The sequence below is a fragment of the Podarcis liolepis genome (assembly GCF_965112155.1).
Source record: "Podarcis liolepis genome assembly, chromosome: 6".
NCBI lineage: Eukaryota > Metazoa > Chordata > Lepidosauria > Squamata > Lacertidae > Podarcis > Podarcis liolepis.
In genome coordinates, this window is record NC_139559.1 from 48,723,106 (window position 1) to 48,794,979 (window position 71,874).

Consider the following 71,874-nt stretch of genomic DNA (forward strand, 5'->3'; position numbering starts at 1 on the left):
GCAGAGATGACAAAACTGATGGGGAAGATCTGAAACCAGGAAGTTCAAGTATTTTCTAAAGATTGGAGTAAAACTGTAATTTATTTAAAAGATCACTGTAAACAATTAAAATCACTGGCATGGATGTAATGACACTTGTAATGTGGAATTTTTAATGATAATTATGGATATTTAACAGCTGGATAATGGTAAAATATGCAACAAATTTAATCTTAAACATGGAACCCGTGGAGGGAGGGAAGGAGGTCCGAAGGTTCAAAAGAACCTTGTATTTTAATGTTTGAAATGGTTAGGTTAAAATGTATAAAATTGTGAAAAAACCAATAATTATTTTGTTTTTAAGAGACATGGCACAGTCACCAACACCAGAAGCCTTCAGCTTTAATAACACTGCACCATGTCCTGAATTGAAAGAAAAACTTGCCATTGCCTGGTCACAAAACAGCAAAAGGAGGAAGTAATAGTGCAAATAAGTTTGCTTTTTTCGCTAGGGAGAAAGAAGCCAGACATGTTTATAAATCATTTACTTTACAACTACGAGACACTTCTGGCCAAGTCTGACACCTGTTTAATCTGCAAGAGGAATGTGGTTTATTAGAAGAGTGCCACCTTCTGTCAGCGCTGGTCATTAGTTAGGGCCTTATCATGACAGGAGTCTGTGAGTCTGCTGATAAAAATAGGAGGAGCAATTTAGAGACAGATATTGGCTTGGCATTCTAGACATGGAGCAAATGGAGAACCGAACCTTCCACAAAGCCATAGAGATGGGAAGGCAACCCAGACAAAGGTAGAAAGGAATTTGGGAGTGTCTTGGAGGAATTAACCTCTCCTCCCAGAATAAGCCTTTTTTGTTCCAATGACAAATTTATTCGTTATGCATCAGCAAAGGCAATGCCAATACAAAAAAAAGAAAGTCGAGACAAAGCAATCCAGCCATTTTTAAAGCACTCTACAGCAAAAAGGCCTACCATTTCAGAGGATATGCACAAGATGTAGCAAAGTTCTGAACAGTGCAAGGGCACAGGGCAGGAAATGTTGAAAAGCAGGACGTTTGAGTGTCATGTGTCATACCCAGACTGTGAAAGAATTGACCACAGCGATGGATGGCCAGTTTTTTTCACATGATTATTTCACACACACACACATTTTGTACAAACAAAGACCCTCCCTGGAAAATAAACTTAATTATTTATGGGCAAATGTCCTTTTCAAAGGAGATTTAGGAGCTGATATCACAGGTGATTTTGAAGGACGGCCTGTGCAGGATTCCAGACCTGTCCTGGGTGCTTTACAACACAAACAGGCTATGAAAAAGAGCAGTTTTTGTTCTCTCTTTGTGTGGTATGAGGTCATTGCCCAGACAATTTGCTCAGTCATGGAGCACTGCCAGAACAGGACTACTGGGAGATGTAGACACTGGTCTATTAAAAGGTGATACTGTGGACATAGTTTTAACTGAGGGTGTGTGTGCCAAACAGACTTGTTTGGAGCAGAATGTTGTTTCCACTAGAAAATAAGTGTGTAGTATTATTATTTTTTAAATGATAAGATAAAATGAAATGTTGAATAATGCAGAGGTGACATTTGCATGGCAGGTCAATTTTAGCACAAAGTGATTTAAACGTAATACCTGAGGGTGTCCAAAGACTTGAGCGTGCAAAGTGACAATTCTGACAATAGAAATCAATTTATTACTACTTCAAGAATGGAAGTTCTTCCTCCAGAAGTTGTTGAACTCCAATTCCCATCATCCCTCACTATTGACCATACTGGTTGGGGATGATGGGAGTTGTAGGCTAGCAACATCTGGAAGGCCACAGGTTCCCTACGCTTGTAGTACTTGATCTTGCCTTGCAATCCAAAACTGTATAAAACAGCGCCATTAATATTCAAAGTCATTATACTGTTTTCCTTGTCTTACTCAAAGTTCCCATGATAATTTACTTAAGACAGCTGTGTCCCATAACTTTACATACTACTCTTCTCTCTTAATTTCGGTATTTATAAAATCTGCCATATATCAATCTTGCTGTCACAATCATATAAATAACATCCTTTTTCCCTTTTAGGTACTATCACTTTCAATATTGTTCGTAATAATGTCTTAGGCTCTGAACTTACGGTCTTTTTTCTCAAAGTGTTATTAATAGCTTTCTATAGTTGATTCCTGAAACTTCTTGCACAAATCCTTTCTTGCCTTCTCACACATCTAGTACAACTCAGATTAATTTTTTCAACCATTTTACCATTTAAAATCATACTTATATTATTCGTGGGGTTTGATACCATTGTGAATCCATTTTCCTGCAATCCATAAGTCTTAATGTATCTGTTAAGTTTTTCTAATAGGAAAAATTGTACTCTTCCCTAGAAATTTCATTTTGTAAAACTATTGCAAAGTTGTTGTTGTTGTTGTTTTTAAACACATGTTGGACATGGTTTTTAAGATCTGTAACCAAACCATAGTGGTCACCAACCTTGGGGGCCCATGTGGAATTCTGAGAAAGTGCAATGGGCACCATCACCAAATGGCTGCCAAGTGGGTGTGGCATATCTCAAAATGGCTGCCACATGTGAAACATAAACCGAAGTCCTGGTATACTTTCCAACAGGAAAGTAAAAACCAACACCTTCTTGGAGGGGTCAATATGTACGTGTTTATATGGCTGCCTTTCTGTGTGCTCCCTCTGTGTGTATGAGCGAGTGGGGAAATGCCACAGAGTGTGGAGTAGTCAGGCTGAAAATCCCTATATACATGTATGTAGCCATCATGATGCACAATGGTTGCCTGGAGAGAGAGAGAGAGAGAGAGAGAGAGAGAGAGAGAGGGAGAGAGAGTTAAGAAGACGACCAAAGCTATAGTGTCAGTTAGATTTCCCCACCACCACCACCATATCTATGGGGTAAGACTGTGTATATAGCAGCTTTCTGAATAGTTACGGTTATGTTGTATCCACAAAGGAAATTTTGAGAAACAATGCCACATGATAGTTGAGACACCTCATGCAGTAAGTTTCATGAGAAGGTGGAGGGGAAAAACAGAGGCATGATGTTATTTATAGCTCAGTCATTGGGCTATCTGTGCCCATAAATAGAAAATGCAGCAAGTTCTTGTTTATGGAAGGGTTTCCTACACAGCTGTGACCTATAGGCATAAGAGTGAGATTAGAGTCACTGCGGTCATGAAGGAGAATTTGACATGACTTTGTCATGTGTCTGGAAGACACCACAGAGAAGCTAATTTAGGGTGGTTTTCATGACCACATGGGTGTTAATCTTTGCATGTTTTTAGATCACTATAGCACCCATTTCCTTAGGACTGTTGAACAAGATCATCAGGTGACATGTGCTGAATTTTCACAAAGTATGGTTACCGCATGATGTGATAGGAAGAATAAAAGCCACAATGGAGATTCCTCTGCTATTAGGAATGTGACTTAGATAGGTTTCCTTTTAATGGAAACCTATCTAATTCACAGTTCCAGAAATAACATACAAACCAAAAACTCAGCTAACCTTCCAGATTCACACTTTTCTGAATTTTGCGATGCAATTCTCGAACCAAAAATGTTTACAAAATTATGTATGCTATGGGAAAGTGTACATAAGAAATGCATCTATCAGCAAAAACAGTACATACAAATGCATTATTTTAGGGACAATTGCTTGCTAGAATGTGTGCATTTAGAGACACGCACACTAAAATGCAGACCACCGCATATGCTACCAACCCTGAATGTTCTCCATTTAGATAGAATGCAGGCAACTCCTTGAGTTACGAAAAGTCCTGGTTTTTGGCAGAGGGAAGCAGCGAGTATAATATACTAGGTCTTTGCTCAGTAGCATCTAATGGAAGCATTGGGTAAATTTGACACTGTGACCCCCAAGTGATGGAGAGAGAACAAAGACAAGACAAAAGTATGAAAGGGTTGTGATCCCAAACTCATAGCCTGGCTCTGCTTTTTACAGCAGGTATGCCAACAAAACAAGTCCCATCTTGTATCTGCCATAGAATCAGAAGGAATCCCTATTCCCAATGTAATCATTATTCTCCTCCTTCCAAGGTAGTCAGATGCTTTGGAATGGGATATGTGCACTGCTTTAGCAACATTTCCCTAGGCTCCGTGCCCAACTACTAGCTGTCGGATCTTATTCCCTCACTGTTCATGATATGTAGGTGGATCGTGGGAGGTGGAATTCCCCGTTTAATATCTTCATAACAAATATCTTCCTATATGCCAGAGGAACTCTGCTTCCTGCAGCACCTACTCACTGTTGTGCTGTAAGTTCCCTGTGATGAGCAAGTCAATTGCCTAGGCTCAAGTCTAGGAGCACTTTGTGCCAAGAATAATAGTTTGAAACCACGATGGTTTTGCAAGGAGAAAAAAAAAACCATCAGTTTCCGAACTCAGCATTTCTGCACTTTGGTGTGCCTTTAATTCATTTGTATAATTGCTTCTTCTTTCACAGTACAGTGGTACCTCAGGTTACATACACTTCAGGTTACATACGTTTCAGGTTACATACGCTTCAGGTTACAGACTCAGCTAACCCAGGAATAGTACCTCGGGTTAAGAACTTTGCTTCAGGATGAGAACAGAAATTGTGCACCAGCGGCGTGGCGGCAGCAGGAGGCCCCATTAGCTAAAGTGGTACCTCAAGTTAGGAGCAGTTTCAAGTTAAGAACAGACCTCCAGAATGAATTAAGTACTTAACCCGAGGTACCATTGTATTCAGAGTTTTCACAGACCATGGAATGATCTTGCAGGAACTACACTGGTGAGGGGACTCAGAGGGATGGAGACAGACTTGGAAACAAACTTGACCTCGCTAGATCCTGCACATGCCCCTAACCTGCAAAAAGTTAAGTCATTGGATGCATCTAAAACTTGATTTTAGCACTCTGCTAAAGAAGTAGGTTTTATACATATCTGCTCAGATGGAGTTTGTTGGAATGTATGGAAATGCATCCCATTGGGTAAAGATTCCTTTTTCCTGGACTTCAATAAATGTTAGCACAGCAGCACAGTTATATACAAATGCCCCACTCCCCCAGGAAAGATGTTCAAATGATACCACATCTATACTATATGTTTAAATCAGTATCATCACACAAATGGCCACAGCTTCCCGCAAAGCAGTCTGGGATCTGTAGTTTCTTAAGGAGACCCCTATTTCCCTCACAAAGCTGCTGTTCCCAAAGTTCCCTGGGAAGAGGGATTGATTGTTAAGCCACCCGGGAACTGTAGCTATGTGAGGGGCATAGGGGCATCCTAACAATTCTTAGCACATTAACAAACCACAGTTTCCAGGATTATTTGGGGGGAAGCCATGACTGTTTATAAAGTGCTCTGGTAGGGCTTTAAATGTATACCGAGTCAGATAACTGCAGCACAAACTGAGCCTCCACTTTATACATTTCTTTCTCTGAGGCTGGTGACTTCATCACAGCTGTTAGATACGGGTGAGGAGGAGCTGCAGGGTGGAGTTTCTCTAGCAAGTCTGGCTTAACTCCTCAGGGTGGGAATTGGCTTCAGAACAGATTGTTGTTCAGTTATAATAGACCAAGATTTAAAGTGCTCAAGGAACATACGGGGATGGAAATATCCTTGGCACCTCTTATGATAACAGGAAGAGAAATCCTTAATGGAATGACGGTGTTTAATATCACCCTCTTTTCCAGACTATAAACACTGACATAACTCAACCTAAGCTCTTGGGGAAGCTTGGACTATCAGTATAGACACTTTAAACAAGTCTGCTAGGCTCATGTGATCTAGCTGGCAATTTCCCAGCTCTGGATTTGGAATTTGCATATTGTTGCTTCACAGCCTGTCTCAGGTTGTCAAATTCTGATATAAGAACACAATAATTCCTCAGCAGCACAGAGAGGGCTTTTCCAGACTGCACACAGAAGTCAAAAACTGCTTTGTACGTCTTGGTTTTGATGTGAACTCTGTGCAGCTGCTGATTTTTAAGAATGCATTGATGCTTTTACTTCATGGTGATCTTGCAAGTTACCTTAAGGACTCTAGTCCAAAGGCAGGAGAGATATCTTCTGATGGTATTATTAACCACCTATTTAATCTCGTGTGCCTAGCCAAGGTCCTCTGGTTACAGCCAGAGATGTACTGAATGGGGCAGAGATGGGGAAGGCAACTAAATCACACAGATGCCGCTGTGTTTGGCTTGTCCGGCCACAGCACTGGGAGCAGGAGGCCAGACGCTGGGCAGGGTGCAGATGGCTGATATGAACAGCATTGTTTGCAAATAAACAAGCAGCCCTGGAAAACAGCTCGTCTTTGTTTGGATGCTATCTGAGCCAGCAAAGTGCCCTGGAGAGCTTATTCCTCCAAGTTGTGCTCTAGGCTCCATTTCAAGAGAGGGTGGGATATAAGAATAAATTACCACTATCATCACCTCGATCCTAGTCCACTCCCTGCTTACAGCTCAACAGCCTCATGTATGAGGCTGTCCAAATATATTTCACTGCCCAAGGCAAAGAACAAGATGTCACCCCCAATTCCATGTAGAGAAGCTGATTGGACTGGTGGTTGGATGAGTCATGAGGCACCTTGCTGAACTTCTGAAAGCAGGAATCAGTATGGCATGAGAGGATCCTGCGCTGGGACATCACTCAGCCCCATCCTGACCTGAATAGTGCAATCACACCAATTCCATCCTCGGTGTTCCACAAGCTCCAGGCATAAGCCACCTGGATGCAAAGCATGAAAGCATAATGTGTTTTCTGCAGCAGCATCGAAGCATGAAGGGAATACAAAAAGCTGGTGGAACATCATGAGGCAGGCAATTAGTTTTTATAGTGAAAGGCCTGAAGATATTTCATCTTTGCCTTTGGATCAGGTGTGCCCCTCTCTGCTCTCCACACCTTTTCAATGGTTGCATGACAGACAGAAAGCAACAGGGCAACTCCATCAGCAAAAATAAAAATGCAGATCTGCATTTATTTATTAGACTGCTGCCTGCCATACTATCTGGGGGGACGGGACTATAGCACCTTTAGCAGAAAAGAAAGAAAGGTGACAACTCTTTCTTGAACTGCTCTATTTCCTCATTTGACATAGTTCACTGTGAAACTCTGTCAATCTTTCCTTTGCCCTTTAATCGTAGTAACATATAGGAAAGTTGGTAGAGAAAGCAACACAACATAGTAACCGGTCTTGGCTTCCCCATTTTTGCAGAATACCATCAAGGGCTCCCTTGCAGCTTCTGCTTTTAATGGGATGTGGAGGTCATCAGAAATGACCTCACTGAACAGCTACTGAGGAATCCTTTAGAAGGCAAGCAGAACATGGTTTCCTGGACAGCAGACATATGCACAAGCTGATAGACTTCCCCTGATTCATAGTCACGCTTCTCTTTTCATATATTTTCCCCCGTTCCACATGGTTGTCTCAAGAGGTCAACCTTAGTAACAGGAGCTGCAATGTTTAACCAAAGAAATGAATGGATTATTACTTCTTTTTTATTTATTAAATTTCTACACTGCTCTTCATCCGAAGATCGCAGGGCAGTTTACAATATAAAAACACAAAATAAATCCCATATTAACAAACAAAAACAACACACACACCCAACATTAACATTTAAAAGAGAGAGAAAAATCAAGTACTTACAAAAATTGTATGTGGTAGGCACTACCTTAGAAGAAGACATTCCCATTTCTCTCCTACATACTAGGTCATATTTCTTCAAAGATGGGACCTGATGTGACATGACCATCCTAAAAAAAGCAGAATTCCCACCCACCTTGTGAACTATTGCCCATTGTATGTATTAACTGGTTGATTAAAGAGTCATTTAATCAATCAACCAAGGTTTCTTAAACCACCTGACAGCCATAGCTCATAGCCATATACAAGGATAACTCTCCCCACTGCACACACACTGCAGGCCAGAGTACTGAGATGTCTTAGGATGTGGTGCTTATTGGGGATGTGAACATAAAACATAAGAGAAGGCCTTCTAGGTGAAATGCTAGATCCGGGTAATCCAACCTTCCCCAACCTGGTGGCCTCCAGAGATGTTTTGAACAAGCTGCCATCAGCCCAACCATGGCCATGCTAGCTGGGACTGATGGGAATCATATTCCAAAAGAACCTAGAAGGCAGCAGAGTGGGGGAGGTGAATTTAGTCCAGCATCCTATTACCAACCGTAGCCAGCCAGATGTTTCCAGAAAGCCTACAAGTAGGACAAAGGCAACTGTTCTCCCTCATTGTTTGTCACTCAGCAACTGGGGGTTTTCATTTAGCTTTCATTTAAAGTAGAGGTTCCCAAACTATGATCTGTGAATCACCAGAGGTCTGCAGACTTCATTTAGATGGTCCACAGTGTGTCTGTGGATTTGTGTTTGAAGATGGGAGACAGCACATCCACCACATTGAATATTCGTATTTTTAATTGTATTCTTATTGCTTCTTTTATTTAAGTTGTATTTTATTGTATATATCCTCTGGAAGTACAATATCTACAGCAGGCAGAAAAATCACTACATGGTCTGCCAAGGCAGCAGATGGCTGCAGAGTCTCATAACTCCACCTGTATGGGCAACAGAAAGGCTTTACAGGTAAATTTTTTTCTGAGGAAGAAGGGGATCCCGCATAACCTTTGTCATTGTAGATAAATATAAATTTTAAAGTTAGCATTCTAAAACTTTCTGGAGGGACCTGCCATCAGATTTTCTTCTTCAGCTTGCCAATATCATAGTTTGATTTGCTTAACATTGAAGTCTGTGCAGCTATTTTCATGCCCTGATGCATGACATTTACTATTCTTTTCCTCAAAACATCTGACATTTTAGGAAACAAAACATTTCCTGTCGTATCTCTGCCTATCAATGTTACCTTTATTCAGTATTCAATGTCTCGGCTCAATGGAAGTTGCTGGCCTTGATAACATCTTGTGGCAGTGGGTTCCACAAGCAAGTATCAGAACAAATAGGTTCATTCTTTCACGTACCCTTTCATTGAAAAGCCTCCTTGTATTCCTGCACTGCATGCCTTAAAAGCAGAAGTCCGTAGGAAGACTCATTTCATTAATGAGTTCCCTTCCCTTCTCCCCTCCCCTCTTTTTGCTGGGTTAATGTGGGAGCTCAGCATGACTTAGCACTGAGCTATTTCTGGAATGGTTCATGCAGCCTCCGAAAGCAGCAGAGGCTTCTCTGTTCAGAAATAACTCGCACTAAAGAGCTAGCAGGTCTCAGTGCTGTCATTGTTTTGCACTAGTGAGCACAGATTTGCCAGGATGGCTGAGTCAGTTTTGCAGAGGAAGGATGTATACCAGTAATCTTACTACCCATGCTGCTAAGTGCATGAAGAGGCAACTGATAGGCAATCCTATGGAAGGCTGCAATGCAAACAGGCCTATGCGAAAGATAAAAAATCCATTATAAGGATTTCTAATATTGATTTCTCTCCCCAGTTTGTCTCAAAAAGACAAAAAACAAGCAAGCAAATATAATATAATATAATATAATATAATATAATATAATATAATATAATATAATATAATATAATATAATATAATATAATATAATATAATATAATATAATATAATATAATATAATATAATATAATAATTCACTGCTATGATTTACAATCCCAGGGCATGGAAGCTGAGCAGACCTTCGGAATGTGGGAGCTGAGGGGACCAGCAAGCTGAGATCAGTGGCCATGTTGTTGTTTTTAATGTGCTGCCTGCGGTGAGCAAGGGTGTCAAAAAGCAAGGGACTGTAACCTTTTTCTCAAGGTTCAATGGGTTTTTTGTGGGTGCCAACTACAAAAATGACCTTCTTCCAGTTAGCTTTGAAGTATGTTTCTTTTTCAGTTTCCACGTCGATGTCATTTGTGCTAGATAAATATCAGTGGAACACAGCGTTTACTTTGAGGCGACATTACCAAGCACTTAGCATCTTGCAAACTGTAGACACTAGAAGCACTATTTAGAATCACAGAATTGTAGAGTTCAACTCCCTGCAGTGCAGGAGCCACAGCTAAAGAATCTCTGACAGGTCGCCATCTAACCTCTTCTGGAGGCAAGTTGCCAATGCAGAGTAATTTTCTGTGGCAATTGCCACAGGAAAAAGTGGAGGAAGGGTATGAGGCCAGGCCTTAAGGACAGACTCCTTCCTGTGTGAGTAGTGGAAAAGGCTCACAACCAGAAGACCTGTGAGAAACGAATAGAATGAAGCTCTGCCAGACTGGGGTTGGGATTTGGAGGAGGTACTCAGGCGAAGTACAACCTTGCCCCTATTCCCTGTAAGGAAGCATCATTCTGCTTCATCCTAGGGCAAGGAGGAGCTGCACACAATCATTTATCATTTATAGGAGCCAGTGTGGTGTAGTGGTTAAGAGCAGTAGTCTCGTAATCTGGTGAACCAGGTTCGGGTCTCCGCTCTTCCACATGCAGCTGCTGGGTGACCTTGGGCTAGTCACACTTCTTTCAAGTCTCTCAGCCCCACTCACCTCACAGAGTGTTTGTTGTGGGGGAGGAAGGGAAAGGAGATTGTTAGCCACTTTGAGATTCCTGAAGGGGAGTGATAAAGCGGGATATCAAATCCAAACTCTTCTTCTTATAGCCTGTGCAGGTAATAATTCTCGCATATGGTCCCCAGCTTTTTACACATTCATGGACCCTTGCAGGGGGTAGCAGCAGCAGGGCCTCCAACATCATACCTCCAACGGGTCCCATAAACCTTCTGGGTGGCCCTGCAAAGCTGACCACAAGGGGGGCAGGCACCAAAAGCTGTCCTGGCCCAGGGCACTATTGATTATACGGTCAGCCCTGTAAGTAAAGTCTGAAGGAACGTGATACAGCAGACTTGCTGGAGCTAAGCAGTTCCTGAGTTTTTTCAGTGCCCAGGTGGGCAACTGCTTGACAGTCATATCTATCCCACCTTGAGTTCCATGATGGAAGAAAGGTAAAGATGAAATGCTTGTATAACATACAAATTTCATTCCATGAGATATGGTGATTAGGTTTTGGCAGGTATATCTAGGTATTCCTGTGACATCAAGACAGATCTTCCATGTTCAGAAGTAGTCTACCTACCAGATGTTCAGGACACATCAGCAGAGAGCTGTTAGCTTCCCAGAGACATCTTGCTGGGTGACCACTGGTGAAAGCAGGATACTCAGATTTCATCACGGAGGGTATTTTATGCCTTCATATTTAAAGAGTAGAATATACTCAAGACATATTCAGCACTAATTCGTGTCAGCTCTTGCAATTTTGAAGGATGCTGTTGATTCAGAGGACTAACTTTTTATTAAAAAAAAATGCAGCATGTCAGAAGGTCATCCTGTGCCTGCATTGCAAAGAGTTATTTGTGTTATTCACACTGTCCTTTGGGATGTGTGGTTGTGCCTAAGAGGAATGTATGGTCAGTAAAACAGAAAGTATATTCAATGGGGGAAATACTTATGTTAGAACAAGGTTATATTATAAAGTTAATATAATTCACATAGCCCGCAGCAAGGAAATGCAAAATTCATACAAAACTGAGCAGTTGCTGAATGATTTCATTCTGCTCTGAAAAACCCTCCATATGTCACATTTATGACTGATAAATCATGACGTAATATTATTGTTTCATCGGGGTGGAAACAGTATTCACGCCTCTCTTCAAGAGCATTGGCTATTCTTCTACAGTTCTCCATAACATATTGTTGTGAAGAGGGATTTTCAACTCTGACAAATATGAAAGATCAGAAAAGAGAAAGGGTTCTTTGTGTTGATGAGGAGATGAGAGTTTGTTTGTCTCAAATTAGACGCAATGTAAATGAGATTGCCCAGAAAAAGCAAGCTCACACCTCTCTCTGAGTTTGGATACATACTTAGGGTACATATGTAAGAGGCTTGTTTATAATTATATTTTGAGAATGATTCATATTCTTCTGTAGCTGCATTGTTTTATACTTTTTGGATGTCCCGTGATCATATTATAAAGTAGTTGTGTTCTATGATATAAATCAAGCACTGCTAGGAGTATACAGTACCTCACTTTCAATGGCAAAGATTCCTAGCTCAGTTACACATGCTTGTACAGTCTTCTACAGAAAGATCCTCTCCATTTCATGGTCTTTTTGCTATCTTGCATCACTAAACAGAACCAGAATTTCTCAGACATGCATAGGTGGTACACAGAAAGGTCTGCAGGCATATGCATTGGCAAACTATAGGACCTTGTTGTCCAACGCATCTTTCAAGATACAAGGGATAAAGCAGAGTAATAAAGCTCATTTCTTGAAAATGAGAGAGCAGGTTCTTGCGATCATGCTTTCAAATAAGTAAACATAAAAGAGAAATCATTATTTTGCTTGACATTTACACGGCGTGTGACCTCAGCAACTTTGCGGCGTTTGCTGGGAGGGTGAACAGAACCTACTGCACCAGCCCAGCCCTTGCCACTGATGCTACTGGGCACATGTGTGCAGGACGCAGAGGGTTCATGCAGTCCCTGCTCCAGGCCAGACCTCACCACTGGAACCAAGTGGGGCTGCACTGTCTGCCCTCGCAGGGAGAGGCATGGCCAGCCACTGCAGCCCTTGGCAGGTGAATTCCCTCAACACCGACCAGGAGGGCATTCAGTGAGGGGCTTGGGGACATGGCGGTGAGGCAGGGCATGACTGGGATCCCTGTGTGGGGGCAACTGGTTCGTGCCCCCTAAAAATCTTTTTTAAAAAATATTTTTCCCCATTTTTCCATTTTAGAACATTCAACAACGAATATAAATCTACACAAATCAAATAATATTTTCTGCAACTTCCCTCCCCTTGTGTGGTTTACTTTTGTCATATTTTTACTGCATATCCAAATTTATCATTTTTACAAATTTATCCTTTATAATTCCTTTAAATGTCTTACTGCTGGTGTTTAGGTCAATCCTGCTAATGTTTTTAATGGTTTACAATTTGTTTTCATATATTCAATAAATTTCCCCCATTCAGTGACAAAAGGTTTATCATCCTGATCTCCGGTGCCCCCTAAATATAATGTGCCTGGAGGAATTTCCCCTCACCGTGCCCCCCCCATTACGACCCAACGTGACCTGGAATTAATATAGGTTCCGAGTAAGGCCCAGTGAGCCTTGCCTCAGATTATGCTCTGGTTTTACACATTTAAAAAGAAAAAAATGACATGTTAGGTAGGGAGACCTTAACAGCATGAGTGCAATAAGACTGGGGAAATATGGACTAAGGACTCTAGGAGGGCAATACTGGCCGCATTCTCCTCCTTGATGGCTCCACCAGGTCATATGCTAGGACAAGGAGCTGAAGTACTGGCTTTCCCAGGAAGGTGCCTCTTGTGCCCCTGGCTCAGCAAATGCCTTTCTCTAAACAATAAGCGGAAAGGGAACTGGTGGAAACCAGGAATGTCAAAATAAACATGGCCAGTCCAAGAGAACAGCAGGCTTGGGATGGTGAGGCAATACCCTGGTGAGAAAGTGGCTTCTTTGGATTTGCATTCACGCTGCAAACAAATATATATTAGGGATAGCACGCAGCTCACTGAGGCAAATCCCTGAGAGACAGGGCATTTACATGGTGTAACTTCAATCCATTCTTGAGACGCACATTGTGGGTTGGGAGATCTGGGCGAAAGGTACACTCGCAAACCCCATCATTACGGCTCTACGCTTCTCATTCCCGTCTAGGAGAACTGCCAAGAAACCGCTGGTGGAACAGGGCCCCTTTGCACAGTATGTGCCCTGCGGTTGGAAGGCTATCTCGCTCTTTTGAGCAACAAGTCATAAGGACAAGATGACAGAGCCAGGGGCTAATTTCTTTCTTGTTTTTCTTAAAGGTGTTGAGACTCAAGCTGCACCCACATTTAAGACAGTATCATCTGCTGAGAGGTGCCAATGGGCTGCCTAGTGGTCCAGGAACTGATGTTGCAGTCTTGCACCTGCCCCCCCAGCACATGGTGTGCATGGTAAGTGGGACAGATGTGAATGGCCTTTCTAGCTGCCTGTTGTCTAAGCCTCTGCCTGTGCCACCACCATAGCTCAGGACTGCTATGACAAAAAAAATGGGACACTCCTAAATTCAGATAAAGGGTTAGTATGACGAGCAGAATGCCGTAAGGAAAGTAGTAGGAAATGACAACAGAATAAAAGTCCATAGGTAAAGGTAAAGGTACCCCCTGACTGTTAGGTCCAGTCACGGACGACTCTGGGATTGTGCACTCATCTCACTCTATAGGCTGAGGGAGTCGGTGTTTGTCTGCAGACAGCTTTCAGGTCATGTGGCCAGCATGACTAAGCCGCTTCTGGCGAACCAGAACAGTGCACGGAAACGCCATTTACCTTCCCACTGCAGCGATACCTATTTATCTACTTGCACTTTGACGTGCTTTCAAACTGCTAGGTGGGCAGGAGCTGAGACCAAACAATGGGTGCTCAACCCGTTGTGGGGATTCAAACCGCCGACCTTCTGATCGGCAAGCCCTAGGCTCTGTGGTTTAGAGGCTCATATATGGGGCAATTCAGTGCCGTATTTACGTATAAGCTAAGCAAGCTATAGCTTAGGGCCCCACTCTCTTGGGCCCCCCCCCAAAAAAAATGAAGAAAAAAACCCAGGATGTACATTTCCAAAATATAAGATAAAAAAACAAATAAAATAAAACCTACATACAGCAACAGTGTTTTGTGTTGTGTAGGCTCCTATGATGTAAGTAATGGGCTCCGCCTGCTAGCCTGCTCCCTAAAATATCACTGGTTTGCTCATTTCTTTCTTTTTTTAAAAAGATTTTTATTGAAGTTTCACAAATTATATAATAACAAACAAGACAATAATACAAACAAACAAAGAAACAAAAACAAGTATAATTTCAATCCCTTATTTTCTTGTAACTTACTTCCGCGACTTCCTCATACCTCCCCTTTCTGTATTCCAATTTCCAATTATTAATTCAGCAAATCCTCTCCCTTGTTATCCATTTAAATTTTTAGACTTTCTTTTCTTTTTACTTAATCATTACAGCTAGAAACCACATAATTTCTAAACCCACGTCATTCTAACATTCAATAATTTTACAATGTTTCCTAAGATAGTCCTTAAATTTCTTCCAGTCTTCTTCCGCTGTCTCTCTTCCCTGGTCTCGGATTCTGCCGGTCATCTCTGCCAGTCCCATATAGTCTATCACCTTCATCTGCCATTCTTCCAAGGTGGGTAGTTGTTGTAACTTCCAATAATTTGCGATGAGTATTCTTGCTGCTGTTGTAGCATACATAAAGAATGTTCTGTCCTTCTTTGGCACCAATTGGCCGGCCATACCCAAGAGAAAAGCCTCTGGTTTCTTCAGGAAGGTATATTTAAATACCTTTTTCAATTCATTATATATCATTTCCCAGAAAGCCTTAATCTTTGGGCATGTCCACCAAAGGTGAAAGAATGTACCTTCAGTCTCTTTACATTTCCAGCATTTATTATCAGACAAGTGGTAAATTTTTGCAAGCTTGACTGGGGTCATGTACCACCTATAAATCATTTTCATAATATTTTCCTTTAAGGCATTACATGCCGTAAATTTCATACCGGTGGTCCACAATTGTTCCCAGTCAGCAAACATAATGTTATGACCAATATCTTGTGCCCACTTAATCATGGCTGATTTCACCGTTTCATCCTGTGTATTCCATTTCAACAGCAAGTTATACATTTTTGACAAGTTCTTAGTATTGGGTTCTAACAATTCTGTTTCTAATTTTGATTTTTCCACCTGGAAGCCAATTTTCCTGTCCAACTTATAAACCTCCATTATTTGATAATAATGAAGCCAATCTCGCACTTTATCCTTTAATTTCTCAAAACTCTGCAATTTCAACTTGTCCCCTTCTTGTTTCAAAATTTCCCAATATTTCGGCCATTTGGCCTCCATATTGAGCTTTTTCAGAGCCTTTGCCTCCAGGTTTGCTCATTTCTTAATTGTATTTCACTATTAATATACTTCTTCTTAATTGTATTTCAGTTCAACAATTACTTTGATAAAATACATATTTTGTTATGTGCAAATGGCTTTAGATACCTATTAGGGTCCATAAATTACCATATAGCATATATTCAACACAAAAACAGCGACAATTTGTTGTTGACAAAGGACACCTGGACATTTAAAGGGCCCCATTACCTTCAGTAGCTTAGGGCCTTGTCAAACCTAAATCCGGCCTGGGGCAATTGCAGATTGCGGGAATGTCTTTGACCTGCTGGACAGAGGCAATGGGCTCGTGGGTCAGAGCAGTTGCTGCCCTGAGTCCTTTCCAATGCTCTGACTAGCCACATGACTCATTAGTTAGTGGTAATGCGAGTCTTGTGTTCTAACTACTGATTACCGTTTTCCAACAGCTGTGGGTCATAGTACTGTTTTATGCACCGCAGATGTCTGTAAAAGGCAGCATCCTGACCGTACCACGGGATGGAATTGGTTTCTCTGGGGGCTTACTAAGAATGTAATTTCTATAAAAACAAAACCACGTGATTTATGGCTATTAGTCTCATTTCCTCTCTTTGACTTAACTTTGCCAGCTCTTTGGAGGGCTGCTATCCTGACCCAGGGGATTTCTCTGCCTGCTCATCAAGAGCCGCGACACGCCCTTCAGCCTGCTCCTGCAAAGAATGAAAACTACCGCTGCTGCTCTGTGGGTATCGAATGCTCTCTAGGGATAGGCACAATGGGCATGAATGTACCCTGAAGGCTTGCTTGGTAACATTACAAGCCTCTAGCACGGTAATTGTGTGCTTTCTCTTGCTTACAGAGAGATTTTGCTTATAAATCTTGCCTGGTCTTGCCCAGGAATCGTGACCTAAACCCACTTACTTAGCTAAAAGAACCTATTCCCAAAGATGCTTGTTTACAAATGTGCCTCTAGGAGGTGAATTAAAAACAAACAAACCCAAATGTACCACAAACATTGATTGTAGGTCTTTTCTTTCTTTCTAATGCGAAAATACAGGAATGTATTTGATGTAAACTTTAAATTGATTGACAGCCCAGTCTGTGGAGTCACTTCAACAGCTGTGGTGCAACATGGGGTTGAAATGGCATCCTGTTCAATGCAAAGGAGAAAGGGTCCAAAGCTTTGTTTCACTTGCCTCACATTCCTTAAAATTCCCCTTTTCCTGTTAGAACTATAAACTGCACTGACCCCAGAGTTCACTGGGGTACTCCAACAGCCCTTCAGCCCCACATAAGGATGAAACATCAGCTGCATACGCGCATGTAGGAATGGGAGAGAAATTCTATCCAACCCAAATTTAAACTCAAATCTACCTCACTTTCTGAAACAGTACATGAACAGAAATACAGACATCCTTCAAAATTCACGCATCTCTGAATTTTGAATGCAGTTCTTCAGCCAAATCCTGTATACAAAATTGCATATACAAAGGGAAAGCAGGCACAAAAATCACAATTTTTTAAAAAGAGCAATAAAAATGCATTATGTTACAAAACATGTGTGTTACAAAAATGTGCTTATCAGGTGGAATGGCATACAATAATGTGCATGTGTGGAGAAATTCGCACTAAGTTGCTAATGAAATTTCATGAGCACTTTAAACAAAAAAAAAACCACCCCATAAACTAATGTAGAAATGTGGACAACTGAATTCCAGACCAACAAAACCAAAAATGACAAGTTACCCATGTTACTTAAAACTGTTTCTTAGAAAGAAAATAGAATACAAAACATACAAGTTGATACATGCTTGGCTGTGTACAAAGGTTTCCCTATGAACAGCTGTTTTTTAAAACATTTTAAGGCAAAACTATCGTTTAAACTTGGGGTTTCTAACATTCAGACAACCCCCCATGGTACCTGCCAAGGCCCTATGCCCTTTCCTTTTTTTTTACCACGAATTTGAAGGGGGTGGCTATTTAATTGCAGCTGTATGCCTGTTCTATTTTTGTTTGTGTTTTATTTGTCTTGGAGGGGGTGTCAGTTTTTGCCTGTTGTTTGGTGGGGGGCAGGAGAGACTTCTGAGCATTGTCTGTTTTCCTTCTGTGAAATGGCGGCCATTATAGCTTCTAAGATTTCAAAATGTGCCCCTGCCCCACCAAAAAAAAGGGGGGGTTGGGGGTCCCCTGCTTTTAAAACAATTTCCATTCAGGTAGTATTGGCCATCAACAAAACAAACAGACAATATTTACCATTTTTGCAGAGCTGTTCTCAGTTCTTTTAGGCACACAGTTGACATACAGATAGCCATCCTCCCTATTCTTCCTCACTGCTAGCAAACTCAGGTTGGCATTTCCTTCCCCTTTGCCAGATCCCACCAAGAATCTCGTTGCTTAGTCAATTCGGAGCTTCCCTTCGCTCACATTGGTAAGGTTAAGAGGATCGAATCTGACTTCCAGAAAGAACAAACTTCAGTACTTGAAGTATTGTCATTAACATTTGCTCCCTATACCACCTGAAACTCAAGAGCAACTGAATATTCACGTTTCACAGGGCTGTTTATCCCCTGAAAAGGTATGGAGATGTTTGGTGACTTTGGCAAATTTTGAAAATTTTGTCTTATCTTTGAATTTTATTTAAAAGTTCTGTTTGGTTAAATTTGCACCCTGCACCCTCCTCCAAAGGAGCCCAGGGTGGCACTACAATGTGGATATGTTGGGTTTCTCTTCTTTTCCCTCCCTCCCTCTTCAAAAGCCTTGCCACTGTTTTAAGTGGCATCTTGGCTGTTCTCATCACCCCAGGCACATTTCCAGCACCCCTCTCCCCTGGTATCTCATCATCCCACTTTTTTTTTTTTTTAAATAAAAAGTGGGCATCTCAATTCCTGCTCTCCTCAAACAAGTCAGAATGGACCCTGCACACACCTTAAAAATCCACCCAAGAAGTCTTTTCTTCTTGACATCCTGCATCTCCAGGCATCTGGGAAAGTAAAACCGGGGCTTTCCAGAGCACACAGACTGATTTCTTTTCCTCCCCCACTCTACCAAGTAATATATGCCCTCTCCCTTCTGTTTTGGAGGATATATGTGTTTTAATGTCTACTTTTGCCATCTGATCCCCCTGGCCTACATCATTAGTTATCCAGCAACCAGCATGAGTCCGGTTTCTACATTTCCTTTCCGCCTCCTTTTAGCTTTAAAAAATCGAGTACACCATGTGCTGCATTACCCCTGTATATCCCAGGTTAAGTGAGGGGTTTTGGATCATGATTTGAGTGAGCAAGTGTCTGCCGGATCTGACTCCAGGGTGGGAGAGCACCATTTGCAATCCTGAAGTGGGGGCTCTCTTGAGATTGGGAGGAACGATAAACTCTCCACCCACAGCTTCTGCAACTCAAATTCCCTCCTCCCAATGGATTAGAAACATCTCCAGAAAGTCCCTTTGCAGGCAATGCAAAGGCACTCCTCCCTCTGCTTGTAACTTCAAAAGCAGTCGTGAATTTTCTCGTAGCCAAAGCAAGCTAGAATGAAAGAGCTGCAAAAAAAAAAAAAAACCAAACTACCAGGAACAGCCACCTACTGGGCTGGGCTGGGCTGAGCTTCAAATGAACAGGAAGCGAACTGGGAGGATATAATGAATTAAATCTCTACCTGTGACATGGGTGGGGGAACTTTTACAACCCGACGGCTGCATTCTGTTCTGGGCAGCCATCTAATGGCCACATGCCAGCGGTGGACAGAACAACAAAGGTAAAATTTTACCTTTGTATGGTAGGCTGCTTTCTACACACACCTCTCTCTACCCTCTATCTAGGGTACTGTTAAGGGGTCCAGCCTGGGGAAAGCATTCAGGAAGGGTACCAGGCAGAGAGGCTTAGAGGACCACATTTGGTGCCCAACCTCTGCTATAGCAGAACACTCCAATGGCACCCTTCCTACAAGCCATTCTGAGGGAGGGTGGGGAGATGGCTGCCTGCACTGGCCGTAATGGGACATTGTTTCCATGGAATTTTCTTTCCCAGACACAGGTCTGGGCTGCAGACCACGGACTGAAACAATGGCACAGGTGGCTTGTTTTTGTTGTGGAAAATAAAAACACCCAGAAAGAATCCCTTGGGCACCATATTTAAACACACACCCCATCCCAAACATGAAGATTAATCCAATATCTGGAAGTTTTTTCCCCTCCATACTTCCTGAAATTTACAAATTTCAGGGGTCTGAACACTCATCCCCCCCCCCACTTTCTGGACACGGCCCAGGAGGAAGGAGTAGAACCACTGGATAACAGTGCTCCCAGCTCCTCTAGACGGTCCAGAAGTAGTCGATGGTATCAAAGGCCGCTGAGAAATCCAGCAGAACTGGGAAATGCAAAAGGCATTCTAGAGAAAGGAATCAGAAGTGTGTGAAGCAATAGCAGCTTGAGGCCTGTGCTTTGCTTTCCAGTGCACCAAAGGTAATTTTATAAAATTTAAATATACAGAGGAGGCCATGCAGGAAGAGTAGGAGATGTCCAGGAACATCATTGGAAACCACAGCCATAAATCAACTGCCTTGGAGCTCTTCCGAGATTGATTGATTAGAAAAGGATGTCTCAAAGGACGCACATTGAAAATTGAGCAATGGACTATTTGCAGAGAAAAGGGGTCTCTTTGTATTGCACTTCCTCAGTTGCAGAATTACATTAATGCATTTGCCAGGAGACAGGTTTCTTCTTCCTTCTGTGTAATAATGACACTGGCATTAAATTGATGGATTATTGTTACACAGGTACTCCATGTTCTGGGATAATTAGATTCACTCAACAAGGTGGCTTTCTGTTTCCAAACATACGTCACCTGCTCTCAAAGCCCAGGCATACTGTTTGGGAATCACTAAGACTGAGCTCCATCTGGTATGTAGGCTGAGACCCTACCTGCCCGCGGACTGTCTCGCAAGAGTGGTGAATGCTCTAGTTATCTCTCGCTTGGACTACTGCAATGCGCTCTACATGGGGCTACATTTGAAGGTGACCCGGAAACTACAACTAATCCAGAATGCGGCAGCTAGACTGGTGACTGGGGGCGGCCGCCGAGACCACATAACACCGGTCTTGAAAGACCTACATTGGCTCCCAGTATGTTTCCGAGCACAATTCAAAGTGTTGGTGCTGACCTTTAAAGCCCTAAACGGCCTTGTTCCAGTATATCTGAAGGAGTGTCTCCACCCCCACCGTTCTGCCCGGACACTGAGGTCCAGCGCCGAGGGCCTTCTGGCAGTTCCCTCGCTGCGAGAAGCCAAGTTACAGGGAACCAGGCAGAGGGCCTTCTCGGTAGTGGCACCCCCTCTGTGGCACCCGCCCTCCCACCAGATGTCAAAGAGAAAAACAACTACCGTACTTTTAGAAGACACCTGAAGGCAGCCCTGTTTAGGGAAGCTTTTGATTTTTAACAGAGTATTGTATTTTAATATTTTGTTGGAAGCCACCCAGAGTGGCTGGGGAAACCCAGCCAGATGGGCGGGGTATAAATAAATTGTTGTTGTTGTTGTTGTTGTTGTTGTTAATGTGGCAAGCTACAATCCTTGTGCAAATGCAATGTTCATAATAGCGTGGCACTGAATTCCACCCAGTGTCCCTTTTCCACCCCAGAACTTTATGGTGCAACATTCTCTCCCTAGCTATAGCCACATCTATTTTGTTAACAAATGATTGACATGGAGCCACAGGCATCCATTTAGAGGGAACAAGTGGCAGAGGAAGCAACCACAAGGCACAGTTCTGATAACAAGTTTGGCACCTTATTAGTCAGGGCTTATTATACATGTAAACATTGTCTAGATTTGTAGAGTAGATAGACTAATGAGCTTTTGTGACTTCACAGCTTAAGACAGACAGTTCTTACATTCCATTAATGTGTATTCATTGGTCCATGCCATATTAGGATATGGTCCAGATTTCAGTGTCCTCCAGCCATGTGTGTTCTACAGGTCCCATCAGAAGTCACTTGCAGTGAGAGCTGCTTAGTCAGAGTTCCCAAGACAGACAAGTTCATCATTTCAGTATTTTTCTCCATTTGTGAATCTGTACACATCTCTCTCCCCCCCCCACCCCCGTTCCCTTTTCCTGCCATCACATCATCAACTCAGCTGATAATGAGTGGGAAAGGATGATAGCAACTGAACCTGCATTCTCCCTGGTAACCATCACCAGAATACCCACAAAGCCCTCTCTCACTGGAAAAGAAGACCACAACAAACAACCCTTTTTCCTCTGAGCATGGTTGTAACAGACACGTTGCCACTTTAAATGAGAACACACCTAACAACCAATCACAGGGGTGTAGACAGTGGGTGCCTGGTCACTGGCAGTGGTTTTGACAACCGGATGAATGTTGTGCAGTGTGTGTGTGACTGGAAGGAGTGGGCTGCAGGGCGTGGGAGACTCAGAAATCGCACAACCGTTGCCAAGGCAGAGCTGAGAATCTTTCTGACCTTTACAGTACATGCCCTCTTGACCTCAATACTACGATTGTGTTGATCACTGGTGCTGAGCTCTGTGTGCCACTACTTCTTTATTAAGATTTATACCCTACCCTTCAAGAACATAGCATCATAGAGTTGTAGAGCTGGAAGGGACCACCAGGGTCATCTTGTCCAACCCCCTGCAATGCAGGATTTTTTGGCCCAGTGTGGGTTTCGAACCCATGACCCTGAAATTAAGAATTTCATGCTCTACTGGCTGAGATAATCAGGGCAGCTTAATGTTTTTGTTTTTTTAAAAAAAACTATAAAATAATACATAAAAGAAGCTAAAATCGTAAGATCTATAAAATTATCATAAAATTAATATCATAGTACAGTGGTACCTTGGGTTAAGAACTTAATTCGTTCTGGAGGTCCGTTCTTAATCTGAAACTGTTCTTAACCTGAGGTACCACTTTAGCTAATGGGGCCTCCTGCTGCCGCCACGCGATTTCTGTTCTCATCCTGAAGCAAAGTTCTTAACCTGAGGTACAGTTTCTGGGTTAGCGAAGTCTGTAACCTGAAGCGTCTGTAACCCGAGGTACCACTGTACAAGACATTGTCAAAGTTTGAATGCTGATGGGGGGAAGTTTCTGCTCTTTCAGATTGTGTGCCAAATTATTTTCTTATCATCATCATCTCCTCACCCTTCCTCCCAAAGGAGACCAGGGGTGGCATACACAGCACTGATAAAGCATTTCAAACCCCACTGTCCTGCCTTTTTACCCCCTTTCATGTTTCACTTCACTTTCTTTTTCCAACTGTGAGCCTAGGGGCAGGCAATTGTCCTTTAAAATGCATTGTGGAAAGCCTGGTAATTTTCCAAAGCCTTACAAATTAAAGGGAATGGCAATTATGAGAATACAGTGGTACCTCTAGTTACGAACTTATTTTATTCTGGAGGTCCGTTCTTAACCTGAAACTGTTCTTAACTAGAGGCGTGCTTTCGCTAATGGGGCCTCTTGCTGCCACTGCGCCGCCGGCACACGATTTCCGTTCTCATCCCAGGGCAAAGTTCTCAACTCAAGGTAACTCTTCCAGGTTAGTGGAGTTTGTAACCTGAAGTGTTTGTAACCTGAGGTGTTTGTAACCCGAGGTACCACTGTAACCAAGAAGATGAAAACCCCTATGAACAGCAACCAGTTTATGGATCTAGGAACATAGGAAGCTGCCTTATACCGAGGGCAGACCGTTGTTCAATAGAGCTCAGTACTGTTGGCACTGACTGGCAGCAGATTTCACACAGGGTTCTCTCCTGGCACTACCTAGAGATGCCAGGGATCTTCTGCATCTGAGATCTTCTGCATGGAAAGCAGGTGCTCTACCACTAAGGCGTGGCCCTTTCTGAGAATCTTGGAATATTACTTAAAGCTTCTGAGTTCAGCAGTACTGGCCCTTTAAGAGTACAGAAAGGAGAGGGCTGCAATGAGCTTTTGTAGATCAATTTGGAATGTTCAGGCAGCTGAGTAATTTGAATGATTGAATCCAGGCACTCAAAGTGGGAGGGTGGGAAGAAGCATAAGAATTCTATGTAAATTCCAACACCTGCCCCATATGCTATCTTTCAGGGCCCACACCTTTCAGTGCCTCTTCAATTGTTGTGGTTATGATTTGCGGGCGGGGCGGGGGGAGTCCAAATCTTTAAAAGTGCTGGATGGTTAAAAAAATATTAAACTTAAATTACTGTTTAAAAATGAAAGTAAATAAAAAGCATGCAAAGCTTTCTGATTCAAAGGAGAGTTATTTAGATTGACAACATGATAACACTTGCAACATACAAACAGATTGCCTGTAGATGCAGACTCATTCATCTCTGGAATGAGTTTCTACATAATGTAGTAGGTTATTAGCAACCATATCTATATGAGGATAATAGTATCACATATCTATACAATAATCCAAAGAAAGGAAATTGATTTTATTTACTGTATTACACTGTACTTTTCACGTGGTTTTACTTTTTTTCTTCTCTTCTCTTTTTCACATTTCCTTTTTCTTGAATTTTTTCTTTTATCACATTATTCCTTCATAAAAGAAAAGTTTTCAATAAAATAACAATAAAAAATAAAAGACCTGTAAAGATTTTTTTGATTGAAATGAGAGTTATTTAGATCACCATTTTTACGACATGATATGAAAAATCTGCTTTGATTTTAAAAGCTGCAGATATCCCTGCTGTGACTCCACACACACACACACACCATCTTTCCTTGTTCTATGTTCAGGCTGCGGAGCTACAATTTCATAGGGGTTGATACAGAAGGCATTAACAATGCAATCTTAACCAATTTCCCTCAGAAGTAAGTTCCATTGAAATTGATGGGGCCAGGAGAGATGCGTGGCTCAGGCGTGCTGCAGGGCCTGTGGTGAGTGCAATCCGGCATTTTGTCAACTCCCTCAGTGGTGACACACGGGGTGGCCTACATCCACCACACACCCCTTCCTCTGCCCCTGGATGGTTCTTACTCCCAGGTAAGTAGAGGAGGACTGCAGTCTAAGGGTGTACCATTTAAGTCACACCATTTTTCTCTTCCCTGACTTTATACTGTAGGTGACAATGGTGTACTAGAAACCAACAACTTAAATGCTGTTTCAGTGGTTATTTTGCCTCTCTACCCATGTTCAGGTGGACTGGCAACTTTTTTTTAAGTGCTATATTCATTTATCTATTTTTGCAAAACTTTGTTTTTAAAAGCATGATCATTTGTTAAAAATTATTGTGAAAGCACTTCAAAGATTACTGGGAGGTGGGTTCATCACAGCCACAAACCAGTCAGACAACTAGCTTCTGCAGCAAATTGGTTCAAAGGGATCTTTCCCCCTGAGTTCAGCTCCATTTTATTAAAGCAGAATTCAATCAGTCAAATAACATTACCTACAGGACTGCAATCCTATACCTCAGAATAAGCCCCATTGAATTCAGTTGGGTTACTTACTTCTTTCTTTCCTTTTGTAAATATGTATTTTATTTTATTTTTGTCTTTCCAAAATATAGTGGGACTTACTTCTGAGTAAACATGCATTGGATTGCACTGTTAAGTTCCTTTTTGTTGTCACAGCAAATAGATTTTGAGCCAAATTGGAATTTCATGTTTATTTATTATTAATTAAATATTACACTGCTTGATTGTATTTAGCCTCAAAGTGGGTTGCAAAAGATAAAACAGTAAAATCAAGAAAAAAGATTACAACTCTACCTTAAACCCTTATATCCACGCTTCCACATTCTGGGAAAATCCAAAAGCATATTATGATGAAGTTTTAAACATCACATTCATTTAACATGCAAACATGTTAGTGTCATAACAGCAGTAATAATTACCAATGTAATTTCCCCTTCATTCTGCATGCATTTTATTTTCTCTAGCAGCCTAAGCTCAAATTTTGTTGGGCCTTGAAACAGTGGTTCTTCCATGAGATTCCTCATTGTCTCCCTACATTCTGTAAAATTTTCACGTATGGACACACGAAATGCAGAACAACCCCCACCCACGCACCATCGTGCATGCATTCCATTCACTCTTGTAAGCAGCACATTCATTGCAAAAGCACACTCACGCACCACACCAGAATCTCCAAGACTAAAACCGGATTTTATGTAGGAGTTTTGCCAATGTCAAAAATGAAAAGAAAAATTGTGACAACCCTATTATAGTGCATAAGTGTTGTGGTGTCGTCAGCATTAAAACGGAGAAGCCAGATTTCATCTCATCTTGCCATCACTGCTCTTCATTAGCGGGCCTTATTTGCTTCTGCTTTATAGAAAAGGATGCTGTAAGGAACTGACAATTGTCTATTTGGCTACAAGGAAAGTACGTGTAGGGTAAATGTAAAGGACCCCAGGACAGTTAAGTCCAGTCAAAGGCGACTATAGGGTTGCGGCGCTCATCTCGCTTTCAGGCCGAGGGAGCCGGCGTTTGTCCACAGACAGCTTTCCAGGTCATGTGGCCAGCATGACTAAACTGCTTCTGGTGCAATGGAACACTGTGACGGAAACCAGAGAGCATGGAAACACCGTTTACCTTCCCACCACAGTGGTACCTACTGATCTACATGCATTGGTGTGCTTTTGAGCTGCTAGGTTGGCAGGAACTGGGACAGAGGAACAGGAGCTCACCCCATTGCGTGGATTCGAACCACTGACCTTCTGATCAGCAAACCCAAGAGGCTCAGTGGTTTAGACCACAGTGCCACCCACATCCTGAAAGTACGTAGAAGTACAAGGTAAATATAGAGGCATAAGATGATCTCAGCTGGTGAGAAGTGGAACACTAGAAGCTTACTTATCTTTTTGCTTTTAGCAAATGTAGTTGAAATTGACATTGCTACAAAAGATTCATAATACACCTCTATCTCATTCTTCCAATACAGTATTTACTATACAGGAAATGATTGGATTGACAGGTGCAACAGGTGGAGGAGGTTAGTGATATATCGACCTGCACATCAAATTAGCTGATGTTTAGTTACTCTTTGTAAATGTATTAATATGACTGCTGTTTTCTAAATCTGTACAATTGCTCAAGACAACTTTTGTTCCATTTTGTTTTAAACAGATATGAAATCTCTTATTTATGCATAATAAATACAGACCCTAAATAACCACCCTATACCCTGTGGGAATCTTCTGCACAGTGAATCTCTTGAACACATAGAGAGTTTCACTATAAATGGATGCAACATATCTGCTGGAAATTCCCAGTATTGTTTCCTTCCTGCAGCTGGAATTTTAATATGGGGACCAGCCACCACATGTCATTGTTTCCACAACACTAATCAAATGGCAGGTGCCCATCTTGACCCATTTCCTGACTTTTGGTTTTGAAGTGCTTGCATTTCATAGCATGTGACATATGGCTGCCCTGCAGTTTCTCAGCTGGAAATAGAACCCCGTTTTTATGTTTAACAGCACAAGCTGCTCTCTTTGTCTCCATTCTGCCTTCAAGGGCTACAGAAGTGCCTGTAGTGTTTCTGGTTTAGAAGATGGGCAAGGGCAGCTTGAATGGCACAGCAGCTGGTAGTTGGTGGCAGAGGGGCTCAGGAACGTGGGGTGGGTCCCAAATGACACTCCCCAAATGAACACCTGCGCTTCTTAAAAATGACAAAAGTGATGTGTGTGAGAAAGAGATGATTGTGTTATGCCGGAGATAAAATAACAACACTGGCATGCAAAAAAACCCCAAAAATATCAGAAAAGACAAAACCATTACTCAAAGACATGTGCATTTAATCCAGCATGGCCCAAGGTGTTACTTTGCCAGGACTTGCTATTAACCCTTCTCTGTGCGCTAGGCCACTATTATCCTCATTTTACAGGTGAGGTTGCAGGAGCGAGACCTTAACTAAACGTATCTGAAGAAGTGTGCATGCACACGAAAGCTCATACCAAGAACTAACTTAGTTGGTCTTTAAGGTGCTATTGGAAGGAATTTTTTTATCTTAACTAAACGGTTACCGGACTGCAGCCTCCGGCTCAACCTGAGAGCAAGCCCCATTGAACTCAATGGGATTTACTTCGGAGCGGACATGCCTTGGATTGCGTGGGGAAAGTCTCTGCTGCAGCAATTCGGGATATGCGGATGGGGCTTGGCAACTTGTTGTTCCCACGAGAGAGATGTTGTCTTTGCCAGACTCGGGACGTCTGGGTTAGGGATAGGAAGGAAATTCCCAGGTGAAAACACACCCACCCGGGCATCGCGATGCGGAGGAGGCCCGTCGTCTGAAGAGGCGAGAAGGGGTCGAGCAGAGGCTTCTTTAAGCGCTTCCTAGCTCTGCAGCTTCTCAGTGACAAATCTGGGGAGGGGACTACAGCGCAAGGGGGAAAAAGAGGCTTTTTTTTTAACAAAGTGGGGGAGGGCCCGTCGAGAGGAGGGAGCGTGGCGCCGATCCAAGGTGATTTCCCGTAAACCACATGTTCCGGAGGGAGCCCTTTATAAGGCCGACGAGTCAGGCAGGCGGCACTGAGCGGACGGAGGCAGCATTTCCTGGGCTTCGCGCGAACTGAAAGCACACAGTCCCAGCCCCCTTCGCCGGCCGCTGTTGCTGCAAACGGGATTAGCCTGCAAGAGGGAAAGAAGGCGCGCCCGCCGACGCTGCTTTCTCGCCAACCCGGATCTTAAGGCGACGGATTGGGGCGTTTTCGGAGCGGGCTGCGTGCAGGGCCAAGGTAAGGAGGGGGCCAGGCACCCCGTTCGTGGAAAAGCGGAGCCCGTCCGAAGGGGACTGCCCGGGTCTCTTCTCTCTCCCCTCCCACAAAAATATATTCGAGTTGATAAGACTAGCAAGATAGGCAGCAACGCGAGCCCCCCGCCAAAGTAAGAGGGTCTAGAGTTGCTAAGGGCGCAGATCCCCCCCCCATTGGGTTTGGGAGACGGGGGTGGCGGGCGTGCTTCCTCGCGAGTAAGTCCGTGGCTGCCCTTTCAGCCGCGCAGCCTGCTCCTCCGAGATGTGTGGCGTGTTTACGCGGCGCTTTACTCCGTAGCAAACACGAGGAGGGCCGCAGGGCTTGGCACAAACTTTGCAGCCAGGTTTTCTGCTTTGGCTACTAACGCGCAAAGCGCTACTGCTGATCCGTGTGTGTGAGAAACTTTTCCCATCCAAGTGTCCCGGTTTGTGCATAGGGCATAGGAGCCAATTTCTCGGGGTCGAGGGGTCCCCCTGCCCCCACCACAAGTTGATGGGCATTGCCATTCAAATTGTATGGGTGAGCCCCGTCATGTGATTGATCATGCAGGATGGAGCTTACCTGCCCCCCCCCCCCCATTCAAGTTGGCACCCTTGGCATTGCTTTGCGCCCACCCGCTGCCTGGATCCAAGTATTGAGGCTTCCCTTTCCCTGCGTTATGCACCGCTTGCTCTCCGCCTCCCCACCTCCCTTTCACGCCCTCCTGTCATTCTGCGCGGCCGACGCTGCAAGCTGGTTATAAATCTCTGGCTTCGGAGGCGGGCGGGGTGGAGGTCTGACCCTGCCGCGCAACTCGGGCGCGTGTTCTCTCGGAAGTAAGGCCCGCGGCGTTTTGGATGCTTTAGTTGAGATTCCTGCGTTGCGGGGGATTGGCCTAGATGACCCCGGGGTCCCTTCCAGCTCCACGATGCTATGGTTCTACTCCCCGAGCAAGCACAGGGCTAAATAGCCTTGAGTAGTTACAGTGCAATCCTACCCATGCCTACTCGGAAGTAAGCCGCAGTGGATTCAATGGAGCTTACTATCCGGTAAGTGCGGTTGGGATTGCAGCCTCAGTTGCCTCTGGCATGATATTTCAGCTTGCCGCACTGTCAATACCTCAGGTTGTTGTATCAGTGCCATCTGCCACGAGACATTAACAGTGCAAATATTGGCTGGAGTGGAGCTGCCCACATGATCCTTGTGGATTACTGTCCTCCGGTAACAAGTGTGCTAGCTTTGCAGCTCTGCCTTTCTATGCTCTAGCTGCAGAAGAAGCTTTATGATGCTCATATGAGGGTGCTCACTCAGAGGAGGTCTGGGTGTGAAGCTGGGCTCGGCCTCCTGCAACACAGAAACACCAGGGGTGCCCTCTAAGCATATGCAGATTGTTATCCCTTGCTGCAGATTAATAGCTGTGCATCTCCACTTCTTTGGAGTGAGAGGATGGGGCATCCGGTTCAGAGGGTGGGACTCCTAGGAAGACTTGGCTTCCAGTATCTCCCAATGCAATTAAATGCTCCCTCTTGGTTTTTAGGCTGAACAAGCAGGGACAGCCCTAGCGCTGGGCAGAGTGAGGCGATTGGCAGCAGATGCTGAGTCGCACTGAAGTGTTTGAGGGCAGAGCTATGTGTGTCATACACGCAGCCTCCTCTGTGCCCTTGGATGCAATTGAGGTTAAGATCCTGTTCCTAGTGATGAAGAAGGTTCAGCTGTCATTCTGGTCAGCATCTGTATGCAGAGTGCATGTGTGAGTTTGGGGAGCAGAATATTGTCCTCCTTCCCTGATAGCAACATGTCTTGATTCTGAGCTAGATGAGGATTGCAGTCTTTCGTTTTACACTGAAATACTGGGGAAAGTCCTAATGTGCTCTGCATGCACTCACCTGCTGAAGGGATAGAAACTTTAATCTCCAGAGCTTTCTGTGACTGGGCAAGGTTAAATAAACAAAGCATGACTCCGAAGCCTCTTCCAAACCTTATGTGTGATGTTTTTATTATTCCCTCCTCCCCTCCTTTTATGTTTCCTGTTTTCTGTGCCCAGTGACTGGACCGGCAGCTAGGTGCATTTGAGGGACTTTCCCAGGACTCAGTGTAATGCTTTCTTGCTAATGGATGTCATGGCATAGAATGAGGCTCATGTGAGCTTGGGAGCAAAGTGTCTTTTTTAAACTGTGGAATGGAAGATGCCAAGGAAAACGGTGGGTGGACATGCAAGGACATGTCAGGGAGAGACTCTGCGCTTGAGTAGGAAGGAAGGAGGAATGAAATGCCTGGGCCAGCATTTCCTACCCCTGTGCCCTCCAGTTGGCTGGGGCTGATGGGAGCTGCATTCCAAAACATCTGGAGTTGTAGTCCAAAACATCTGGAGGACATTGAGTTGGGGAAGGCTGGCCTGGACTAGGTGGAAGAAGAGCATGAAAGCAGACTAGGCAGAAGGTGAGTTTAGTGTCTCACTAGGGTGGCACCAGAGGCTTCACAGCTGTTGCTGGAACACAAAATACAATTGCTTGAGAAGAGACAGGGAGGCAGATGTAGGGGGGGACCCCATCTGCTAGTCTCTTATATCACACACACCCTGACTGACTGTGTGTGTTGCACCCAAATTGGGCTGGACAACTGGTTTTGTTCTGTCTGGATACAATCCACAGTATTAAAAGTTCTACTTGGAGTACACCTGTTTAATGGACCTTGGTTAGTCATATCCATTAATTTTTGTGGGTTTGTAGTTCTGCGTAGAACAAAGAATGGTTGCAACCCTTTTTGGTTATGGAGATCTTGTTTTCCCCCTGGAAGTTATTTGCGAGTAACTCTCCTTGCAACAGCACCACAAGGAAGCTGGAGAAGGTTACAAACTAGCCCCTCCTGCCTGCCATAGGATACCCACCACATTGTCCTAGGCAAAGCCTTCCTGAGGAGGGAATTCCAGAGACTGGTTGTCTCCGCCTTGCCGCAGACAATGAGGACCTCGGAGGAGGCCAGTATCAACATCACGTGGGCGAAGGCAGTTAGCACTCTGGTTAGCAGACTGCTGAGTATCATCCAAGTGCCCAGCTGTCCAAGGGAGCTCCTGGAGATGAGCTGCCAGAACGCTTTGGCGGGGAGAGAAGTAGCGAAACAGACACAAAGTTCCATCTATGGCAGTGGCCAGTGTTGGCTGCTTTGCGGGGAAGAAAGCATGTGACGCTTACATAAAATGACCTCAAGGAAGTTAGTGGATGCTTGAACCCAAGTTAGACTACAGCCCTTCACCCTAGTTTTGCTATTTAGTTTTGTCCTCTGTCTGAAACAGTTGCACAGCCTGTTAACGTGAGCAGAAGTGTCTTCTGGCACTGAGCTCCAGAACTGAAATGCATTATGGAAGGAAGTAGAGATAAATGCTCCTTTAAAAAGAAAAGGAAAATGCCTTCCTGATCTGATGGAATGGCCAAAGATGCGAAGGGGAAATTCCGGGTGGGAAAGCTTAAGGGTGACAAATGATGCTTGCTCGCTTCCAGTGGCACCTGGGCAAGTTTTGGCTGTATGACCCTTGCTATGGAAAATAGAAATTGGTGCTGTGGAAGAAAAGAGGATTGGGACAGAGACAGCAATGAAGGGAGGATAAAATAATTTGGAAGAGGAAAGGAAGGCTGATTAATCGTGAGAGAATTTGAGCAATAAAATCTCAACATATTGCGGAGAAGCTGTTTTTGTTTCCTTCCTGGGGGGAAAAGCCAGTGCTGTCACAGACTGGCAAAGGCATATTTATCTGAATGTGCAGAATCCAGCTGAGGCCTAAGAACTGGGAAATTCCCAGCTTGGCTACAGCTGACCTCTCCTTCTCCTAATAAGAAAGAGGAAAAGGCGGTGGGGTGTGGGGAGGAATGGGAAAGGAATGCTTGCAGTCCAGATTTAACTCTTCCAAAGCTGCTGGGAAGGGTCCTCTTTCTGTTTTAATTCTTACACATAACGGGAGCATCCGTGGAGAAATAGGACACCTCTGTGGTGCAGACTCCATACATAAATAGATGCCCAAGTGTAGTGCTTTCTGCAGGTCACCATGGGTGGCAGAAGGAAACTGTTATCTTTGGAGGCCTGCCCAAAGTGTGGAATTGTAATGTATTTATTTTTTTTATATAATGGCAGAGTCCCAGCACCAAAAAGCCTAGTGGGAAAGCGCGAAGCATATGGGTCTCGGAATGAAGTAACGAGATGATAGTTAAAACCTCATCTCTCTTCATTTAAAAAATGTGAAGTGCAGTCATAGCTATAAAGTCTCCATCCAGAAGATGTTAATAATTCCTATACATAGCAATTAACTCAAATCCCCTATAGTAAGATATCCTGGCTAGGTATTGGCAGTGGGGGGGGGGCAGGAGTGAGAGGACAGAGTTGGGGGAAGCAACTGATTTTCCAGCACTTGTGGCTTGGAAGGATAATGTGTGGCAGACCAGCAGACCACACTGCAGGGGAGAAAGCACTGGATGCTCTTGTAAAAAGAGTTAAGTAAATTCTACAACACTGTATTATATCTAAAAATAGCAAAATAGGCAGTTCCCTGGGCTAGCCAGACATACATGCTTTGGGATGCGTTTTTGCAGTGTAGTGTGGATTTATGTTGAGCAGAAACAGAATTTGAATGAGAGAGGAGAAAGCAGATAGTGTTTTCTTTCCCTTCTCATAATGCTAGAACAAAGGCCACCCAACAAATCTGAATGTCGGTAGAATCATAGAATTGTAGAGTTGGAAGGGACCCTAAGGATCGTCTAGTCCAACCCCCAGCAATGCAGGAATATGCAGCTGCCCCATATGGGGATCAAATTTCCAACCTTGGCATTATCAGCACCATGCTGAGCTATCTAGGTTGACAGGAACCCTATGGCACTTAGTGTTCCCAGGTGGTCTCCCATCCAAGTACTAACCAGGCCTGACCCTGCTTAGCTTCCAAGATCAGATGAGATCAGGCAAGTAGATTCACGACAGAGAAAACTGCTTCGTCCCTTAGTGCATATGTTAAATCATGGGATTTGCTCCTGCAAGATGTAGTGGTGGCTGTCAATCTGGATGGTTTAAAAAGGGTTCGGACAAATTCATGGGATATGAGGTTGGCTCCTAAGCATGGTTGCTCTGTTCTGCCTCCAGTATTGGAATTGGTATGCCTCTGAATACAGTTTGCTGGGGAGCAACCATGGGGAGAAAGGGGTTGCACTCGGGTCCTGGTTCTGGGCTTCCTATGGGCATCTGGTTGGTCAGTGTGTGTGGTGGGAGGATGTTGGACTAGATGAGGCTTGGGTCTCATCCAGCAGGGCTCTTCATATTTTCTTAGGTTTGTGTTTATGTCCACAAGGCTAGAGGGTGCATGAAGGTGCAGGCTTCCCCCATGTTTAATCCTGACTCTGTCTCATTTGTTGCACAGAAAAAGATGATCTCCCACATTGCAGCGGCCTTTCTTCTCCTTGTGGCCTTCGCTATCCATGGAACAGAGCAGAAGAACAGAGGTTGCAGCCGCTTAATCCATGATGTTCACCTGAATCGCCTGCTGGACCTGGTGAGTTTCTTTGCAATTAGTACAGCAAAGGTGGCAGGAAAGAATGGATCAGAAGATGAATCACCTGGATCTTACGCTGGGCAGAGGCACCTCTCCAGACAAGCCACAAACCATAGCCAAGGTTTGTTCTTGGCCTACCACTTGTGGTTTGTCTGGGGGGGGGGGGGAGACAAACTACAAGCCTGGGTTCAGGCCCAAAACATGGTGATGGCATAAAGTTACCAGTTCCTTTGGTCAACAGAAGGCAGTGCCCCTGCTGTTTGTTAGTTCAGTTTGAGTCGGGATGCTGGATGATCTTGTTCAGTTTGCCTTTTTAAGCAAATGCACGAAAACTACTAAAAATCAACAGGAAATATATTAATCCATCCGTGCCTGGAACTGTTTGTTTCTCTGTTCACAAGCTGTTCTTGCCCTGAGGGCAGAAGTTGAGAAGGGGGAAGGTAGAAAATGAAAGTAGAGAAGACATAGTGGAAGGAAGTTGAAGGACTGCTTTTAATTGAGATAAATAGTGCCATTTTAATTGGGGATAAATGGAGCCAATATTGTGAGGAGGGAGTGTTAACACTGAGCATGCTACTAAGGAGGAGGTTCAGCTGGATGCAGCCTGGACTGTGCTTGATTCTGCAGGCTAAAGAGCTTTTAGTGCAGCTGTGTGCATGCGTGTGCACTCTCTCACACCCATTTCAGTGCTTCCCCGATGAAGACTTTTAGTAGCTAAAAAGGGAGGTGCGGCATGGGGACCACTCCACAGATGCTTAGGAGGGTAATAAAGCATAGCTCCAGCAGGAAGTGCTAATGCAATTATAGAATGCTAGAGTTGGAATGCACCATTCTAGTCATGGGGAGAGCAGGTTGGGGTGATTCAGAACCACAACATTCTGGGAACAAGTGCCTGGAATTTTCCTGACTCTTGATCCTGCCTGGATCACTGGGGAACTGCTGGGAGGTCTCTGCCAGTGGTTAACTGTCAAAGGTCCTGGCTTTGATCTTGCCTACAAGGAATTCTGTGGGCTTCAATCAAGATTCTTTTCCACTGTCAGTCACAAGTGATTGTGGCAGCAAAGCATGATAGTTAGTTAGGAGAACTAGAAGCAACCAGGAAAAGAAAGTTTCACAGGACCAACTCAAGGGCTTAATCATTGGGAGAATGTGGCTCTCTGTGGCATCCTGGTTAGGGATTGATAACTTGAGAAAAGTGTGTGGAGGTTCTGGCAATTATGGGAATGGGACCTGCTGGCAGTTTACTTCCTGCAGAAGGTTAGGAAGACCTCAGATCCTCCATCCCCTTATCAAAATAACCTCATAAGCCTTGCTGCCCACCAAGGTGCTGTGTGGTATCTGATAATTGGTGTAACTATATTGAGAGAAGGCTGGAGTGGCTTGGGATCAAAGTTTACAGTTCTTGTACCTGCAGCATTATGCAGAACCCTTAGTTGGACCCTCTTCCATTTTCTAGGTTTGCATAACAGCTTGCTCATTCTGTAGCCCAGACATGCATCAGGCACTAAGATAATAGTCTTGGTTCCAAATATGCTGATCAAGAGCATCTCCCTCTTCCCACAAGACTGCATAGGTTGGCACAAAAGCCTCCAAAAAGATCCTCTCTTTGAAGTCTTTCACTTGCCACAAATTCTTGATTTGTGCTCAAAAATAGGTTTGCCACCTTGACATCCATGTGGCTAACGAAGTGCAACCCTTGAAATGCTTCATGTTTAGTAAGACATTAGTCAGCTACCTTAAAAGCCTTTTCTTGTGTTTATGGAGAAATTCATACATTAAATGGTGAGATAAAATTAAATGCTTATATGCTGTCCCCATCCTTTTGCCTTTGGGAGATGCCCAGTGGCAGAGGAAGAGGAGTTCGGGGGGAGCGCACCGCCTCTGACAGTGCGATCCCGGCAGGGTGCCATCGCGGCTGTCCCCCCCCCCGCATGCACTGGGTGCCATGTCCTGCAGGCGGCGTGCCCCGCCCCCAGGACGTGCACCACGCCCCTGCAGGTGGTGCGCCACGACCTCGGGGTGTGCACCAGCCCCGCCAGAGCCTGCTCTCTGCCCCCCGGTGCCGTAGCATGAAGCTCCGCCACTGGAGATGCCTTCTGCAAAGCTTGTTGTTATGAGTTGCTAGTACATGCAGGTCCCACTACTACACAAACACTTGTTACAGAAAATTCACTTATTCAACCATGAGGAATTAGTATCCAAACCTTGCTATACATAACGCAGATTCAGATACCCCAACAGCTGGACCTGTGTGAAGTACTGTAAACAAATACGCAGCAGCAGTAATAATAATAATAATAATAATAATAATAATAATAATAATAATAATCCCATCTGACTTCATTGCCCCAGCCACTCTGGGCTGCTTCTAACAAATTAAAACACTAAACACAGTAAGACATCAAACATTAAAAACTTCCTTGTACAAGGCTGCCTTCAGATATTCAGATAGTTGTTTATTTTCCTGACATCTGACAGGAGAGCGTTCCACAGGACAAGCATGACTACCAAGAAGTCCCTCTGCCTGGTTCCCTGTAACCTCACTTCTTGTGATGAGGGAACAGTCAGAAGGTTCTCAGAGGTGGACCTCAGTATCTGGGCTGGGTGGTGGGGCTGGAGACACTCCTTCTGGTATATAAGGCTGGAGCCATTTAAACAAGCCTTTAACTTTTTGTGTTTTGCTGGTCATTGACAGCTGTTTTGCCAGAAACCATGATGGGAGGGAGGGGGAGAGATCAGACAATTAAGAAGGCATTTGGTTTCCTTCCTTGTTTGCCTTTTGCAAGGTTTCCCTGGGTTTTTTCATTTGGGTGTTGAAATTCTGTGGTTGGGAACACCTTAGAAATTCCTCCACTGGAGTCAGTGGAAATCTTCTGCTTGTTATGTAAATGCTCGCTTCACAAACAAATTCCTGAGAATGCATTATGCTTGAATAGCAAGACCTGTACGTTCGTCACTTTCCAGGATTCAGCTCTCTCCCCTGGAAAGCTAATTTCTGGCTGTTTAGATGGGCACATTCTGTCTCTAGTACACAAGTTGAGGAATGCTAAAGCACCATGCAGCGCACAGCTTGCTGCTTAGCACACTTCAGCTGCTGAGGTATATTAAAGAGTAACTATGCATTTCAAGTACATTCTTTAGGCTATAGCAAACCACTCTCTTGACATTTCCAAGCAGTGGAGGTGGTCAGCGCCATTGCAGAGTAATTAAGGGGTTTTTACTGCCATCTACAATGTGTAATAGTCAGGGTGTGAGGTTGAAACTGAGTTTTGGTGTGAGATTAGGGGTCTTAGAATCATACCACTAATTTCCCCTCCGAAGATGCCGGAGGAGAAAGCTCTAAAGCCCTAACATTACCTAAATTACTATGTAGAATCAAGGACACAACTGGTACTAATTATCGCTTGTTTGAGAGTGATAACACAGTGTCTGACTTGTACAAATAAACTTCTCTTCACAAAGTCTCTTCTGGGCTAAAAGTAATTCGATATAGTTGGTCAAAGCTAACATTTCATCACTGCTCCACGATTGAGATTCTTACTTAGCTGTAATTTGGGCTTGCAATCCAGTGGCGTAGCGTGGGGGGTGCAGGGGGGGGGCCGGCCGCAAAGGGCGCAACATCTGGGGGTTCGGGTTAGGGGGCGCAAATCCACGGGTTAGGGGGCGCAAATTACTTGCCTTGCCCCGGGTGCTGACTACCCACGCTACGCCACTGTTGCAACCACCAACCATTAAATGATTTCCTCTTTTAAAAAAGCTGAAAAAAGTAACTCGGGTTTTTGCAAAGCTGTTTTTACTTCTGGTGGACTTTGCTTATCTTAAAGGAGCAATAAACCTTAATTAGGAGACTAATGAATGAAGACCTAGATATCTTGTAGCACATCAGGTGAAATGAAAATAGTCTGTTCAGATTTAAGAAAATGCTCTGGAGAGAGCTCTGCTGTAAAATGTGTGGTCTGGCTTGCAAAGTGCTGGAATATTTTTTTTTTACAGGTTCTGCTGCTGCCCCTTTAAGTTTCTGTGCAAGAAGCCAGGATGCAAATCAAAATGTTGTACTGCCTGCCAAGGATTAGGTTGTTTAGCTAGCTGTTGCTGTGCTGACCCCAGAGCTGTTCTTCTCGGTTCTATAGAATCCAAAATCCTGTGATCTCTTGGCCAAATGGAAACGGGATCGCGTTTGTAAAACCAAAACTGAAAGTGAGATGCTCGTACTGCTGCATATGCTTCCCTCGTCTTTTAGGGCAGTGAACCTAAACTTTGCCCCTTCCCCCGCCCTCGTTGTGCTTGCTTCTGCCTGGGCTTCTCTGCGATGAATAAATGTTGCTGGCGGCTGCTCTCTCCAGATAATGAAGCAATTGTTTCCAGTTCGACATGCCCTCCTGGCAGTCCCATCTCGTGTTGGCCTGCCGCAGAAGCTCCAAATCATTCCCTGGCGTTTTTCCCTGCCGGCACTAGGCTGAGATCGCTGGAGAAGGTGTTCTAAAGTGCTGAGTCAGCACTTGACTTGGAAGGCACAGGGTGGTAGACGCTTGACTTCTGCCTTTGGGCAAAGAGAGCCAGCTGTTTGCTTTGGTAAGGATTAGCAAAGCTCAGAGCTGGCTCAATGGCCACAACATGGTTCTTGCTGGTTCGTAGCATGGCCTGCTTGCAAGAGCTTGGTGCCCCTGGTGCACTGACACCGGTCAGGGCAGAATATGCTTGTGCGCATGCTTCCACTGCTGCGCTAATGTGCAGTGTATGTTTTCTAACAAATTGCAGTTCAGAAAATAGCAGGGTGCACATTGCAGGTGTCCTCTGTGATCTAAATTATATGTGCTCTGCTGAGTGGATGTGATGGGGGAGCCCCCACTGCCTCAGCTGCTTAGTCAGCCAAGATGCTGCACATAGCTGTCCTACACATAGCTGTCAACCGTCCCTTATTTGGCGGGAAACTCCCTTATCTCAGCGCCGTTTCCCACTGCTGGACTTATTGCTCACCCAATAAGGAGTCTAAGAATGACTGGGGGGGTGGAGCTTGCATGCCTTGTACTGATCAAATCAGCCGCATTGCCTGGGGACTCACCTTTGCTCAGCGCTTCCCAGCGGAGAGGTGACGGTGGTTTTCCTTGCTGCATCCCCTTTGCCGGGTTGTTGTTCTGTGGGAACCACTGCTTGATGCTTCGTTTGGCTGCTGGTTGACTAAAATCCCTTATTTTGGCTGCTGATCCCTTATTTTCAAATCTGTAAGTTGTCAGCTATGGTCCTGCAAAACTGTAAAAAGAAGAGAGTTCTTAGATACTCAAGCACTCATTTCTAAATCTTGTCATTCTGTCACTACTTGGCTGCCCCTAATCTCCGTAAACTGCTTCAGCACAGAAGGCAGTAGACTGTAGTCTAGCCCTTTGTGGTAAGCAGAGGGATGTCATCCTATACCTCCAGAATTGTCTCCCCCCTTCCTCTCCCAGCCCCCCAGCCCAATAAAATATTCCTAGCAGTGTAGCCTGGTGGGGATATTCTTTCCTGTATTCTGGATTCCTAGATGAAGGAAACTGCAAGTCCACTAAAGTTGCTTTGACTTGACTGTGCCTTTTTGTTACAGGTTGATAGTCAGATGATGAAGCCCTCATGTGAGCTGTCCTTTGAGTATGTGGATGAGAGAGAGCTGGTGAGTTGGAATTGTGAGACACACATCTGCTGTGCTGCTGACACATCTGTGGGACTTGGTGTGTGTTTTCCAAGGAATGCCTTGTGTTTAGACAAGGGGCGGGGGGGGGGCATTTTTCATCCCTGTTGGGCAATGTTCTGAGGACCACATACCACTGCTAGGGGTTGCAGAAGTGGGAATGGCCAGACATACATCACTCTCCATCTTCCATCAAGGTGGTTGCATTTTAAGGGCACATTCCAGCCAAGTAACAGCCCTGGAGGAGGAGAACAGAGCAGGACATTGAGGGATTGTGGCCTTGGCTGGCTCCCCACCCCCAGTTGAGAACAGTGACTTTGAACATCATACCTTCAGGGGACACCATGCGCTATTGTGCTGTTTGTGTTTTTAATACTATACTATGATTTGAGCATTATGAGCCTGTGCAAGCCTTAGGCTTAGGTTCATGTGCCCCCCCCACCTACACACACACACCTCCCCCCTCCTTGCACAGTCACAAGTACCTTGGATGTTTTCATCTCTGGTTGCAAACCAACCACTTTTATGTTGAAACCCAGGGGAATTATGGTGTGGTGAAGATCCTGACCTATGATCATGATCTTAAGAATCAAATGATGGCTTATGATCCTAGTTGGTTGTCTATTCATTGCTTAAACTAAGCAGACTTCCCCTGAGTTTGGATATAAATGAGGAACTTTGGTTTGGAATCAGGTGCTTCCAGTCTCTTCCTTGTGGCCATTCTAGGTGAGAAGGAACTGTGCAAACACAAGCACAAGCACATCACACATAAAACTCTAAACCAGGAGTCGGCAAACTTTTTCAGCAGGGGGCTGGTCCACTGTCCCTCAGACCTTGTGGGGGGCCAGGCTATATTTTTTGGGAGGGGAAATGAACGAATTCCTATGCCCCACAAATAACCCAGAGATGCATTTTACATAAAAGGGCACATTCTACTCATGTAAAAACACACTGATTCCCGGACCATCCGTGGGCCGGATATAGAAGGCAACTGGGCCAGATCTGGCCCCCGGGCCTTAGTTTGCCTACCCATGCTCTAAACCATACTTCAACTGTTGAACTGAGCCACTAGCTTAGCTGAGGAACCCCTGTGTATCTGCCAAATAATTCCATTGTGTTATAGATTATTCTGGGGCAGGCATAGGCAAACTCGGCCCTCCAGATGTGTTGAGACTGCAATTCACTGGTCCTGTTAGCTAGGGATCATGGATAGTACCAAAACATCTGGAGGCCTGAGTTTGCCTATGCCTGTTCTGGGGCATATCCTGGAACAGACACTCTTCTCCTGTGGGATTCTGGCTGGGCCTGTTGAGATTTAAACACATGCCTGTGCTGTACTGGCATAGCTTGTTTGAGAGGAAGTTTGGTAATGGCAGAAGATGTGCTGCCTTTCCAGCAACTTGTCTCTCACTCCTGATCTTCTTACTGAAGCACCTTTCATGAAGCTTCTGGGGAACCCTGAGTTCACTTATTTAGAGAATGTGTGAGCTAAAATCCTGCATAGATGACCTTGTGGTTAAGTCACCAGTCATGGATTTGGTAGACAAGTCCTGTGGTCTCTCAGTTTGCTTCATGGGGTATTTCATCCTGAAGGAGAAATTTCTCTGCTGGCTTCAGACTTTGGGGGAATTATTTTAAAGCAGCCCTTGCTTGGGGGTTCCTCAAAGCTGTTATTGCCCATTCTCTTGGCCTGTTCTTCTGGACCCAATCCAATTACTCAGAGGGAGAAGCCAGATCAAGAGAAGCTGCTCCTCTTTTTCACTCTAACCACCATTCACTTGTTTGGAGAGGGAAGGTGGAATCTGCAGCACCAACAAGGAGAAGTAGCAACTGGGGGCTGATGATGGTAGATGCCGTGCATTGCTGGTCTTTGACACCAGCCATGAATCTTTCTATGATGGACACCTGTCCCTGTTGCCTTCTAGGACGACCCCGAATGCTTTCTCAGAGCAGCATACTCGCCTCTAAGAAACATCCTTGAAAGTATTGAATTCAAGCACAATACTCCAAACTCTAACATAATGAAGGAGGTAAAGGACTGGCACATAGAAGTTGGAGACTGCATGGAAATTAATAGCAGTGATGAAGAAGAGAGCAAGGTAACCTCTTATCAGATTTGCAGTTCTCAGGGATGCTAACAGATCTGTGGTGAGACTTAGGAGACTAAATGGCAGCTGAAACGTGCGCTCTATGGAAGTGGGAAAGAAGCTGGGGACTGACAATACTTGTGTGACGTATGCACTTGCTCTACTGGCTAGGGTGGAGAACCCTCTGGCCCTTCTGATGTTGCTGGACTACAGCTCCCATCATTCCTGGCAGGAACTGATGGTAGTTGGGAGTTCCACAACATCTGGAGGGCCACGGCTTCCTCATCCCTGAGCTAGAGCATTCTCTTTGAAAACAGCAGTCTGTTAGGCTGCTCTACACATGATGCTACTCACTTCTTTAGCTCTGGGGTGCAGGACTCCATGAGTCAGATCATGACCCTGATGTAGGGGACGGAGTTTTAATCCATGATGCCTCCATCCAAATTACTGAGCCAGTATGGTGCAGTGGATGAAGTGTTGAAGTAGGACCTGGGAGACCAGAGTTCAAGTCTCCATTTGGGCATAAAGTTCACTGGGTGACTTTGGGCCAGTCACTGTCTCATAGCCTAACCTACCTTACAGTGCTATTGTGGGGATTAAAGGAGGGGAGAGAACCATGTACACAATCTTGAGATCCTTGGAGAAAAGGGCGGACATATAACAGCAGTAACAAAAATTAGGCAGCACCTATGCTGGTTATCTGCAGCTGGAGGAAAACTGTTGACGGTTCTAGCAGCATCACAAGTGATGCAAGTTCTTCTCTGCGCTACTGGGACCTCTTACACTGCTGAGTGCTCTCCAAATGAGGTTCAGAATCCATCGCTGAGAATTCAGAGGTGCTGGAAGCCTGCTTTGTGTAGCCAGATAGCCTTTGCTGGGTCACAGTGACTGCCTCTTGCTGCATATGCTGCCTTGGTTATTTTTTATGGTGGCTGTTTGGTTCTGGTAGATTCAGATAGTGGCTCATTGATTCCCACCCCCCTACTTTCACTTTTTGTCTCTTATAGCACTGCACCAGGCCATTCTCCCGGACTGCAAGGCAGATGCTGAAGCTGGTGCATGAGTACTTCAGCAAAGCTAAGGAAATCTTGTCCAAAGGAAATTTCAGCCATGATTGCAGCAGTGTCTTTGAGAAATGTTCCGACTCAAAAAGGAAGAGTACAACATCTCCAGGTAACAGAAAATTCTGGGGGTTTTTGCATCTCCTGGCAGCTGCTGGGGCAGCATTTGAGGAGCAGGAAACTTCCAAGTTAACTTGGCTTTTCCCAAACTAGCGCTGTCCAGATGTTTGGGGCTACAGCTGCCATTAGTTAGCCCTAGCCATCGGGGGGGGGGGTGTGTCAGTGCACTGGTGAAGGCCGAGGCAAATGGAACATTCCGGGTTGGGAGGGTATTCCAGAGCTGCTATTTGTGCGCATTTGTTTGTGTGCTTCTGTGTATTTACACTTGTTTGTGCGGTTACTAACTGCTAAAGCCTTAAGTCAACAGAAGTTTCATGTTTTTGAAATGAGCATTATCTCTTTGATCTGTGGCAAGGGCAAAACCGACTATGTTAAGAGTCCAGCAATCAATTCAAGGCCCTCTGCATGCTCATCAGGACACAGTGGGACTTTTAGCTTTTACCTCCCCCTCTCCCAGTAAAATATGTATTTCCCCCACATGGCTTAAGAGAAGATTCAAAATGTGTTGACAAAGGCTGTTCAAAGATCCCTTCTGAAGGGTTTCTTCTAACCTTGGAAGTTCTTTGCTCATGCAAAGTACCCTCTTGATGTACCCTGACCTTTACAAATAACAGTCTTGTCTGCTTGTGGTCAGACCATGAGGAAATCCCAGAAGTGGCTTGGCATACCATGTCTATATGTGACCTGCAGAAATGGGATCTTCTGCCAGGGCAGAGGTTTGGAGAAGTCATGATTGTGGTGGCCCTCAAAACAGATTGGCCAGGCAGGGAGGCGCTGGGCTACGCAGACCAAAGTTGAGAAGACACTGCATTGCTGTTGATGTTCTTATACACATACATGCAACTCTCAGAAACAGCCTTAAGAAAAAGCCATCCTATTGTCCGCCTTTTAGAAGATGCTCACGTGGTCAGGCTTATTGCTTTGGCCTCAAGTGAACCACTTCCTAGCTTGGTTTGCCTGCTCATCTGGTCCAATAGGCACAGTGACGCTGCCCATTCTCTGAGTGGTGCTTGGTTTTGCCGAGGTGGAGAATGCAGTCGCTGTCTTCCTCTTGAGTCCATATTCTATGTTCTGTCCCTGTGTGCACATCACCTGCAATGCTGGGAAGGACAGCGAAGTAGGAGCACCATGCTTCCTCCCTTGATTCTTGCTTGATCAGCTGCTTCTTGCTTGACCAGCTTGCTCCCTCTGCTGTTCTGCTCATGGAGGCATGTGCAGAAGCTGTGGTTGCCCTTGCTTTGGCTTGCTAAACTAGCTGAATCTTGGTCCAATGCCGTTCCTCCAGAGTTGGTTGTCTGGCCTCTTTGGTATCCTGTGTGCTCTCAGTAATCTTGGGCTGCATGTGATGCTCTTGGGAGTTGCTGTTCCCAGCTGACCTTGCAGTGTCTTGTTCCATTCATTGGTCCCCTGGAAGCCTTGCAGTTGCCTTGCTGCCTCTGCTTCATTTACTTGTTTTGTTGCTTTTTTGGCACTGGTCTGCCCCGCCTTAGCATGGTGATTTTTGAGGGAAGGGGCTGATCTTGGCTTGAAGCATCCATTCTGTTCTTCTTGCTGGTTACTCTATGGCCATTCTCTTCTCTTTATCTGGATCTTTCAGGTGTGGTGACTGACCAGGACTGCCCGTGTCCAGCCACAAGCCCCATGAGTGGCAGAGGCTCAGCTTCTCTCCTTCCAACCTTTGAGCCCTCCTCTTCCATTGCAGACCAGCTGGACAGCAAAGAGGCAGCTGCCAGCACTCTCCAGCTCTTTATGCAGCCTGGCACCATGCAGACTCAAGGAGGGTCACAGGGTAGCACCAGGCCCAGGATGCCTAGGAGCACCCAAAGGGGCCAAGGAGCTCCAGCACCCACGGATTTCGTAGCTAGCACTGAGGCTGTCATGTCCTCACTGCCAGAAGAACTAGCGTTGGCAGCTGTGTCCCAGGGACTTGACCCTCTGTCCATAAATACTGCATCCTTCCTGGACTCAGCCGTAACCCTTGATTCCTGGTCTCCCAGGCTCAAAAACATTTCTCCCCCTCCTTCAAGCCAAAAAAGCATTGAACCTATGGGCACAGGGTCTCCTCTCCCTGGTTCTGGGGCTGGCAGCAGCCAGACATGGCCCCATGAATTCCCTTCCCATTCTTCCCCTTTTTCTGGCTCAACCAAACCCTACCTCAGAAAGCAGTGGCTTCAATCAACTGAAATGGATGTATCTGATTGGGCTGTGACTGACACAAGCAGCACATCTGGCCTAACTTTGGCGTCTCTTGCCAGTTTGGACTCTGCAGAGAGTGCAGGGGTGCCCTCCAGTGGCAGTGGGGCAACCCTCTCGCCCAGTGACCCCACACTCTTCCCTGTCTCTGAGGATCCTGTCTCTGCTGCACAACAGCTTTCTAGATTGGTGGTGACCACAAACAGTCCATCATCTCACAGGCAGGTACCCCCAGAAAGCTACTCCTGGGGGGCGGAGGGAAGCCGAGGTAGAGCGCCAGGAGTACTGCACAGCACCCAGCTCCGAGAGAGACGAGCGGAACAAGAAGAGGGCCCAGCCAAGGGCAGGGAGCCGGAGGATAGCATGCCAGGTCCCAGCTCTGATCTGAGCTTCATTCCTCCGAACACAGACAAGCACAGCGTGAAGCCAGAAGCCAGAAATACCCAAGGGATGGCTGTGACTTATGTGGTGGTACCCAGTGTCCTGGGAATCCTGTTGGCTGTGGGTGGCCTGCTCTTCTACTTCCATAAATCCAGGGTAAGGTCCAGACCTGACTTAAACTGTTCTCCTTTATTCTCTTTGGGTTGCAAATGTGGGGCATACATCATACCTTGTGAATACATCAATGGAGAAGGCAGAAGTGGCTGAACTCAAAGTACGCTCCCTCCTCTCAGGGTAGAACGTTATTGGATGTGAGCAAACATCCATTTGCATTTCTTTTATTGGGATGAGGGGAAGGATTAGCCAGCTAGGTGTTAAGGGGTATGCGTCTCCCGGTGCATACTTCCCACTGTCACTGTGTCTTGCAACTGAATGTAATCTCAGACAATCCAAGCAGTTCTACAGCCACAAGTTAGATATGTTTTTTAGAGGGAAAACTTCTGTGGCTCTGCACCACAAAGTCTGGAAGAGTTCTTGGCAGTAAGAGCCTAGTGCTGAGGGTGAATGCTGCTGTCCTTGATGGGTGATGTTGAGCGGATGAGTTCTCCTTCCTGTGACATAGTTCTCTCATCTGTCTTAAGTAACAACGGTCACATTTTCCAGCCTAAATGGACTGAAAGTCTTCTGGGAGTTGAAAGTGATGCCTTTTCCAGTAGGAACCAAATGGATATGTAGCAGTGGACCAGCAAGGTCCATTGTACTTCATCTTGCCAGTGGTGACTGACCACCTCTTCCGGTTCTGGATAGGGCTTAACCATTCCCACGCACACGCTTGATTCATGCCCACTGCTTAAGAAGTCCTTTAGGAAACTGAGAGCATCTCTTGATTTGTGGAGCTGCCTTGCAGTCAGTGTATATGTTCAGAAGGTCGACTTATCGCTACTGTTAGGAGAGGGGGTGTAGTTGTTTCTTGCATGCTAAAATATTTGTTATGCTTGTAGTCCTAATAGCAGCGTTCTTTTAATGCTGTCTTTATTGTTCACCATCTGCAGTGAGATCCCTGTCTCATGTAACGACAGGGGGAACATGAGAGACTTTTTTTTTAGGTGTAGGAAGAGTGTGGTTGAGATGGTGTTCATGGAGAAAAGTAGATTTAAAAAGCAAAGTGTTAAATATGGTATGGGAAGACAGGGCAGGAACCTGGTGGCATATCTTCACTTGTGCCTGTGACACCAGTTCTATGGATGCTAATGGCATTGGCATAAATAATAAAAATAATTTTATTATTTGTACTCTGCCCATCTGACTAGGTTGCCCCAAGGAAATTCCAGTTATGCTTGGGTTTGGGGCTTGGGATGGGCCTTTACCAGCAACTGGTAAAGTTGTTGGTTAGTGGGTGAACTGATGGCCTCCTAGCCCTCAAAACTACAATGAGAGCTTGCTAGGGCAACATGCCTGCTTGTCCTCCTAGGACAGGCATAGGCAGAATCCGGCCCTCCAGGTGTTTGGGACTACAATTCCCATCACCCCTAGCTAACAGGTCCAGTGGTCAGGGATGAAGGGAATTGTAGTACCAAACATCTGGAGAGTCGGAGTTTGCCTATGCCTGTCCTAGGACAACCATAGCACCTCAAACGGCACAGCCAGTTTGACAATACTAGCCATGCAACCTCACTCTTGCTTCATATCAACATTCCTTATAGTAGTAAATATTTCCTTTCTTCCACACAGATGCTAGCCAGGAGGCGACTGCAGAGAAATGAGAGAAACCTGGAAAGACAAGAAGGAAGGTAAGAAGGCGGAAGGTTTGCATAACTCAGATGTATAGGGTGAATTAGGCCCCTTGCTTTCAGATAGCTAATTCCTTGAGATTCCATCAGCCTTGGGAGGTTGCAGTGAGTTGTAGAGCCCATGTATGAAAACTTAGCCTGTTCCCCACAGAATGCAGTTATTGGGTACACCTACTATTGTTGAGAGGAAAAGATACCAGATGAATTTCTACCATAGTGAGGGAGATGTAGTCTCGTGCTGTATCAGTTCTTGCTTTTAGTCTTCAGTGTTGGATTCTAATCCTTTTTTTTCTCCTTTCCCCCCTAGGCCACTGAATAGAAGGGAGGGAGATCTGGAATTGCAGATACAGGAGGAGGAACTATGAGGTAAGAACAGGTTTTGATCTGATTCAGTAGGGCTACCCACTCCCTCATTCTGTATCTGCAGCGGCCAGCCAGACTTCTAGCCATCATGACTAGTAGCCACTGATAGCTTTATCCTCTGTGAATTTGTCTTAATCCCCTTCTAAGTTGGTGGCCATTGCTACATCTTCTGGAAGCGAATTCTGTAGCTGTAACTGCACTGTGTGAAGAATTCCTTTCATTTTGCCTACCTTGAATCTCCCACCACGCAGCTTCACTGGATGATCTCAGATTCTAGTACTGTAAGAGAATCTCCCTGTCCACTCTGGCCCTCTTTTCCAAGAGAAAGTCTATTTGCAGGGGTTGTGTATTCGTGGATGGAGCTGAGGCAGATCCTTGTGCCACAAACAAATCTGGATGGGCGTGGGGAAAATGGGACCTTTAGACTCAGAGGCAGCGTCCCTCTGATTCCCAGCTACTGGGGACAGACCAAGAGCAAGGTTATTTATTACCTTCTTGCCTGGCATGTGGTGCCTTGGCAGATGTGTCTGGCTGGCAACTGCTGGAAACGGGATGTTCTGATCTGGTTCCCCATGGCTCCTGTGCTTTTTGTGTGTGTGCTCAAAAATTGGTTTATTGACCAGCCGAGTGCCGTTGGGCACATGCAACCTACCACCTCCTTTCTGCGTAGGGACATGTTTCCCGCAAATGTGTCTTAAGTGCAGTGGAATGTGACTTTGTCCTTGGGGGCAGCCGCAGATAAGGATCTATGCAATTTGTGGTGCATTCTTGGTTTGGGGGTGGGGACTGAGGAATGGCTTAGAGAACTACCACTTGCTTGCAGGATTTCCTTTCATTGTTGTTGTAGCGTTTGGAGTCGCCCTTGTGTAAAATGTGGGAGCAGAAAGTGGCCCTCGTAGGATGTGCCGGAGTCAAAGCTGCTGGTCGTTAAAACCTGCCCTGCTTCAAAGACTAAATGAGTCTCATTTGAAGGTCTACTGCCTCCTCCTCCCCACATTCCAGTTTAAGGCTCTTGGCCAGATGCAGACTTTTGTTGTTGCATCTGAGATCTGTGGATGAAGGACGGTATACAAATTAGATAGATAGGTGATAGATAGATAGATAGATAGATACAGTAGATGATAGATAGATAGATAGATAGATAGATAGATGGCCAAATCCTCTCCCCTTTCCCAAAGAAAGTTCTGGGGGGAAACTATACCTTTATTACGTCAACATACTTTGGTTGACCTAATAAAGGTATAGCTCTAATACAGTGGTACCTCGGGTTACATGCACTTCAGGTTACAGACTCCGCTAACCCAGAAATAGTACCTCAGGTTAAGAACTTTGCTTCAGGATGAGAACAGAAACCACGCGGTGGCGGCACGGCAACAGCGGGAGGCCCCATTAGCTAAAGGGGTGCTTCAGATTAAGAACAGTTTCAGGTTAAGAACGGACCTCCAGAATGAATTAAGTATGTAACCAGAGGGACCAGTGTATGGATTTTGGAATACATTTCCCTGAAGTTTTGTGATTTGCTTCCCATGGCTTCATTTAGATCAGCCCCACATGACACTAGGCTCAGCTCAGGGGTTTTTTTGAGGGGGGAGGTATAACTGCTCAACTTTCTCCTCTTCTGTTTAAAAGTGCACTCCTAAAACTGCCTTCCCACTGGGGGGAAGGTAAGAAAATTTCATACCTGTCAAGAGGCAAAATAAGAAAAATCCTATGAGTTAGTCCTCCATTTCATAGAAACACTGAGTCAGCTCTCTAAGCAAGCAAAATTTGGCTAGTAAACTAGCTTAGTTTTGAAATGTGTATTTGGCAATAATGCTTTCAAAAATCGGACTCTATTTAAAAGAAACACAAAACTTTTGGTAGTCTGTCTTAGTGCTTTGATCCTTCCTATGGTGCTACTGTTTTGATTGTCAGCTGAGAATGGATTTTTAATATCATTGTTGCATTTTTTTGTTGTTATATTGTAAATATGAACTGTGTTCTGTTCATAAATTGCTTTAATTTTTCCTGAAGAGAAAATTATTAAAATGGAAATCTGCCTTGGCCAAGTCCTGCAAAGTGGCTTGGCCTATGCTTGAGCCACACATGCCCCCTTTGTGGTTAGACATTGTGTCATTCTAATGTTTGTCTTCTTCTTTCCAGCTGGACCCCTTTCCCTCTGGGATGACAAGCCACGTGGGGACTGGGCAGTAAGCCCCTCTTTTTTTTAAAGGACAGCCCTCTCGTTACTACTGGGAGAAATTAACACAAACTGTACTCTGGGAACTGAAGCAATTGCAGTCCCTTCTCACGAAGAGTGTTTTCTCTTCCCAGACATGTTTTAATTTTTTTGCGACTGAAAGGGATTCATCGGGAAATGGACACTATATTTATTCCTGGCATTCAAGGTTGGCTTTCACACTTAACTGCAAGCTGCCCTCTTTCTGCCAGTCAGACAACAAGCTGGAACTTGGTGGGAAGGGTGGAAACTGTTTGGAAGCTGACTTTGGACTTCAAAAGGCCTCTTCTGATGGTGAGAGAGGGAGTTTCTAAGAACCACTGTGCCCTACTGCCTTCCAGAGTGGAAAGGGTGACATCCTCTCCAGAGATGGATGCTGAGTCTGTCGTTTGAACAGCTATGTATCTGGGAAAGAAGACTCTCTTCCAAGGCTTCCAGCTCCTTTGGAGAAGACATAGGATCTTGGGCCTTATATCTATATATTTTCCTAGACATAACTCCCCATAGATATGAATAATGGCACGTTGTGGTTCTGTAGAGAGAATGGGCACTCTCTCCCCACCTGCCTTTAAGCCATGTGTATAATGTAGCCCAAGGAAGGACACCCATTTTCCCTCCTCCCCTGCAAAACATCCTCCATTTTTAACTCCCCAAATAGCCTAATGCATTAATCCGAGAGTTTGCTATCCCAGTGGCCTTCTATGTCTTCACTCCAGGGACCCCCTTTTATTAATCCCAACCTACAAAATGGGACCCGCTTTTAACTTTTTAACTTTTTACCAGGACTAGCAGGGGTCACTTAATAAAATTTGATTTGAGTTGCACTTTAGGGCAGACTAGTTAAGGAATACAGCACAGTCTTATGATGACGACTCCTAGCTTAAGATGGCTTTTAAAAAAATGGGGTTAGATAAGTGTAGCACCAAGCAACTGCTCCATCGGTGGAAAGATTTCTGCTTGTGCAATGGCAAGCCCCCCAAAAAATCTGTTTTGGGGATCTCCCAACTCTCCAGTGCAGAATAAGGGAGAGAAGGGTGGGTAGTTAGTTGCACAAATAGAAATCCTTGTTCTGTTGGGATTCTGCCCCATCTCTGTTCTAGCAGGGCTTTATGAATGGATCTCTCTGTCTTTATCAGATAAGCAGAGCCCTGCTGGATCAGACCCGAGTAGCCCACGGGAAGCTGGCAAGTGGGCTGTGAGCAGAGTAGTCCTTTCCTGCTGCTCCCCAGCATCTGGCATAGTGAATAGTGTAGAATATAGCGCCACTCCCAGTTCCCCATACCCCACCATTGTGTCTTGACCCAGAGAGGAAGTGATGCCTTATAAGCCAGGACATGAGCAGATCCGGCACTGAAGTGGCTGCCGCTGTAACTATATCCATAGGAGAGATGCAGCCTCTTCCAGCTGTGTTTAGATTATCCACTTCCCAGAGCCTGCTGAACAATGCAGGGCACTGCAGGGAAGTTCAGCAGTACAGAAGTTAAATATATTGGCCCTGTTCAGTTACCCGCCTCCCCACTAAGGTGAGCTTGGCCCTTGGAACTGCCAAAGCTGTGCCATTTTACAGAGATTGACCCCCCCCCCCCGCACCCTTGATCTCTTGTACCAATGGAAGGAAAGTGTTAAGACCCACCCCTCTCATCTTCCACAAAGTAATTTAAGGAAACTTGGGGATTTTGGTAATCTGTGTTCCCATGCCTACATTTTCCAAGTTTAAGCAGAATGGTGGGGGAAACTTGCAGGGAAACATTGAAAAGTTGGGGTGTACATAACAAAAACATAAACTTTCTGTTTCTCCTCCAGATGCCCCTGCGAGCTCTATTCCTCCCAGCTGGGTTTACTTAGAATTTGAGAAGATGGGTGGCAGCCAAGGGTTAAGTTGTTGTTGTTGTTTTTATTGTGTGAAGGCATTTTCAGGGGAGAATCTAATGGGGGCTACCTGCCACCGTACCCACGGCCTATCCCCTGCAGTGCTACACCCTCCATTTAGAGTGCCAAACGTATCATGGGTTTGAGGACCACCCTGTGTTTATTGTGTATTTCTGCTCTGAAGCTTAATAATTGCCGACCCGGGAGCTGCTACTGGAGGCTTTCTCCAGAGGGACCCACACTTTCCTTGCTCCCCTGTGCATCTCTTTCCATGTTGTAGTGGAGAGCTGATGCGGAGAGGGCCAACGGGAGTTGCCGCAGCCCAGCTCTGAAGTGAAGCAAAGCTCTTGCACTTTGTATACTTAACATGTTTTGCCTCCCACGTGCTGAGAACATTCCCACCCTGGATTGAATGTGTGAGTGTCAATGAGTGAGTGCATCTGGTCCAGCCTCTTGCCATTCCATGCCTCTTCTCCATCCGTCCTTGCCACAACCAGCAGCCCTTATCTGCCTCACCTCTTGCCCTCTCTGCTTTCTCCATCTCTGCTTGTAGCTGTGACGCTGAGCTGGCCTCAGGGTAACGACGCTGCCTTTCCCCATTTGTGCTTTAATGTAATGGATGAAATGTTGATAAACTGTTTGTATTGGAGGAAGGTGTGGGTGCAACTAGCCAGGCTCTGTAAGGGGCTGATCATGCCATGTATGTTGCTCCATTGATGTGAGCAGGCCTCCATGTTTGCACCAAATGCTGGTGACTCTCTTATTCAATATGCCAGTGCATCATACTATGCCTTATAGTGTGTTTGTGTGCAGCGTTCTGAGACCCTGAGGGCATACGGCCTGGTTGGTGTTCAGGGCTTGCACACACTAATTTTGATCTCACCAATTCAATGATCGTTGCAAAAGTGGTAGAAGTTGCCTTATTTTATTTCTGCTTGCACTTGCATTGCAGCAAAGGGGCCTTCAGTGAAACATCATTTGCCTCCCCTTCTTTGCTCCTAGTTTAGCTGCAGTGCTCATGGGCAGCTTGCTCACAACTCAGAGGCAGACAAGTTCCTTCTCTGTTTTTGGCAGAGACCAAGCATTAGCTACTTGTATAGGTCAATGAGCCATGGCATAGGACTACCTTTTGACATGCATCAGCTGAAGAACTGTCCCTGTTTGTTTTAGCACCCTGTGGCCAGGTTTGCAGTGGCGTTTGGATGCAGCAGTCAGTACGTTCCATCTTGCACACTTATTCACCAGCATCGCAAAACTTAGGATCTGGCCTTAATGCCTTAACAGCCACCCTTCCCTTGCCTCTTTTTATTAATATAGGGAAAAACCAATGAAGAGGAGTTCCTTTTTTAAAAAAATGGAGTTGCAATTCTGGTTCAGACTGTGTTCTTTATATATATATATATTTTTACAAACAATGAAATATTTTATATTAAAGACTTTTTTAAAAAAGCTGTTTAAATGTTTATTTAAAAATAGGAAAGTTTGTATTTAATAATAAAAACACGAATGTGTGTAACACTTTTTAAAGTTCTGTGTGACGTTGTCGTTTTTACAATTGGAGAGGAGGGGTCTACAAGGAATTTATTGGGGTAAATTATTAAGTCATGCTTCCTAAGCAGCTTGGAGGCGGTCAGTCATCCAGACATTGTACAGGGCCAGAGCTGCATAGCTTAAGCATCCAAGCATCTTGTACTGTCACATTTTCTGCGCTACCTAGCAGACACTACATGAATCCTAAGATGGAACAAGAAGTTCTAGGGATATAGCACCACACAGAGATGGACGAGGCATGCAGAGGGTGAGTTCAGGTATGCACTAATAGAAAATCACGGTTAGTAGGGGAAAAGGCAACTTTCCGGGAACAAGAAGTGGAGATAAGGAAGAGCCCTGATGGATTGTGCAGCATCCTATCCCCACAGCAGCCAGATGCCTCTGGGATGAGTAAGTCAGCACCTGGGCATTTTAATATGGCATATGTTAACAACATTCGGCGTTGTAGTAGCAAACATTGCTGTTAAAAGAAAAGGCATGTTAGTGACTTGAAGACTTGCGAAACATATCTTCCTCGCTCCTTGAACATATGTTCTCACTTTATGAACAAATTAAGTTCTTGCTTAGGAATGGGAAGCACAGATAAGGAGCTTTGGGGGGGGTGGTTCCTCCCCCCCATAACAATTTTTATTTGGCCTTTTGAAACAGAGTAAGAAAAACGCCATCTGCCTTGTATCAGGTGTGAGGCATTTTAAACATTTGTGCTTTTTTTTGGGGGGGGGGGCAAAATACACAAGACTGGGCTGCAATTTTGTCATATTTGCCAGAAAACATTCTGATTTTAAAAGTGAACACGCCTAAAGCATACCTCATCAGTTGAGAAATTTATTACAATTCCCTGCGGGGGTGTATGGGCTCTTCTTTCCTTCTCTCCCTCCCACTTCCATGTTGTCCTCAAAACAACCCTGTGAGGCAGGTTAGCCTGAGAAGTTGTCTGGCCCAAACTCAGTCGAAAAACCTCACGGCTGAGTGAGGAGATAGGGGTGAATCTTGCCCAGCGTTTAGCCGCTGCTATGCTGCAGTGCAGAATGTTCAAAGTAGTTTCCATCCTCCTTTAACCTCTTGAAACAAATACTTCAAATGAACTTGTAAAATCATTAGGTTTATAGTCCACCTTTCTTCTGGGGAGCTCAAGGTGGTGTGTATGGTTTTCCGCTCCCTTTCATCTTTACAGAGCAGCCGTGTAAGGTAGGATTGAGAGATAGGAACTAGCCCAAAGTCATCCATTGGCCCTTGTCCCTGAGTGGGGATTTGAACCCTGGTCGCCAGCACCAACCGCAACAGCAAGTACTTTGCTTGCTGAGAGAAAACTGCCTTTACCAGATCAGGTGCTCAGAGAAAGGCCACAACAACATGAAGACATAAAAGTGTGTATCCCAGTCCTATGTGTGTTACTTGACGAGAATGGCACTGTGTGTAACTTGGCCACTTCATGGTAAGCAGGCTGACAACTGCAATCCTAGCTTATATTGAGACCAGCGATGTGGGCAGCCTTGCTTCCAGACAGAGCTTATTGCTCTGTGTGTCAACGCAGGGTGGGGCATAGAATGTGAACATTGCAACACACTTTTCCAGAATGCAACAGAAAGAAACTGACAATTCATTTATAACAAGCTGGAGTTGCAAAACGTTGCAAAATGAGAACTGGAGGCAGTGCCGAATTTACATATACGCTAAACAAGCTATAGCTTAAGGCCCCACTCTCTTGGGGAGTCCCCCAAAAAATTAGAGGGGCAAAAAAAACCTGGATGTACATTTCAAAATATAAGATAAACAACAAATAAAATAAAACCTGCATACAGTCAAGAGCTTAATAATTATTTCACTATTAATATACTACTTCTTAATTGTATTTCAGTTCAACAATTACTTTGATAAAATACGTATTTTGTTATGTGCAAATGGCTTTAGATACCTATTAGGTCCATAAATTACCATATAGCATATATTCAACATACAAAACAGTGACAATTTGTTGTTGGCAAAGGACAGCTGGACATATAAAGGGCCCCATTACCTTCAGTAGCTTAAGGCCTCATCAAACCTAAATCCAGCCGTGACTGGAGGCAGAGTCAACTTGGAACCAGCCTGAAATGCAGCCTAACTTGAAGAAAGTAGTTTGATCCTATGTAAATGAAGGCTGCACTTTTTTTTTAATGCCAGAATGATTTTGGGGATCTGAGGCAGGGATCTGTTTGCAGTTTTGTTTTGGGAAGACTGGAGAAATATGTAGAGATTCCAGCAAAATGCCCCTCCCCACTTGCAATGGGTGTGGTAGATGGGAAACTTAATGTGTATTCCCACAACCTGACATGGTGACTGAGCAACATGCACTATACAAGGATTGTTTGGGCAGATTCTTATGATACCCATGCTGAACATTGTTGGCAGTGTTAGCACTTGTTAGGACAAGGGTTGCCAATGGGTGCACATGTACCCACAGAGGTCTTTCCTGGTGTTCTCGGAGGCCTTCCCTGGCATCCACAGGGTCCCCTCCCCCGTTGAAATTACACTTAAAAGAAGCATATTGTAGCCAACAGAATAAGGTTGTGTTGTGTGCTTGTGTATGTACAGTGCCGAACACAGTTTATGCAGCTTGCAATTGTGCCCACAGGACCTGAAAGGAGGAGGGAGGTGCTTCACAGAGCAGTTTGCTACATGGCTGGGTGAAGTGTCTCTCCTTCTGTTAAGCCTTACTCAGGTGTGTTTAATGAAGACAGTTCACAGCAACTCCCCACCCTGGACTCCATGAAACAGCTCACCTGGACTGTCTGTCACCCAGGCTGCATGCTCTCTTGCTCACCTGCCTGCCTGCCTGCCTGCCATCCCTCACACTACAGGTGGCATGGCCACCTATTGGTGCTTGTGCTACCTGCAGCATGCTGACACCTTACACTTTTATGTATATAGGAAGAAATGCCATGCAGCACATTTATTATTCATGACAGAACAGTTATCTTAAGTGTATTAACATAAACTAAAATAGTAAGTTTAAATAATGCTCCTCTTTCTAAGTCCCTAGAGATTTCCATTACCATCTTGTTTTAATCTGATTTAAATTTTAATCTGATTTAAACCCAAATTCCTAAACAGGAGCACCAATGAAAACACCAACCAGTATACAAAGCAGAAAATTTACACTTGCCCACTGACTATAGTTCAGATTTTGGCCAATTTATTGTATGCTCTGAAATTCCACTTTCACATGCACAAAGCCATGCATCTCTCTGTTCTGGCTAATTGCACATGCCGGTGGTTCCAAACATAAATCAAACATCAATGGAGAAAGAGGGTGTTCCTGTCTTGTGCCTTTCTCTAAATATAATGGACCCAAAAGGATTCTACTTGTCCTTACTGGAGTTTTAGCTTTATAAATTCTTCAGGGGAATCCAAATCTCTCCAAAGTAATAAACATAAATTGACAATAAATCTTGTCAAATGCCTTTTTGGCACCAAGACAAATAATTGTACCTGGATCCATTCTTTGATTATTCAAAGCAAGCAAATTAGCTTACCAAGCGGAGAGAAAAGAGACTCATAGCTGAGGTTTATTAAGTAGGAAGGCCCTTTGCTGCCTGTGGGCATGGCTAAGCTAGAGAGGGAAAGTGGTTGTAGAGCTTTTCTGAAACAAATGGATCAGATTTCTCCAGATGAATTCCTGGAACCCAGAGAAGCTGATAATCTATGGGAAATGAGCATAGCTGCACACCCTCATTCCCTGAAGCACAGTACCTTGTGCATCTGGCAGCAACACTGAGATATTATCTTCAAGACCCAGTTCAAGCTTGTGAGTTCTCTGGTTTGTCCTTGTAAGCTCTAAGGAGTGTCTGTAGAGCAAATTCTGCCCAACAGGAAAGTAAAGGAAATTAAGTGTTCATTGGGATTCGTCAGAGCTTCAGTCCTTCACAAACTACAACAATTAAAGAAGTAAATTATATTTCCAAGTAGCATTTGCAAAGGTATAGCAGGCATTCTCTTTCTCTGAGGCTTATACCACTTCCTTACAGTTTTTTTTCTGTAATCAGTGTGGCAGTGATGGTTTGAAAATTTTAAGAGCAGTTTAAGAGTAGTGCTGAGTCAGGTGCAGATAAGTTGCTGTAGCATCGGATAAGGGTCAGGAAACCCGAATGAGTCACAGGAAACAATTCTGATAGAAAACAATGACAAGGTATTCAATACAGTCCCCATAATTCAATCTCTGCCACGTGACCTCAGTGCCCAGGAGTGCCCTTTTACCAGCTTTCATAGAATTGTAGAGTTGGAAGCTTGAACACTGTTGTCCAGATTGGATTATTGCAATACGTTCTCTGTGGGGCTATCTGAAGTTGTCCCAGAAGCTGCAGTGAGTGCAGAATGCAGCACCTCAGCTGTTCACTGGGGCTAATAATAACTATAATTATGATCTATTTTATTCATTATTACCCACCCTTCATCTGCAATTCATTGGGTGGGTTACAACAGTTTTAAATTCAGAACTAAAAACAATTAAGAAGAAGAAGAAGAGTTTGGATTTGATATCCCGCCTTTCACTCCCTTTAAGGAGTCTCAAAGCGGCTAACATTCTCCTTTCCCTTCCTCCCCCACAACAAACACTCTGTGAGGTGAGTGGGGCTGAGAGACTTCAAAGAAGTGTGACTGGCCCAAGGTCACCCAGCAGCTGCATGTGGAGGAGCGGAGACGCGAACCCGGTTTCCCAGATTACGAGACTACCGCTCTTAACCACTACACCACACTGGTGTCCCCAAAACAGGCTGAAAATACATCTCGCAGTGGCAAAGGCCAGGATAGAAAGGTGTGTCTCCACCATCATGTTACACTGTTGTTAAAATAATTGCACTAGCTTCCAGGCTAAATTTGAGGTCCTGGTCCTGGTGTGCAAAACCCTATAAATCTTGGAATCAGGTTCCTAATGATCATCTCACTCCTTATACACCCAACCAATCACTGCACTTTGCAGGAGAGGGCATCTGATCAGTAGATCCAATCTGTACAACGCCAGAATTGGCCCACTATCAAGGTGCCACCTACGCTATGGAACTTCCTCCCATTGCATATCAGACAAATACTGTCTCTATTGTCTCTTAGGCATCTGCTGAAGACTCCCCTCTTTCAACAAATTTCTGAATGGAAATTCTTATGCCAGTGGGTATCTGCGTTGGATTTGAGGTGGTCTGCACTTGTTTCAGCTTATTTATGCAGTCCTTCTACATGTACTTTCATTGTGTTGTGAAATCGCTTTGAGATGTTTCATAGGAAGCAATTCGTAAACAAAACAAATAAATAAAAGCCACAACTATTAAGATTAAAGACTGACGATTCAGTTAAAGATGCCATAATTTTCATGTTCTATGTCTGTTTCACAACTGCATGTCCTTTCAACATAGAGAATGGCCTTCTCTCACGCTGTCTTTATTTAAACTCCCTCCTAGTGTGTTATGGAGTGAATCTGGGCAGCCACCTGGGCCTGCCTGGAGCCTGAAGTGGGATGATTTCCTTTCTCTCATTTTTTACATGGCCCGTGTTGGGAGGGCTGCCATAGGCTAAGCTTCTGCCGCAAGTGACTTGGGAAGACAGATATGGCTCCCTGCCTTCAAGATGGATATCAAGTGTTTTCTTTCCTTTGTGGGCTTCTGCCTCTCACATATTTCAATCCAAAAACCTGGATTCCAAGCTTTCAGTTGCCAGCAATATACATGCAAATCAGGAGTAGCTGCATATTTAAAATTTCTCCTGCTGCTTGAGCCTGGATTCTCTCTCCATTTGCAAATTTGTTTGACTGACATATTAGTCCGCAAATAGACTGCAGATTCCATAGTCTGTCTTCCCCTTCCTTTCCAGAGAGTATGTGGGAGGGTCAGTCTGCCTTTTTATTTTTAACTAAAGTACCATGTTTACACTTACTCAATCAAATGTGTATTGATTCCTCACCCCTTTCTAAAAAAATGCAATCTTTAAAAATAATAAGCATGGAAAAGGCACTTCAGGAAAGAGGTGGTTCTCCAGCCAATGAGTGCTGTGTGCTTGTGGCATCTGCTGAAAAACTCCCTTGCGTTCAGCCTGGGAGAGAAGATTTTATGCCTATACAAAACGCAGGGACTGCCACCACCACCTCTAATTTTATTATCACAGCCCAGTTTTCCCCTAAAGGGTCATCCAGTGATGTTGATGTTTTAAACTGGTCTACTGATGTGTGATGCAGCTTGCCCAGGTCATTTTTTGCATAGGCTGACCCAGGAATTCCTCTGCAGCTTGTATTTTCCTTTCGGATCTGAAATAATAAAATCATTTATTATTTTCTACTATTCACTAATAGACTCTGTTACCTCATATCTGTAACAATATACTGTATATATAACATGTTTAGGGCAGCCCTGTTTAGGGAAGCTTTTAATATTTGATGAATTATTGTGTTTTGCTGGAAGCTGCTCAGAGTGGCTGGAGAAACCCAGCCAGATGGGTGGGGTATAAAAGATCATTATTTTTATTATTATTATATTATAACAATATATATGGGCAGTGCAGAAAGGTAATAAATAAATAGCTTGGCCCTGGTGAGTGGGTCTAGGATTGCACACCCGTCAACAGTCCTAATTTGAATGGGACACCCTGGCATGACAGAAGCCATCCTGGCTTCTGATTGCATGTCCCGCTTTCAGTGCCGAGCTCTTGCACAAGTCAACTGGTTCCTGCAGGAGCTCAGCACCAAAAGCCACACGTCTTTCATATGAGCCCTTGAGTTGGAGGTGGAGGAGTGGCAACTGGTGGTGGTGCAGGCCAGGAAAACTACAGTTGGGGGGGGTTGTGGTGGAAGTGATGACTACTAAAATGGCACCAACAGTGCTGTAAATGCATAGTGTGGATGTGGCACAATCACACTGAATTTTAATTGCATCTCTCATTTCCTCACACAACAATGGATCACTTCCTACACTGAGGAAGTGATACCATGTTTAGCACCAGACTTTGGGGCACATTAAGTAAACCTGACCTACTTCTCCATTATGGCCCCAGTTATCCAAAGGGCATCCTCCTCTTTCCACTTCCTCATTCCCTGTTTCCATCCTTCTTTCATTCCCTGTGCTTGGCATTCTCCTTTTTGTAACCATTTCACATTTCTTGGCCCTGTACCGTTCCTTTCTGCTATCCCACTCTGCTAAGCCACTAACTGCTTGTTCTTGCCACAGTCCCTGACTTCTCAGCAATCAGACCGCATTGTGCTTCCTTTTCTCCTGCTTACAAGATCTTGAATCAAGATCTACACCAGAGCCATAAATCTTTAAAACTCCATATAGTTAGCCTACTTAGCAATAATGAAGTTCTTGGTTTATCTGGACCCTAGCTGGTGCTATATTTCAAGTGCTTTCTAGTTTGCAGGGGAATAGGTTTGCCAGACCTTCAGGTCTGGCCCTATCCCTTTAGAATGAAAGTTATGAAGCAAAATATGTAAGCAGCATTCAAAGCAACTGCTTTGTGGGATATGAGCCCACTTGCACCTTTCAGTCTTTTCAGCCAATGAATGAAGTCATTGTTATTCTGGCACCTGAGACAGAATTCCACAAGAGCCTCTCCCTTTCCTGGCAGCAAGCATATAATGATAAATTAAATTACTAACAATTCCTCATGACACCCAAATTAAACTGCCTGAGCAGGCTGCCTCTTTCTGCCTAATGGTAAGGTCTGCTAACATACATAGCGCCGACCTTTCAACCTCCTTGTTGCAAAGCCCTTTTTATTTATTTATCCTCAGGCAATTCTGGATCTTTTGGAGCTGATCAGGTGTGGATGGATGTTTTATAAAATGGGCTGCTGGCTTTTAGGGATTACCAGCTTTGGGCTGCTGCTGTGATTCATATTGTTACAAGCCACTGCAATCTCCACTGAATGGCTGCACGAGATTCCGGGGGTTCCAGGAACTCATCCAGGGTTGAGATTCCATTGGGAAATCAAGACGCAGGGGAGACGAGTGTCCTTAAGAAATATGGTTTATTGTACACATATTCACACCTGCGTCTACTTTGGAGAGAGTTGAGAGCATCACACAGAGCCGTCTTTCCCAGGGCTTAGTGGTGCATTCCGCCACAGCACTGGCCTCTCAGGGGCGCCCCAGCGAGTAGGGGAGCTGCGCCGCTTTTTCCAGCGGCTTCGTGTTTTCCTAGAATCCACTCACCCCGTGCATGCACAGTGCTCCTGCATCCTGGGTGACGCAATAGTTGCTCGCTGGCGGTGTTGTGAGTGTGTGTGTGTGTGCGCGCGCGCGCGCGCGCTTCTCTAAACTGGGCGGCTGTGCAAGCGCAGCTCATGGCTCCTCTTTGGGAGCCGAGGCCTTCTTGGGGATGGGAATGACACGAAAGGAGGCACACGTGAGGCTCCTCCTCCTCCTCCTCCTTTCCCCTGTGCTGCACTCGCTCTCTCAGTCATCTGGTCGGCTTGCTTTTGCCCTCCTGCTCCTCCCTCTTTCCTAGCTGCACTCTCCTTCGCTCAGTCGTGTGGCCCGGGCGTGCAGCTTGCCTCCCAAGCCTCCTGTGCATGGCAGGAGTGCGGGAGGGGAGCCCCGAAGAGGCGGGTGGGAACGATTTTGGCGGGGATGCTGACAGCTTCCTGACCACCATCCTCCTCTCCTCTACGTTGGTGGGTTAAATGTCCTCTCCTTCCTGCTTTCCTCTGTCCCACTTTCTATCCAGTAAAGGAAGGGATAGGTTTCCCCCACCCCCAGCTCTCGCCTCTCCTTCCCTGTAGTGAAATCATGTGGAATTCCCAAGTTCAGGTCAACAACTCTGGGGGACCTTTCCTTAAAAAGGTCAACAACTTTAGGGTCCGCCCCCCCTTAAAAAGGTCAACAACTTTGGAAAGGGGGGGGCGGAAGGATCTTTGCACCATGGCACCGGATATGCTTAAGATGGCCCTTGCATCACATCTCAAGAAGGGCTTGTTCCCCTCAGCAGTGCAGCATTGGAGACCAAGGCATCCTGCATGCCATCTCTGTGCCAACTTGCCAATATGTTTCTGGCCTTCGTAGCAGCAGCTCATGCAGTTCTGCCTCCACCCTTCTCCTTTCCAAAGACCCTTGCCAGAAAAACCATGAGGCACCTTTTCCCTGTGGGCACAGCCTCCCTCTCCCCTGTAGTCATGGAAGCTGAAATCCTAGACCTTTCTCTGTCCCCGGTAACCATGGGAACTGCCCTCTCTGCCCTGATGATGGTTTTCATGGATGGGTTATTGACTTGCTTCCAGGACCGTTTTTGTCATTTTTAATGACTTCTTCTATCCCAGGTGAGGCCCTGGCCTGGAAACGCAGCTCAGCCTGTATTTTTCAGTGGCCTGGAACCTTCCCTTCAATACTCTAAACAAATATTATCTAAATTCTACCATTTATTAATTTCTAACATTCACCCCTAAATGCTGTTACCCCAGATCTGTAACAACACTGACCTAATATAGTTTTTATTGTACTGACTTTTATTGCTTTTATTGTTCTCTGCCCTGGGATTCTAGCACCTAAACATTTACGAAATAAGTTAATATTGGCTGTTTCCATAAGGTGATCCCCTTGGACACCTTAAAAAGCCTTTCAGACAGCTGACAAGAAAGCTTGAAAGCTTGAAACAGCCAGGCTTGCATATCATGACACTGGTCCATGATAATGATCACAGCAGATTCTGAGTAGCTGCGACAAGCTGTTTCCAAGAATACAGCTCTGTGGTTTCCTCTGGAGACTCTGTGGCTTTACACTTAGTTATTTGCTTTTAAGGTGCTATCAGCTGAGGTCTCAGGGCTTGCTTTGGGGTTGGAGGGGGGCGGGAAATAACCCATAGCTGTGCAGTCCTTTTTTTCAGAAACGTTCATAAGCTTGTTTCCATACATGAATGGTTTTGACCTCACAGGCCATCTTGAATGTAATTCCCTTACATTTCAACCTCTGAATTCATGCTACGTTCTCCTCCCTTTCCCTTTCCCTTGCTGCTTAATTCTTTAACAGGTTCAGAGGGAGGTGGAGCAGAGCAGACCCGACCCCAATGGCCATGGAGAAAGTCACTGGTGGAGTGTGAAAGGTGACAAAAAGCAAACTTTAAGAGTTTTTGGTCCATGGTCTCTCCTGGCTTCAGAGGCGCCCATACAGCTCCTTGCCAAGGGTGCAAGGGAGCCTAGGTGTGCCTCTGAACAAGTTCATTGGAAGCGCAGATAAAGAAATAAATACTTTGCATTCCCTTAAAGGACCAGTGATTTAATTGATTGCAAGCGGTTGGATGAGATGACCCTCAGGCCAATTCTACAATTCTAGTGTGGGGGACATACTAAATGGGCTTTTGGGGCCCCCTTCTGTGCTTCTATTAGCTGTAAGATGGGATACAGCAGAAAAAGAGACTGCTAACACTGTCAAAATACAGTAAATTAACTGTTTGGTTTCATTATGTAAGCTGACAATATTTCTGGAAGATGAGCTGAAGTGGGCAAGTCCCCTTGCTGGAGTGTGTGTGTGTGTGTGTGTGTGTGTGTATCAAAAAGACAAAGAGCTGCCAGTCCTGGAGCTGGAAATACATAGAGGCCTGATTTGCTTTCTTTGAGATTGCAAAGCTGTGGCTTTGGTGCCACCTCCTAGAAAACTAATGGTGAAGCAGGTTAGAATCATAGAATCATAGAGTTGGAAGAGACCACAAGGACCATTGAGTCCAACCCCCTGCCAAGCAGGAAACACCATCAGAGCACTCCTGACATATGGTTGTCAAGCCTCTGGTTCAGTTAAAGCACTGGTGCTGTGAATCTTCGATATGTGTAAATAAACCTCATATCACAGAAAATGCTATCCACCTCCAGTGACACTAATTTCAAGAAATCAAATCCAAGGTTTTCTGTTGGGATGCTTGGAATCTCTTACCACTCAGAGATTTGGTTGCACATAACATACCTGCAAGTCAGGTTGATTCTGAAAAGATTTAAGTGATTGATCCACCCCAGAGAAATAACTCTGTGTAGGAAATCTGTACAACTTGAATGACTTTTATTGATGGACACAAATCCTTCTTAACTGAAACTAATGCTAACACAAATGTCTTCAGGATCAGGAGCATAAATGGTACCTGGGCCTTCATGAGACCAAATGCAAAGGCTTCTCGTTGCTCAATAAATCAAAACCTGGAAAGGGTGCCATCGTATCCACCTTTACTGGGAGAAAACTTGAAAAGTCATAAAGCGGTGAGTGAGGGCACTGAAGTGTAGAACCATGCTCAAGGAAGCTCATGTGTCCACTTCGTTTTCAAGACCTGGAATCTAGATGCCTTATTAGGGACCAAGAGGCCTCTGGGAGCATCTGTGGCTTCTAAAGGACCAACACTTGACAGAAACTGTATAGAGAAGTGCAACATTGCCATCTTAAGGTCAGCAATGCAATGTCCAAGGAGATGTTTATTTCAGTATATTGTGATCTGTTTGCTCTTGACTACATCATCTCCTTCTTCTCAAGACCAGATGCTTCTGCCCTCAGGGCTGACCCAAAATATTATGGTACCTCAGGTTACAACCCTTATAAGGGAGAAAGCCTCAGTGTAAATTGCTTCTGAATAAACATGCATAGGATCGAGGCTGATGACACACAGTGGATGTGCTGGACCAATGTTTTGCCTCAGTAATGGACTGGATGAGAGCCAATAAATTGAAGCTCAATCCAGATAAGACTGAGGTACTCATAGAATCATAGAGTTGGAATAGACCACAAGGGCCATCGAGTCCAACCCCCTGCCAAGCAGGAAACACCATCAGAGCACTCCTGACATATGGTTGTCAAGCCTCTGCTTAAAGACCTCCAAAGTAGGAGACTCCACCACACTCCTTGGCAGCAAATTCCACTGTCGAACAGCTCTTACTGTCAGGAAGTTCTTCCTAATGTTTAGGTGGAATCTTCTTTCTTGTAGTTTGGATCCATTGCTCCATTTTTATAATGAATGATTTTAGAATGTTGTTTATGTTGTACTTTTGTACTGTTTTATTGCTGTTAGCCGCCCTGAGCCCGGCTTCGGCTGGGGAGGGTGGGATATAAATAAAATTTATTATTATTATTATTATTCTCTGGAGCAGCAGAAAACAACCTTTCTCCCTCCTCTATATGACATCATTTTATATAGTTAAACATGGCTATCATATCACCCCTTAACCTCCTCTTCTCCAGGCTAAACATGCCCAGCTCCCTTAGCCGTTCCTCATAAGGCATCGTTTCCAGGCCTTTGACCATTTTGGTTGCCCTCCTCTGGACACGTTCCAGTTTGTCAGTGTCCTTCTTGAACTGTGGTGCCCAGAACTGGACACAGTACTCCAGGTGAGGTCTGACCAGAGCAGAATACAGTGGCACTATTACCGTATTTTTTGCTCAATAAGACTCACTTTTTCCCTCCTAAAAAGTAAGGGGAAATGTGTGTGCGTCTTATGGAGCGAATGCAGGCTGCGCAGCTATCCCAGAAGCCAGAACAGCAAGAGGGATTGCTGCTTTCACTGCGCAGCGATCCCTCTTGCTGTTCTGGCTTCTGAGATTCAGAATATTTTTTTTCTTGTTTTCCTCCTCCAAAAACTAGGTGCGTCTTGTGGTCTGGTGCGTCTTATAGAGCGAAAAATACGGTACTTCCCTTGATCTAGATGCTATACTCCTATTGATGCAGCCCAGGATTGCATTGGCTTTTTTAGCTGCCGCGTCACACTGTTGGCTCATGTCAAGTTTGTGGTCAACCAAGACTCCTAGATCCTTTTCACATGTACTGCTCTCAAGCCAGGTGTCCCCCATCTTGTATTTGTGCCTCTCATTTTTTTTGCTCAAGTGCAATACTTTACATTTCTCCCTGTTAAAATTCATCTTGTTTGTTTTTGCCCAGTTCTCTAATCTGTCAAGGTCGTTTTGAAGTGTGATCCTGTCCCTCTGGGGTGTTAGCCACCCCTCCCAGTTTGGTGTCATCTGCAAATTTGATCAGGATGCCCTTGAGTCCATCATCCAAGTCGTTGATAAAGATGTTGAATAAGACCGGGCCCAAGACAGAACCCCACTAGTCACTCTTCTCCAGGATGAAGAGGAACCATTGATGAGCACCCGTGGGTTCAGTCAACTGTTACTGGACAGTATACTGTTACTGGACAGTTCCCTAGAGTTGATGGGAGGTTGCTGCTCTTGATAGGGTTACACTCCCATACCCTCCAACATTTCTCCAGTGAAAATAGGGGCGTCCCGTTCCATAATGATACTTTTACTATTTAAACCCCACACATCTTATTGGGTTGCCCCAGCTACTCTGGGCAGCTTCCAACATTTATAAAAACATAATAAAATATTAAACATTAAAAAACCCTTCTTTATACATAATTGCCTTCAGGCGGCTTGGGAGTCGAATAACTCCATACCCTCCAACATTTCTCCAATGCAAATAGGGACATCCTACCATACCCCCAACATTTCTCCAATGAAAATAATAATAATAAAAATAATAACAATAATAATAATAATAAAATAATAATAATAATAATTTATTTATACCCCACCCTTCCCAGTTCAGAAAATCGGGCTCAGGGCAGCTAACAACAAATTTAAAACACTTAATTGATTTTACAAAAAAATAGCATAATATACGGTATAAAACGTGAATAACAATAAAATCAAAAATCAATTTAGGGGGGAAATCCATCCAATAACATTAGATGATCACCAGGGCTAGCTGCCGAAATTAGTCCTATTTGGGCCAGCAAGGAAACCAGGGGAGAATTAGCTGTGGGATCCCAGAGCGGGTAATCTTCATAAAAAGAGGAGGGGGAGGGAAGAAAGGGGAATAAAAGATCAGGCTAAGTTCAAATTGAAAGCCAGGTGGAATAGTTCTGTCTTACAGGCCCTGCGGAAGGAAGTTAAATCCTGCATGGCCCTGGTCTCATGGGACAGAGCATTCCATCAGGTCGGAGCCATCACTGAGAAGCCTGGCCCTAGTGAAGGATAATCTAACTTCCTTAGGACCCAGGACCTCTAAACCAGTGTTTTTCAACCTTTTTTGGGCAAAGGCACACTTGTTTCATGAAAAAAATCATGAGGCACACCACCACTGTGTGCGGAGAGGGAGATGTCAGAGCCCCGCTGCTCTCTATGGGGATCCCATAGAGATCTCATCCGATCCCATCCGATCTGATCCCCACCCAGGATGGATGGAAAATAGGGTGGACACAGTCCGGCGCCCGCCTAGTGGGCGAAAATTTGACTTTTAAAAATATATATATATATTTTGAATTTTTCAATTTTTCCCACGGCACACCAGGCAACATCTCGCGGCACACTAGTGTGCCGCGGAACAGTGGTTGAAAAACACTGCTCTAAACTATGATTATTCATGGACCTTAAGGTCCTCTGGAGAGGCGGTCCCGTAAATACGAGGGCCCTAAGCCACAAAATAGGGACATCTTAAGGAAAAGCGGGACATTCTGGGATCAAATCAGAAACCAGGACGACTTCTCTAAATCAGGGACATCCCTGGAAAATAGGGACCCTTGGAGGGTCTGCACTCCCTGTGAATGAGTGGGTGTATAGCTTGGGGGTTACTTCTAGGTCCTTTGCTGTCGCATGAGGCTCAGGTGGCCTTGGTAGCATCAGCTTTGGCTGGTGGCCCTGTTGCTACCTGGACAGGGATAGTCTAACTTCTGTTGCCTATGCTCTGGTAACCTCGAAGTTACTGCAACCCATTATACATGAGGCTGCCTCCAAAGATGATTGGGAAACTTCAGCTGTTGTAGAATTCAGCAGGCAGCTTGAACATACTGTATAATGTGATTCCTGGCCCGACAGCTCAGGATCACAATACCTCAGGGACCACCTCTCCCCATATGAACCAGCCTGGACCCTACATTCATCATCCAAGGCCCTTCTTTGTGTGACTCCTCCATGAGAGGTCCGGAGGGTGGCAACACAAGAATGGGCCTTTTCTGCAGTGGCTCCCTGTCTGTAGAATATTCTTCCCAGGGAGGTTTGCCTGCCAGCATCATTATATATCTTTAGGGGCCAAGCAAAAACTTCCCTCTATAAACAGGTCTTTGGCCTTTGACTGTCTGTGGCCTTTTAGAAGTGGGTGGGATGTTTTTAATGGGTTTCTCTTCCCTCTTGGTTGTAATGTATCCATGTGGGGTTTATGTGGGGTCTGTTTGGTTGGTTGTAAGTTACTTTGGGTTGCCCTGGGCAAGAGAAAGCAACTGACAAATTTAATAAACTATGAATGAATAAATTAATATGTATAAATAGTGTATGATCACTTTTTGTATGATCCTCATTATTTATTTCATAGCCTTTAGACCATGAACAAGCATGGGGAAATCAAAGAGAAATGATTAAATTGGAAGAGTCTAAAACATTACATCTGGTCTCATATATGTGTAAGGAGTTGGTGCTGGCGGGAGAGGGAACAGACCCAAAATCATGGGAAGGTGAGAGCAGAGTTCTACTTAGTGAGTCTTTCCAAACAGATCTCTAATGCCCCAGAGCACAGATGCCTTTGACAGATGAGTTCATAAAAAGTGTGGCAACACCTGCACTTTGGAACTTCCTGCCTAATGAGATCAAGTTCATGGCACTCTTTACAGTGCCTGCTAAAAACATTTATGTTTAGAGAAGCCTATACAGATGCTTAGAAAGTTGAGGTAATTCTAATCTGTATTTTAACTTTTGTATGTTTTAAAGTATGGTTGTGAATTTCCCCTGATTTTATTGTTTGATCTTTTTTGTCAACCGCTTTGAACTTTATTACAATCAAATGGTGTATACATTTTATGAAATAAATACAAATCGTAAATCAAAGAGATAAAATGGAACTATGTCCTTTCAAAGGCATTGGGGTTGTGCTTGACCAGGAGTCAGACTGATATGCCTCCGAAAGTGCAAAATTCCCAGTGTGACTGTACCAGCTCGTGGAAAAAATCTGACAGCTCTTCCAGCCACTTGAAACAGTCATCCAACAGCCACCAGGAGCAGTGCTATTTAATATTTTAAACGCTATTACATTTTATTATATTTTGTTAGTTAATATTTACATTTTTGTAAGTTGCTTTGAGAGTGCTTTTGTTGCTCCTTAAAGCAACAAATATGGGACGCGGGTGGCACTGTGGGTTAAACCACAGAGCCTAGGACTTGCCAATCAGAATGTCGGTGGTTCGATTCCCCTTGATGGGGTGAGCTCCCATTGCTCGGTCCCTGCTCCTGCCAACCTAGCAATTCGAAAGCACGAACTGCAAGTAGATAAATAGGTATCGCTCTGGCGGGAAGGTAAAGGGTGTTTCCGTGCGCTGCTCTGGTTCGCCAGAAGCGACTTAGTCATGCTGGCCACATGACCCGGAAGCTGTACGCCGGCTCCCTTGGCCAGTAAAGCGAGATGAGTGCCGCAACCCCAGAGTCGGTCACGACTGGACCTAATGGTCAGGGGTCCCTTACACTTTACCTTTAAAGCAACAAATAAATTAATAATACACTACAGTATTAGCAGGGCCAGCCCACCCATGAAACCACATGAGGCAATTGTCTTAAGCAGCAGGATCCATGAGACATCAGATCCTTATGTTGATGTTACTTCCCCCCTTGTTCCTGATGTAGATCTCCCCTCACCCCTTTTTGCTGCGGTGGCGAGGGGAATACCATTTTGGGGTCCAAGATGCCTTGGGCCGGCCCTGCTCTTAGGGAGGCACAATGCGCAACGACTGGCCGCAATCACCGAAGCTCAGGCTACGGCCATTTCGCGGCGCCTTCCGCCAGGTGGCGCTGCAGCCCCTGAAAGCGAGACTCCTCCGCCAGATCCTTGAGCGAAGGCGTCGCGTGCCCGACCTGTGCGTGTGCGAGCGGCTCGCGGGCGACTCCGAGCGTGCGTGGTGACGTGTTTGGCCCCTTGGCCCCGCCCCTTGCTGAAGCGCGGCGGCCGCAGTCTTGGCGGTTGCAGAGGGAGGTCGCGGCGGAGCCGGTGAGAAGCAGCAGCTGCCTTCGGCCTCGGCGCCCGGACGCTTCCGCGCTCGCCCTCACGATGTCTTCTGTGCCGGACGCCGCCGCCGGCGACGAGCTGAAGCAGACGAAGGAGATGGAGGACGCCGAGAAGTACTCCTTCATGTCCACGCTCACCAAGGCGCCCAAGAAGGTGCGGGCCGGTGGCCGGAGGAGCGGGGAGCTCGGGGGGCGCTCGCGGGGCGGGGCGGCAGCGACGGGGCTCGGCGCCTCAGGCCCTCCGGCGCCAGAGGGGCCGGGGCTTGAGCCCCCCACCCCTGAAAGTCACGCCCTCTGAGTGGGGGAAAGCCTTTCCTTCCCCTTGACCCCTGACGCGCTTGCAGGTTCAACGGGCGCTCTGCACATGCCCAGGGGAACTCTCTTCTGCGTCGGCGTTTCTCGTGTCCCGGCGCTGAGACCTGACCCTGAAAACTGGTTCCGGGGCTTAAGGCATGTAGACGTGATCCCCTCCGGCGGGGACTAGGGAAGAGGAGGAAATAGGGGGGAAACTCCAGGAGGAGGAGATGTGGAGGAGTCTGGAGCTCTGGTTCAGCTGTGGCAGCTCTGGGCAGGTGTAAGAACTGGGAAGGAAGGTCCTTTAGGACACGGATCCTCAGCTTGGCAGGCCTGGGCGGTGTTCGTGCGAACACTTTTCTTTGCAGCTGAAAGGCTGGACCGTCTGCCTCGAAGGTCTCTATCCCCATGTCTGCCAGTGGAAAGCATTTCCGTCTAGCAGTCCAGAGGAGATTGGACTCTGGTTTCCTCCATCCACCCGGCTAGCTAGGAACAGTGTGGAGCCCAGCATGCATATGTGATATCTGACTGCTGTCTGTCAAAACTGCCCCTGGGAACGAGGTGCTATGGATGCTGTGCAAGCTAAAAGTGGCCTGTAGCTTTTTCCATATCATTATGTCTGTCTCACACACAATTCCTCAGTATACTCTTCCAGTATATTATCTGTCCTAGCATAGCAGTACAGGCTTAATCCAGGCAGTCTTGTGGGAGCTCCCACAAGAGTTATTGCTTGACTTGTGCAAATGTACCTTCAGATAGAGGCATGGTGTTTTGTGCTACCTGGAATATGCTCTCAACTTTTTGTTTGTCATTGAGAATGTCAATCCAGAGTTGAGAAAATGCCTTCATGCTATTCCTAAGTGCTGTTTAGTGGAAAGGGCTATTTTTGCTTTGTATTCCTACCTGGTTTAGGATTTTCAAAAATCATCTACCTGCAGCCTCAGTGGTTGTAATTGTTAGTAATCATTGCTGTTAGTGGAGCTGTAACTGTGAACTCTTCAGTTATGCATGGGCAGATACAGCCAGAATTCTCGGCTTAGATTTCCTGTGGGAAGTCCTTCTGGGCTGAACATTGCGTTCTCCCTAGTTTTGTGTTGCATGGCTCTGAACTTAAACCTGAATGGAGTATGAGGCAAAAGCTCCAAAGACATCAGAGCTTTTCTTGGGAGAATGGGCATTTTCCTTTTGATGGCTGAACTGAAGCAGAATTAAACT

General features: G+C 45.0%; 2 protein-coding genes across 4 annotated transcripts in view; both read left to right on the forward strand.

The window, feature by feature from the left end:
- Positions 1-28,200: 28,200 nt before the first annotated feature.
- CSF1 (colony stimulating factor 1) lies at positions 28,201-53,378 on the forward strand. The gene is made up of 9 exons (XM_083509464.1): positions 28,201-28,583; positions 33,976-34,107; positions 39,686-39,751; positions 41,695-41,868; positions 42,864-43,029; positions 44,635-45,767; positions 47,343-47,401; positions 47,709-47,767; positions 49,907-53,378. The coding sequence occupies exons 2-8, from the start codon at positions 33,982-33,984 to the stop codon at positions 47,764-47,766; spliced, it is 1,782 nt and encodes a 593-aa protein (XP_083365590.1). The 5' UTR covers positions 28,201-28,583; positions 33,976-33,981; the 3' UTR covers position 47,767; positions 49,907-53,378.
- Positions 53,379-70,199: 16,821 nt separating this feature from the next.
- AHCYL1 (adenosylhomocysteinase like 1) overlaps positions 70,200-71,874 on the forward strand; it is a gene marked incomplete at its 3' end in the record, with an annotated part of 49,475 nt that continues 47,800 nt past the window's right edge. For 2 of the 3 annotated variants that reach the window (XR_014527598.1, XM_083509466.1), the window contains exon 1: positions 70,284-70,519. Coding sequence is in view for 2 of the 3 variants with exons in the window: in XM_083509466.1 (XP_083365592.1) it covers positions 70,409-70,519 (111 nt within the window). Of the gene's footprint in view, positions 70,520-71,874 lie in introns of all 3 variants that reach the window. The other variant, XM_083509465.1, reaches the window with a different exon arrangement.

Bases quoted from the DNA above. Each gene is read 5' to 3' on its own strand.
- CSF1 (XM_083509464.1), top strand. From the start codon at position 33,982: ATGATCTCCCACATTGCAGCGGCCTTTCTTCTCCTTGTGGCCTTCGCT. The intron at 41,869-42,863 runs GTAACCTCTTAT...TGTCTCTTATAG, and splicing joins GTGATGAAGAAGAGAGCAAG to CACTGCACCAGGCCATTCTC. The intron at 43,030-44,634 runs GTAACAGAAAAT...TGGATCTTTCAG, and splicing joins GAAGAGTACAACATCTCCAG to GTGTGGTGACTGACCAGGAC.